The sequence below is a fragment of the Hordeum vulgare genome, chromosome 2H, assembly GCF_904849725.1.
Source record: "Hordeum vulgare subsp. vulgare chromosome 2H, MorexV3_pseudomolecules_assembly, whole genome shotgun sequence".
Classification (NCBI taxonomy): Eukaryota; Viridiplantae; Streptophyta; class Magnoliopsida; order Poales; family Poaceae; genus Hordeum; species Hordeum vulgare.
The window spans coordinates 339,835,783-339,907,871 of NC_058519.1; positions in this window are offsets into that span (position 1 = coordinate 339,835,783).

Genomic DNA, 72,089 nt, shown 5'->3' on the forward strand with positions numbered 1-72,089 from the left:
GGAGGTACGCGCAGGGCGGGCCCTGCCGACGCAGAGTGCTGAAGGTGTTCTGAAGTTTCCAACTCCTCGCCGCGTTCCCCTCATGAGGGCTGCTCGTACGTCAAGGGGTATCCTGAGCATCGCGACTCACGGGCCTAACTATGCTCGTAGCCCCTTCCCCTTTTGGGCCGTCCTCGTATCCGGTCGGTCCAATCGTGGCAAAGGTACGCGCGGGGCATGCCCTGCCGACGCAGAGTATCACAACAAACATGAAAGAAATGAGGCAAAGATAACATTCAATCAGTCAGCCAGTTATTACAAGCCTTAACGCGTTCTTGAAAGTGCAAATGAGTTTGACGCCTCCACGAGGCACGATGTGCATTGCAGGGAAAAAGAAGGGGGAAGAAATCAGGAAGTGACGCCGTCGTCGGTTGTTCCATCTTGAGGGGGCTTGTCGTCGGCGTCAATGGTGTTGCTTTCCCCACCATCAGCTTCAGCGGCATCAGGAGATGGGGGAACTGCAACGCGGTTGAACCTCTTCAGCAATGCCTCCACGGGGCCCTTCACCGCCTCCGCAGCGCTGTTGCGGGCCTCGGTAGGGACCGGCAGGTTCATGGAGCCGAAGTCAAATCCTGGCTCACAAATATGAAGGTGACTAAAGACGTGTGTCGCGGCCTCAGAAAAGATGACGCAGCACTCACTATCCAAGATCTTGTCCACCTGGATGACGGCGTCCTACAACACCACAGCGAATTCCATCGCGAGCACAATGAAGCCGCTCTATGGGGTGGCCAGAGGCTCGTCGAACTTGTCCCAGCAGAGGCTGTGGAGCGTCGTGCGAAGCCTGAGCTCAATGTCACGCAAGCCGACCAGCTCCGCGGCCTTCTTCTTCTCCGCCACGGCGAGGGCTTACCCCTTGGCATCCAGAAGGATCTTCTTCGACGCGATCTCCTTCTCCTCCTCGTCCAAGCGCGCCTGCTTCGTGCCCAGGCGAGTTTCCTCCTGGGACAGCTCTTCCTCTCGGGCGGCGAGCTTTGTTTTGGAGGCATCGAGTCCTTCCTCCCACAGGCGAAGCTACTCGGCTAGCTTGGCTTGTTCTTCTTGGAGGGCTTTCAGGCGAGCCTCCGCCTCTTCGCAGCATTTGGCAGCCGTCGCAGCCTCTTTCATCGCCTCCTCGCGAGCCACGCGAGCGGATTTGGCTTCCTTCAATGCCCCCTCACGCAGAGCAGGCCAGCCTTGGCCTCATTCTCGCCCTCTTCCATCACGATCGGGACCTTGCCCAGGGCAGAAAAGGCCGCGTTCAAGACGCCCTGGACGAACACCAGAGTCCTCTGGATATCCCCCTGAGTAGCCTCTAGTGCTGTCGCAGGCGGTGTCGTCAAAGAGGCAGCGTCACGAGGGACAGGGGTCTCTGAAGGTGGCTCGGAGATTGCCAGCATTGGCGCATCAAAAGACTGAGGGCCCTTAAGATCCAGACCCTCCGGCAACGGCACGACCACAACCGCCTCAGGACCCTTCGGGGGCTTGGGGGCTCGGCGACGAAGGCCTCAGAAGTCGCCACACGAGCCTAACGTCCTTCATCGGCAGCTTGGGGGCTTGGGGGCTTGGCGGGGTTTAGGGTTCACGATCGGGGGCTTGGGGGCTCGGCGACCAAGGTGACGACGCGTTGGGGAGGGACAGCGGTGCGTTAGGTGTCGTGTTCGTCTTGACGCTCGCCTTCTTCCTCTTCGCCCCCGGCGAGACAACGCCCCTAGACATCAGGGAAAAAGGAATTAGCCATGCACGGACGATGGGTGTGCGGGGCATGCCAAGACAAGTCACTTACTCTACGACGTCGACTCATCTCTTCTTCCTCCCCGCCCTAGAGATGCCAGGGGCAACAGGGCCCCCCACGGAAGGGGCAAGCCCAGTGCCTCAGACCTCCCGCCAGCAGAGGCAGAATGCGCCAAATGAAATTCAGCCCAATGTTCCCGAGGGGCGAGCACGCACGCAGACCGCGTGGCGCGCGGGGCCGACGAGGGTCCCCTGGAGGTCTTGGTGAGGCGCAACGAGATCACCACGAGGACTTCGCCGGTGGCATCATCATCTTCAAGCTCACGCAGAAGGACGTCCTCTGACGGAAGAGGCGCGCTCACCGGAGGATTGGATGACACCTCTATCGGACCAGATCCCTCGGCCAGGAGGAGCCCCCGCTCACCGAAGACAGGCAGCGCGGCGATCAGGTCGGTCCAGTCGTCGAGACGGTACAACGGATCCAGACCCTCGGGCAGGTCACTAGGGTCACCACCCAGCAGGATCGCCACGACCCTGTTCAGCTCCTCAGTAGGAAGGTTCTGGGACCGGAGCCGGAGTCTGTCGTCACCGGGCTGGTTGTCCCACAAGGGACGGGAATGGGCGTGAAGGGCTGCCAGGCACTACGCCAAGAATTCCTTCACTATCATCCCACCGGTCAACCTCTTGGCGCTGATGTCATGAGAGAAGTGCTCCAGGACGGGCACGGCCCAAAGGTGAGAGAGCTTCATTGAGCTCCACGCAGAAGTCTTCTCCGGCAACCCTCCGGCTCTTCCAGCCGAGGGTTGGCGTCCTTGAGGCTCATGAGAACCCAACAATGCCTGAAGTTTTCCACCTTCTTCCCGGCCTTCAGGAGCAAATTTCTGCTCTGGGCCGCTACAAAGGAGACGCATGCCGACAAATGGTCACTGTCGTGTAGGTGCAGGCTGAAGAAATGGCGGAAGATAGCTACTGAAGGCCGCACGCCTACGAAGTCCTCGCAGCAGAAAGCAAAGAGGGACATGAGCAAGAAGGAGATGGGCTGGAGGTGAAGAGCGTGGATCCCATAGTGGTTCAGCATGACGGTGAAGAACGAGGAGAAAGGCGGCACCAGCCCGACGAAGATGCTATGAAGGAATAAGGGATACACCGCCTTCGATGGGGGGCGCTTTGTTGTGGCGCCGGACCAGATCAGGGTACACCCATGCTCGTTGGACTCGGACGGAGTCCATGGGAGCACGGGGTAAGATCCACATCCTTGGAGATGGCACACTCTAGGAGCGAAGGAGCCGAGCCACGGCCTTGCGTATCTTGCTTCTGCTTGCCGGCGGGCGCCATCGCTGAACCGACAAGGGAACGGCATGGTGCTGGATGTGGGAGACTCCGGTTGGAGTTGGAGACCGAGGAGGAAGAGCGAATGTGGGAGAAGGGAAAGCAATAATGAACCAACACAACGAGTCACACTCCCAATAACCCGGGCGAAGGTAGAAGACAAAGGGGACCGGACATCAGCCACGTGACATGCAGCGTCCTAGCCCACAGGCATTTAGGGCCCGCGGCGCCTCAGGCCGCCCCCAGGGCTTCGCTTAGAAGCAAACCTGAGCGCGCCGTGGGCCCGGTGGCTACTGTCGGTGTTCTGGGAATGGGGGTACCCAGACCTGCCTACCTGTGGCCCAGGGCTAACCCACTTCATCAAGCGGACATAACCGAGCACGGCACCACTCAAGGAAAGGCCCTCACGAGGGGCCAAGCCTCGCGAGGAGGAACAACATCAAGACCCGCAGGGGGCCTCCTCAAGACCCCTACAGAGCGGCGGATATTCCAAGGCGAGACTCAGCCTCAGGAGTCAAGGATGACACGGAGGAAGGACATGCGGGCAGCGGACAGCAGGGCGGAGCAGTTTCCCCTTTTGTGCAAAGGGGGCTAGGACGTACCGGGGTTCCCAATGCATCTTCAAAGGTTTCCCTTCTGGTACAACAAGACCATCGCCGCCCGCCAGCAGGACAAACGTCATCCCTGGACCCGTCCCTGCAGCGCTGGCAGCCACTTTGCACGCGAAGACCACTTTTGGACAGCGGAAGCACGTTCTCGTACCCCCCCTTTAAAATTGGTCGTTGTGGGATCTCTTCCCGCCAAAATGATAAGACAAGAGGACCGGGGCCGCCACTATATATAGAGGGTACGTTACATCATAGAGGGGGATCCATCCATTCATTCACTCACCGACACCACACAAAGGCAATCTAGCCTCCGAAGGCCCTCGAGCACTGTACTTGTTCATTCACCAACCTCTACGAGATGCAATCCACCAAAGTAGGAGTAGGGTATTACGCTTCTCACTGGCCCGAACCTGGGTAAACTGCCGTGTTCCGTGTCTTCCTTCCCATCAAGTGAGTTCTTTGCCATCCCCATCGAGAAGCGAGTTAGGTGAGGTGAGACCACGAGATATCATCGTACACCCCCTGAGTTCGAATCTTTAGGGTTTCACGGAGCCCGAAATTTGACAAACGCCAACTATCGGGGCCATGGCCTCCGCCAGGACCCCAGAAGCGAGGGCGGTCGCCCACGTGAGCACGTTGGGTATGCCCGGAGTGGGGGAAGGCCTAGAGCCCCCGGCACCTCAGGCACAGGGGGGCGAGCTCGCTCTGGCCGCGGCAGCAGGCAACACCCGGACGATAGCAACTCCAGAAGCCCTCACCCTGCTGAACACGGGCAGGCAGCTTCGACGCGGGGCTCTATCCGATGCACTGATCCTGCTCCCCCGGCTTGAGGTCGGCTTTCTGGATGCCGAGGTGTGACTTGTCGTGGAGCATATGAGGTTGGCCGAGGGGTGGCGCCAACTTAATGCATCTACCAAAGAGGTAAAAGGCGAGGCCGAGGCCATCCGTGTGGAGGTGTGGTGGGAGGCCGACGAAGCCAAGGCCGCTTGCGCAAGCGCCCTCGCCAAGAAGGAAGCGCTAGTCAAGCTATGTGAGGAAGCAGACGCCGGCCTCAAGGTGCTTCAGGAGGCCACCAAGACCCGCGAGGCGGTGCTTGCCCATCACGACTCCAAGCTGGCAAGGGAGGCAGGTGAGCAGTTCGCGAAGCTTGGTTGTCTAGATGCACTCCAACACGAGGTGTCCGAGGCTCAGGACGCCCACATGAAGCATATCTCCAAGGCCAACGCGAAGGCTGCAGCGGACCACGCCGTGCTCTCTTCTTTGGACCTCAGGGCCCGCTAGGCGCTGGGTTCCATCTACAGGTCGAGGCTCGAGTATTCCCTTGTGCCTCAGGATGCCAGCTACGCTGGGTTTTCTTCCGAGCTCGTCAAGGATCCTGAGAGCGCACTTGAAAAGGTGGACGACGTCCTGGAGGAGGAGTGCCGCAACCTCTTCTTCGTGGCCGCGGCCTGCATATTCAGCCATCTCCTCCTTCGCGATCCTTGCTTCGAGTTTGCATGGGTGATGGGCCTAGTGACCGAGGAGTCCCACGGTGATCTGGTGACCGTGATGGGGGGCCACGTGCGTACGCTGGTCGAGAAGTTATCCTACGATGATGACGAGGAGTTTGGCGAGGATCCCCTGTCATGCCCTGAAATACATCATCATTGCATCAAGGAGGTGTTAGGCATTTCCCTTTATTGTGTGGAACAATTTGAATTTTGTAATAATTGATTGCGACTCGTAGTGCCTATTCCCGTCTTTGTGCTCGTCTTTGTGCTCTGCGTAGGTAGAGCCGGACCCTGCGCGTATCCCGGCCGTTGCTGGATTACCAGGAAGTGAGAGGCTATAGGGCCATTGCAATCCCTGAGTCGCGATGCTCAGCCCCCCCCTTGACGCGCAAAAGACTTGCTTGAGGACCTCCACGTTCCTCCTCGGGAGCTCTGGTGCTCTACGTCGCCGGGGCCTAACCCTGCGCGTATCCCAGCTGCCACTCGATTGGCAAGGTGTGAGAGGCTACAGGGCCAGTGAAGGCCCCGAGTCGCGATGTTGAGCTGCCCCCACCTTGACGCGCAAGCGACTCCCGAGAAGATCCAACGGTTTCTGCCGGAAGCCTTGGCGCTCTACGTCGACAGGGCCCAATCCTGCGCGTATCTTGATACTTCTCCAACGTATCTATAATTTTTTATTGTTCCATGCTATTATATTATCTGTTTTGGATGTTTTATATGCATTAGTATGTTGTTTTATATTATTTTTGGGACTAACCTATTAGTCTAGAGCATAGTTCCAGTTTCTGTTTTTGCCATGTTTTTGAGTATTGCGGATAAGGAATATTAAACGGAGTCCAAACGGAATAAAATCTCCGGACTGATTTTTCTTGGACCAGAAGAAACGCAACAAACTTGGAGTAGGGGGAAGGGCATCTGCCAGGAGGCCACAAGCCTGCAAGGCACGCCCTACGAGGGTGGCCGCGCCCCTGGCTTGTGGGTCCCCTGCGGGTCACATAACCCTATTCTTTGGCATATAATTCCTAAATATTCCCGTCTCACCAAAGGGAGCCACGGAAGTAGTTTTACGCCGCCGTGAGCCTCTGTTCCCGTGAGATCGAATCTGGGAGCCTTTTCCGGTAATCGAACGAAGAATGAATTGATCACGGAGGGCATTTACATCAAATCCATTGCCCCTCCGATGATGTGTGAGTAGTTCACCACAGACCTACAGGTCCATAGCTAGTAGCTAGATGGCTTCTTCTCTCTCTTTGATCTTCAATACCATGTTCTTCATGATCTGCATGGACATCTATCCGATGTAATACTCTTTTGTGTTGTGTTTGTCGAGATCCGATGAATTGTGAGTTTATGTTCAGATTATCCATGAATATTATTTGAGTCTCTTCTGAATTCTTATATGCATGATTTCATATCTTTGCAAGTCTCTTCGAGTTATTGGTTTGGTTTGGCCAACTAGATTGGTAATTCTTGCAATGGGAGATGTGCTTAGTTTTGGGTTCAATCTTGTGGTGTCCTCACCCAGTGACATAATAGGAGTAGCGAGGCACGTATTGTATTTTTTTCCATCAAGGATAGAAAGATGGGGTTTTCATCATATTGCTTGAGTTTATCCCTCTACATCATGTTATCTTACTTAATGCGTTACTCTGTTCTTCATGAACTTAATACTCTAGATGCTGGCAGGAGTCGGTCGATGTGTGGAATAATAGTAGTAGATGCCGAATCGTTTCGGTCTATTTGAAAGGGACATGATACCTATATGCATAATCATTGCCTTGGATATCTTCATAATTATTTGCTTTTCTATCAATTGGTCGACTGTAATTTGTTCACCCACCGTATTATTTTCCTTTATGAGAGAAGCCTCTAGTGAAACATATGCCCCCCGCGTCTATTTTCCATATTATATTTCCATATCTAGAAACCAAAAATACCAAAAATACTTTGCTGAAATTTATTTACTTTTGTTGCCGCAATCTTTTATATCTGTCTCTATCAGATCTCATCCTTCCAAATTACTCTGAAGGGATTGACAACCCCTTTATAGCGTTGGGTGCAAGTGTTTGATTCTTTGTGTAGGTACTACTATTGGGGCCTTGCTTGTTCCTCCTACTGGATTGATACATTGGTGCTCAACAAACTGAGGGAAATACTTATCTACTTCGCTGCATCACCCTTTGCTCTTCAAGGGAAAACCAACGCAAGTTCAAGAGGTAGCATATCTCAGCCGCCACTAGATTACTAGGGGGTGAGAGATTACAGGGCCAGTGAAGGCCGTGAGTCGCGATGCTCCCAAGCCCACTTGATGCACAAGCAACTCCCTTGAAGATTCTACATTCTCCTCCGGAAGCCTTGGCGCTCTAGGTCAGCAGGACCCAACCCTGCGTGTATCTTAACCGCCATTGGATTACTAGGGGGTGAGAGGCTATAGGGCTAGTGAAGGCCCTGAGTCGTGATGCTCAGGTGCCCCCTTGATGCGCAAACGACTTCCCCAAGGATCCTAAGACTCACCATGTGGATCCTTTGCGCTCTACATCGGCGGGCCCAACCCTGCGCGTATCTCAACCACTACTGGATTACCACAGGGTGAGAGGCTACATGGCGAGTGAATGTCCTGAGTTGCGATGCTGAGGCAACCCCCTAGACGCGCAAGCTACTCCCGCTCCATAATGAAGGCCTTGAACTCTGCGTCGGGAGGGCCCAACCCTGCGCGTATCTCAGCCACTAGTAGATTACCAGGGGGTGAGAGGCTACGGGGTCGGTGAAGGTCCTGAGATGCGATGCTCACGCACCCCCCTTTGACATGCAAGCGGCTCTCATATGGGTGAATTGGTCAGAGCTCCGAGCGCCCGTCCGTTTGCCCTTGGGTGTCGCACGGGAACTGGACACCAAGGACCACATCAGGTGACATGCATGATGGCCAGCCCGCGAGACAGAGCTTGATCTCATGGATTTTTCGGAGCTACAGGGACGAACCCGGGCAAAGGCATCTGTGTAGCCATCGCCCATGCGAGGTACAAGCGGAGATGGCAGGCATGGAGCTCCAACGATCCTCCCTAGTGCGATACATGTGGTTTCCACTTGGACGTGAGCATAGTCGCGGATCGACAGTAATTCCGCCAGTACGGAGCCTTGGATTTTCAACTTGGATGTGGGCGGAGCTCCCTCCCAAGGCCATGACGCGAACTGTCATGGGATTCCACTTTGGGAGGCTTCAGGCGTGTACAGCTCAAACTCGTTATTACGTGAGAGGGTAACGAGTGGCGATTTACTGAGCGGTCCAATACCCGAGGCACAAGGCTCAGGAGTTCCTAGCCTCAGCCTACTGGTGGGCTGCGCCTCATTCTTTCCATATCAACGCGCTCATGGGACCTGCAACATGAAAGGGGGGAGAACGCGCTAAGTGACCGCCGCTAAGTCACTTCACGAAGATGTGAGGCATTGAGGACCCCAAGAGGTGATGTATACCGGGGAAGCCCTTCATTTAGAGCTCAGTCACTCGCATTTAGCGATGTTGCAGCCACAAACCCAAGCACAGACGTTGTGCCTGGCTCCTTCATGGTACGTTCAAGCAAAAATCACCCATCGCATGGTGCCTGAAGAGACAAAGTGCCAAACGAGGAGTGAAGCATTCCAATCGAACAACATAAGTTTTGAAGGGAAATAACAAAGTTTACCACAGAACCAAAAAGTGAGAACTCTGCGAGGGCAGGCCCTCACATCGGAGGGTAGTGCAGCTAGATGGGCGCCCTCGGTCCCGGGTGAGACGAAACATCATGAAGCAATGATTTCATGGGTGATCCTGGTCGCCAGATGATGGGCATCGTGACGATCAATCTCCTCAGGGGTCCATTGCCTTGCAGGGCTCAAGCGGCATGAGGAGCCAGCGTGAGCTGAGCCAACCCTTGGAAGGTGCCTTCCGCGTTCCCCATACCGAAGGGCATGTGACCATGGCGTGCGCGTACATTTCGGCCTCGTCCCACTCTCGTAGGTCAAAAGGAACTCCGGGAAGCGACCCCATTGAGGCCCGCAATATCGACGCACATGCGCGTCATGACGCACCCTTCGGGAGTTATAAGCCTCCTCGGGCAGTGTTCCATGCGGCACCCGCCGTGCCTTGGGCGCGCTTTTCGCATCTTGTCAATCTCTCGGGCTATGAACTCCTGAGCCCCCGATGCGTGACATTGTAATCCTTGCTTCTGAGGGGTGTGCCGAGGTGCCTCTCCAGGTGGTGCCCAAGCTCCTCCCTCGGAGCAGCGACGAGGTCGGATGCCCTCCAGTCAGAAGCCCCGGATCCCAACACGAGGGGGGTGATGACCGCGCGTGCCTATGTATGAGGAGGGAAAATACCCGTGGCACACACAGGGGCTCGTGCCCTGGGCCTCGGCCACCAGGCCTTTTGCCTTGGCTAAACCAAAAGCAGGCAATGACTACCTCGTCCTCAGAGGTGCGGCCCCTCGTGGCCCATCGCCTTCGGCATTGTCCGAGCGCTCCGCGGTAGCAGCCTTGTAAGTGTGCTCTTGGGAGTAGATCACTTCCTCATCCTCGCACGTGATGGTGATGATGCCGCTCCAGCCCGACATCTTGAGGGTGTTGTAGCCATGGTGTGTTGCAGCCATGAACTTGGCCAGCACGGGGTAGCCCATGATGGCATTGTATGGGAACTCTATGTGCACCACGTGGAAGTCGATGTGTTCGGTGTGATAGTTATAGTGCATGCCGAAGGTGATCGGGAGGCACACGTGCCCCAGCAGGATGGTGGAGGCACTGGTCACCCCTCAGAACAACTGATCGGCATTGGCTCGTGATAAGGCACCTGGAGCGTGTCGAAGGTTTCGGTAGAGAGCATGTTGAGGCCCGCGCCCCCATCGACGAGGATCTTTGTGACATCCACATTGGTGATGGTGGGAGTGCACATCATGGGGAGTGTTCCCACGACAGCGGCAGACTTTGGGTTGTCCTGGGCATCTAAAGTGATGGAGTATTGGAATCAATTGAGGGGGCTTCATAGCCCCGGCCTTCGGGAGGACATCGTTCACCTTGCGGCATAGCTTCTTGAATTGGTGGTTGGACGAGGGGTGCGGGCCCCACCAAGGATGTAGGCCACCGCGCGAGGCTCCTGCTAGGCCCTAACCTCATCATCGTGTTGGTTGCCCTTGTGCCTTCGTGGAGGCAGCGGAGGTAGTGGAGGGAGATGCACATTGTAGCGAGGGCGCATCTCGCAAGGTTGGTCGTGCTAGCCGTTGTCATGAGGCTAGTCGTACCAGTCCCGATGAGAGTTGTTGTTGCGGTTGTCCCATCTACCGCCACCGTGACCGCTGCCGCCACAGCCAGCACCACGATCGTTGTGCTCCGGGCGCCGGATGACTCGCTCGTCCTGGAGGATGCTGAGCTCCTGGTAATATTCAGTTTCATGTTCGTGCATGTCGTGGTAGATGCAGTAAGTACGGTGCTCCTTATCGGGCATGCTTCGCTCGTGGCCACACTTTTGCTTAGTCTCGGCTATGAGCACAGTAGGCCCTTGGCACTTGGCCTCCTTGACCTTGGTGTTGGTGTCCTCAGGTGCGTCGCCAGGGTTGTCACTGGCGAATAGGCAGACCTCTTCAGCCTTGGCGAACTTGTCGGCCAAGTTGAACAACTCCATGGCCGTGCTCAGGGTGTCATTGAACGCGAGCTTCTCACACATCTTGAGGTCCCTAACGCCATTGGTGAACGCTATGATAACCGCCTTCTCGCTGGCGCACGGGATCTTGTTGCGCACCTAGCTGAACCTCTGAATGTACTTGCGGAGGGTGTTGCTTCACACGATGCAGGTCGCTGACGGAGAGGGGGCATTTGTGCGTGCCCTTGAAGTTGGGGACAAACAGCTCGCACAGGCCACTCCACGAAGAGATCGAGCCCTCGGGCAGGTTCAGGAGCCAGGACACCGCGCCGTCCTTGAGGGCCATCTAGAGCCAGTTCGCCATGAACTTGTCATCGCCGGTCGGGGCGTAGATCTTCTGGAACTCTGTGGGGTCGAGCGAGCCATCGTAGTGTGGGGGCAGGTCAGGCTTGAACTTGACCGGCCAAGCCACCCTGCATAGCTCGTGGGTGAAGACCCGGCAACCCATGGTGCATCTGTGGCTGCCATGCGCGAGTGCAGCCCGGTTCTAATGACCTGTAGTGACGAGATCCTCGACGACCCTGGCGAAGCACTGGCTCTGCTACTCGTGGACCTCCCACGCATCTATCTGCGCCTCGCGCTAGATGATCTGACAGTTGTCTCCATCCCCCTGGGCGCGCGGTGGCAGTTCGCGAGGCGGGTTTCCTGGGCGCGCGCCTCACTCGGGTTTAACTAGATACCACGCATGGGAGGGGGCGGCAGCGGTGCCCCCTGGGCCTCATTGTCGTTGTGGGATGAAGGGGGCAGAGCGAACGAGAGGGCACCGGGGCTTTTCCAGTGGTGGTGACGACTTGGCTGATGTGGGCCAGCCACGCGTCACAGATGGCGTGTGCTGAACGATAACGGAGTAGCACGCGGGCCATGAGCAATTGCGCCTGTGCGTTCACCCGCTCCATATGGGTGTGGGAGGGAGAAGTTGTGGTGGTGCGGCCTTTCCTTTGCAAAGAAGGGTGCACAGACGAAGCTTGCTGCTCGCGGGCCGCTGGGAATGGCCGCGGCCTCGGCCCTGGTGGAGTGATGGCGGACGTCATGGCCTACGGTTGCGGTCACCACGACCCGTGCGGCCCTGTGCTTGGCGCGCACATGGCAAGCGTCATCCATGGTGTTGATTAAGATGGAGTAAAACCAGAGCCGAGGAGTGGCTGCGCACCCCTACCTAGCCCGCCAAATGTTGGAATCGGGGCTCCGCAGACCCAAGGAAAGGTTCAAACACTCGGGTGTGCTCGCCCCCTAACCATGTTCAACCTCACAACCTAACGGCGACTCTGCGGCAGCGAGTGCTAGGACGACAAGATGGAACGTGTGTCGGTTTACCCAGGTTCTGGCCACCTTGTGGTGTAAAACCCTACTCGTGCTTGGATAGATTGATCAAGGTGGAAGAGGGGTACAAAGGCGGATTCTTGCCCTAATACCACACACCGGCCCTCGGATCCCCCTCTACAGAGCTCGGACCCTCTTTTATATCGACCCTGGTCCTCTTCCCCAAAAACACACCCAGCGGGAAGGGCAGCCACAAAAGACAATTTTGCAAGGGCACAAGTCTGCTACCCGCCCTGACTAAGGCGGTCTTCTCGTGCAAACACTTCTCTTAGTGACACACGGGTGGGATCGGGGGTGACCTCCGTCCGGCTGAGCCCCCAGCCTTGGTTCTCTTGCACCGATTAGGAAACTTTTGGTGGGTTTCCTCGGGAACCCATAGCTGGCCTTGGTTCCCTTACAACAAAAGAGGAAAGCCTCTCCGCCTGTGCCTATTGGAACCAGCCCTGGCACCATGCAGCATTGCTCATGTCACCCACATCACGGAGTTGTACCACACGACCACGGAAAGCCTCCCTTGGCAAATCCACCCCTCAGGTGGAGGGGCATAGGGAGGTGCTTCCCTCTCGCGAGCCTCGCGAGAAGCATTCTCGAGTGAGGGCCCCACGAGCGGCCCCTCATGAAGAGGTGACCTCATGAGGCCGCATCCCCGGGCATTGATTGGGAGCGCTCCAAGGCCCGCAAAGCGTAGTGGGCCGTGGACCGCAGGCCGGCAGGCCTAGTTACCCCCGGTCCGAGAGCAATAACAAGGTTGCACACTTTACCCACAAGACTCGGGAAACTTCCATGTCAATCCACGACTAGAGGTATTTTCCATACCCGAGGTAAGTACCCGAACAATGCCCTTCCCATGATGATACTAACAAAGAGTCCACTCATTGGTGCCATACCTCATGATATACATTAGAAGTATCATCCACGCGGGCACGCAACAGTGTGCCTCGTGTTTCTGAAAACACCCCATGGTCGTCATTTCTGGCATGACCCGGTATCAAGAGTGACCACGTCACACGCTCCATTAGTATTGCAGGCTCTTTTCTAGTACCGACCAAAGTAATCAACAAAGCCCCATCCCATAAGGGGTAATTCGTCAAAGCTGCAACAGCTGCAAATGATGAATACAATAGCAGAATGCCCGCTCCAAAGCAGTAGACAAACCCTCAGCAAGCTATATTGTTCAACTGACTGAGGAAGATGAAAATGAAGAACCAACTGCTGAATAAATTCCTCAAAATATTCCAGCTGAAGAATCTACTAGCATGACACTGATGAAACAGTGCCTGGTGAAATTGCTCCTTCACCAAAATCCACAAAGGTGAAGAAACTGACTATATCTGCAGCAGACGTGAAGAAAACCAAAGCGGCTGAAAATGAAGCTAAAAGGATAAAAGCTTCAATGGCTTCAGAATACTCAGAAGCTAAACATCTGAAGATTATGCCTTCAGAATCTTGATCGGCCCTGGTGGATGCTACTCCTCTAAAAGTAGCACCTTCGTATATGATTGTTTCGTTCGGTGAGGAATACGTCATTCCCGAAGAGGATGAAGAAATGGAAGACACTCACTCTCATGCATCCACACCGATTGATGAGGAAATTCAAATTGATGATATTCCTCAAACCACCACACCTCCAATGACTACTGAAGAAAAGGAGGGTGATGAAGAAATTGCATGCAGCAGACCTGTGATCCATGATGAGTTCTTGCAAGAGACTCATCCAAACTCACCAAGAACAACTCAAATTCCTCAAACTCCAACTACCACTGAGATTATGAACGGCTCCGATGAAAAGAGCATTCGTGAGGAATCAGCACAAGAATCAGCTGCATCAACTCAAGAAAATGTTGCGTCAAAAACTGCAACTGCTTCCTCAGATAAGCATTACCATGCATTTCCTCATCAGATGTAGAGTACTCAGCATAGATTTCTTCAGGGATCTCAAAGGCAGTATTCTGTTCCAGCTTCTTGCCACCTTTCTGTTTCCGGTCTTCTTCCATTTTCTTCAACAGAGGTTTTTCCTGAGGAATTTGAATTCTTGATGATTCCGAAGACATAGGTAAGGTTTCTTCTAGAAATGCTGCAAATGAATTAAGTTGATGAGAACCTAGTGATTCATCAGCTCACATTTTGTACGTGTGAATAGAGTATAGGTGCGAAGAATTTGGAAAGGTCATATGCATTCTCAGACTTGAGGAAACTGAAAAATTTCAAAAGTTGAGGGATTTGACCAGTGAGTTGAGGAATTTGACTACGCATTCTGATCTTGGGTTCCAGAGTTGTGCAGATTCAAAAATTTACACAATTGAGGAATCTCGTGAAGAATTTTAGTGACTTAGTGAAATTCATCAAGTGTTCTAAACATGAGTGTGCACAACTGAGAGAATTTCTAAGGAAAAATAGATTTTGTGAGTCTAAACAGAATTAAGAGATCAACAGGGGGAGTAAAATAGGATTTTATTAACCCTGAGCGAAGAACACGATGAATTCAAGCAGTAAATAGAGAAAGTTCTTCGGTTAAGATCTTATGTGCCCTAACTTGGCGACTGAAGACAGCTACGGCGGTGGCAGAGGAAGATATTCCGCAGTCGGTGTAAGTCCGGCGACAGCGAGGGCGAGGCAGTGAAGCTTTTCCTCACCGGCGACGAAGATGCTAGCGGCGGCGCTAGGGTTTGAGCTCGAGCGGAGAAGACGAGAGGTAGAGAAGAGTTTTGACTGAGGGGGTAAGGGGCTATTTATAACTCAGGTGAAAAACTGTTCGGGCCGAAACTTTCGGACCGAACTGCCCTTGCCCCTTTGTCTCCGCGTGACACGTGGAGCCCAGTATTGAAGCAGTGGAGATCGTTGTTATCCGAACGTGAGTAGTGGGTGTGGTTACTGTTGTAACATTAAAAAATGAATTTTGAGGATTTCGTTGCAAAGTCCTTAGCTTACAAGGATTCAGTGAGGATTTCGAACAAATGTCAAATAGAACGCATATGAAGAATTGTGAATAGACTGGGTTGAGCTTAGCATAGAGGGGAGTCGGGTCCGACCACATTCACTTAGAGGAAATACCAAATTGAAGACTGAGCGATAAGTGGATTGTGCTGAGGACATTGAAAGCTCATTATATGTAAGTATATATATATATATTCAAATGAAGATCATCAAAAAGTTTTAAAGAATCTGAAAATTTTGAAGACTTTGAAAATTTGAGGTTTTTTTTGTGACGAAGTCTCACATTGAAGAATTTCAACTTTGAAGAATTCCCAACTTGAAGAATTTCAAAGTTGAGTGGTGGCGTGACCCATCGTATAAGAATAATGATTTCATGCGCCGCGTACAATTGTCGTAGTGCCCTGAGAACCAAATTATTCATTGATTTCTTCACACTTAGTATGATATTCTTCATTGATTGAAGAAAATCGTTACTTTGTGTGTTGCACCTCTAAGTCATCAATTTTGCGTAAGTGTTAGGATATGTGCATGTTTACAAGACATTGAAGATTCTAGGATATTTAGCTTACACCGCAACTTGCAAAACCTCCTCTCATCCAAGGGCTTCATGAAGATATCTTCTAGTTGATCATCAGTCTTCACATGATCGATGATGATATTGCCCTTGAGGAAATAGTCACGAAGAAAATGATGATGAATCTGGATGTGCTTGGTCTTTGAGTGTTGTACCGGGTTGTAGGCAATCTTGATTGCACTCTCATTGTCGGAGTAGAGGGGCACATTCTTCATGTTGATGTCGTAGTCTTTGAGGGTTTGCTTCATCCATAGCAGTTGAGCACAGCAAGATCCAGCAGCAATGTATTCAGCTTCAGAAGTGGAGAGAGAAACACAGTTCTGCTTCTTTGAGGACCAGCAGACTAATGATCTTTCGAGGAAATGGCATGTGCCTGAAGTTGACTTGCGACCCACACGGTCATGAGCATAATCAGAATCAGAATATCCAATGAGGTGAAAATTTGAGCCCTTGGGGTACCATAATCCTAGTGTTGGTGTGTGAGTTATATATCGAAGAGTATGTTTCACACCCTTATGTCGTGATTCCTTCGGTTTTTCTTGAAAACGAACACACATGCAAACACTAAGCATAATATCTGGACTAGATGCACATAGGTACAATAAAGAGCCAATCACAGAACGACATACCTACTGATCGAAATCTTTACCATTTTCTTCAGTGCAGAGGTAGCCGTTCGGAGGCATAGGAATCTTGACGCCTTTGCATTCATGCATACCGAATTTCCTCAGAACGTCCTTGAGGTATTTCTCGTGAGATATGAAGATGCCATTGCGTTGTTGACGAATTTGAGACCTAAGAAGAATTTCAGTTCCCCCATCATAGACATTTGATATTGTTCACCCATCATGTAGGCAAATTCATCACTATAACGTTTGTTAGTACAACCAAAGATAATGTTGTTGACAAAATTTGACACACAAATAGTTCATTGTTAGGATTTTGTGAAAAAGAGTAGGATCAAGTGAACCGGATTTGAAACCTTTCTTTATGAGGACTTCCTTCAATGTATCATACCACGCCTGAGGGGCTTGCTTGAGGCCATAGAGTGCCTTTTTGAGTCTAAAGACTTTGTCAGGATACTTCAGGGTTTCAAAACATGGGGGCTGAGCAACATATACTTCTTCCTCAAGCTTACCGTTGAGGAATGCCCTTTTCACATCCATTTGATATAGAGTAATATTGTGATGGTTAGTATAAGCAAGTAATATTCAGATAGCTTCAAGTCTAGCAATAGGTGCAAAAGTTTCATCGAAGTGAATTCCTTCAACCTGTGTGTACCCTTGGGCTACAAGCCATGCCTTGTTCCTCATAGTCTAACCATCCTCATCTTGCTTGTTTCGGTAGATCCAGTTGGTGCCAATGGTATCAAGATGAAGAAATTGCTCAAGCTGAAGAAAATGCTCATGCTCCTAATGCCGAAACTGAAATTGTCGTGGTGAATCCTGAAACTGCAATTGTGGTGGCCACTATTCCTCAAGAGCATAATCTTCAACCAAAGCCTCATCAGCCCTTCACCAAGACGCCTAAGTTTCAGAAATAAGCATTCTATGATGAACGTCAGTACTTCACTGAGAAAATCCCTATGACAAGCTTCGCATCAGGCACAGAAAGTTCTGGACCGAAAATCAACTCAACTACTACGCTTCTGTGCCCTGCGGAAAAAAGAAGATAATTCTTCACACTCACATTCCTCACTGTGTCATGGAGGAAATACCTTGCTTCACCCCGGTCCTAAATGTTCTTCACGAAGCAGGGCTCTTGCCATTCTGTACAGATATCGGTGACTGGAATACTGATATAATTCTTAAATTCTATGCCACACTACATATCTCAGGCAACCCCAAGGACGTCAACACATGGATCTTGGACTGGATGACTCGGCACACACATTATAAAGCTCCAGCCACAGAATTGCTTCGAGCTCTTCCAATGTCAATTCCTTATGAAGATGCAGTCAGAATGTATGATGAAAGAGTACTGCGAGATAAGCCCATGGAAGTCCTCAAGAAGCCTTTGGCCAATGGCCAATCTCCAAGGACTTGATTTCTGGTGCAGGATTTGAAGTATGAGCCCAGAACTGTCTACAGGATCTTGTCATATTCCTTTGCACCTATCAAAGGGCATGACAATGAATAAGATGTCATAGGCATCATGAAGAATATCCTGTTTAACACCATTCATGGAATCCCTATGAATCTTCATGATTTGTTCTTGAGGACTTTGGCTGACAATGCTTTGTCACCATATGAGTTGAATATTTATGCGCCTTGGATCATGAGATTCATCAGGAACAGATCCGGCATCAACTATCAAGCTGACTTTCAGAATCACCTCAGATATCAGCCGCCTATCAAAATCATCAAGCACTATTTTGAACCAGTTGAAGGCAAAGGCAAGTCCGTGATTGATGAAGGAAATCGTCCCCTAGATGGCAAATTTCGCAAGGCTGGCTCATATTCCTCATATGATGACAATGCTACTCAAGATCCTTCAAGCCCAACTGCCCTAAGGGTGACGACTAACAGGGGGCTTCTCCTCAGTCTTCACCAGAAAGTCGATCGCAATCACAAGTGCGTGAAACGCCAGTCTGGTGCCATTGTGAAAACCCTCAATGAGACTCAAAATGCAGTGAAGAAAAATCATTATTATCTTCATGGGGTATTTCATCGCACTTGGGCCACCTTGGCTCACCTGAAGACTCCCGAGGAACTTGAGGAAATGGAATTTACTCAAGACTTTGACTGGTCGTGGCCTCTAAAGAATAAATTCAAGCCTATTCCAGTTCCTAACTTGGAGGACAGTTCATTTTCTTCATTTCGCACTGCCGAATTAGGTGAAGAACGAGAGGGCACTGCAACTCATCCAAGAAAGAATCATGTCTCCCAGGATGCTCATGCCAATACATCAACAAATAAGTGAATTTCTTCAAGGGTGTTAGTCCTTAGTTTTGTCCCTTTTCATCACTTGATGACAAAGGGCGAGAAATCCGATAGTTAGTCTTCAAGCGGGATTCACTATGGGCTTATAAATTCTATTAAGTTACAAACTCTTCGCTCTTTTGAAGTTCTTTATGTAATGAGTTGTAACGTAATCCTGATGTTGTTCTGAATCTTTTGAATGTTTTGTTTCGCATGCTTATTCCTCAAAGTCTATTAATGAACGCATGATGAAATTCGTCATACATCATTTTTCATCATCCATCTTTAATTCCTCATACTATATGTAAAATACATGCATGAATTGCAAGATACAGGGGGAGATCTCTATGATATAAATCATCAATGTGCATGTGCTGTTCAAAGCAAATTCCTCAAAATATGTACATCTTTAGGGGGAATTTCTATGTATATTGCTTTCAAATCCTCAAAATCGGTACTTACATTTCATATTATTATCCCCGTTGAAAACTTAACCTAATTGTCATCAACCGCCAAAAAGGGGGAGATTGTAAGTGCATCTAGTTCCCTTACTGATTTTGGTGGATTGAAGACTTACAGGTTAAGAGACTAATATGTTTGTGAGTGTACACAGGCTCTATAAGTCGCCGAGGAGTTTGAGTTATACGATGAATATCGACCCCTAAAAATGTATGTCTTCGGCTGTAGACTTTGGTATTTCCTTGAAGACTTTGATCGCTAAGAAATTGCGATGAAATTGATATTCCTCATGAAGGCATTGAAGATGAGGAATTTGGTGTATCCTGAGGAAAACTCTATGAAGACATTGAAGCGTGAAGTTTTATTCTTTCTGTTTCATTTTATTTACACCTGAGTCATAGGAACGACATACTATTGAAGGGGGTCGAGGTAAAACTACGTAATGATTTTCCTCATGATGCTCAACCCGAGCCTAAATCTACCAAAGCCTCAAAGTGGGGAATATGAGGGACATGAGGACATTCATAGTTGAAAGTTTCGACCATTGCCGCGACACGCGCCACCTCACTGATCTTATCCACCCAGCAGTCATATTATTTAAGGAAATTTATGTCAAATCATGTCGGGATGCTCCAACACTATAAATATCCCCCCCGACAACCACTAGCTGGTTGGCTGCTCCGAGAGAAACTGACACTTGTCATTTAGAGCAACCCAAATTCCTTAGAGTCTTCGAGAGAAAATCATCAAGTGGGGAAATACCCCAAACACCAAACCCCAAACCAAAAACCCAAGTGATTGAGCATCACTGAAGAAATTGTTCATGTGTGGAACGGACACTTTTTACCTTTGAGGACTATTTATCCTCCAGACGGTTAGGCGACATGGTCTAGAGCATCTAGCAGTCAATTGTGGATCGCCGGGTGACTGAGTTTGTGAGGGTTTGGAAGTCTTCCCTGAAGACTTACCACGAGTGTTGGGCGAGGACCGTGTGTCCTTAGCTCAAGGAGGATATGGTAAGGACAGTGTGTCCCGGGACTGTGTGTCCTTTTGGTTTCCATGCCAAGCTGCTCCGAACCAGATGTACAACTGTCACATCAGTTGGAACTAGGTCATCAACAACTATCTTCATCAAGCTACGGGTTCTATTTCATCAACTCCTTCATTTCCTCAATTAAATGTTGAAGACCTTCATATGTACTGTTTGAAGAATTTGTCTGAAGACTTTCTCTGTATTTCCTCAGCCTCAAATTCTTCACTTGAGTTAACATTCACCTCCTTACTCTATACTTGCGAACTGTGCAAACCAAATCTCATCGAGTACTTTGCTGTAGTAGTTTTTGCACTCCTGATCTTGTACTCCTTCCGCTGCACTTAGTTCATGATTGAGGACTTTCCTCACAAGGAATTTCCTCAGTGATTAAATTCTAAAAATATCCTATTCACCCCCCTCTTGTAACATCCCAAATTTCCAATTTGGAATGTTATTGCATTAGAGCATCTTGCATATCATATTTTATTTGCATAATTGCGGATCCTAAAAATTCTACGCAACTCAAGGACCCTCGGAGAGTTAGGAATTAATTTATTTTCATATTGGGATTTTCTCAAATAATGAAAAGAGGATCATTGGTTTTTAATTATTTTTCTCCTCAAATATTTCATATATAAAAATATGAGAGAGGGGAATAAAATGACTTTCCCCAAATTTTAGAAATATTTGAGAGGAAATATTAAAGCCAAATAATAATAAAAATTGGAATTTATTTGCTATTTTATTGGATTTACGAAAATATGCGTTTTTCAAAATATTATTTCGGCCTTTTAAAAATATCCACGTTGTAGAGCTCATTTTCAGGAGTCCAGCAAAATTTGTTTCATCGAAATCGGAGTTTGTATGGACTTCCTTTTTAATTTTCTATCTCGTCTGATTTAAAAAAAACGAACCGACCACGAAGGCCTTTATAAGTCGCTCCCCCCTCGCACAAACCCTAGCCGCCGCCCGCCGCCGCCACTCGTCGGAGCACGCCGCCCAAGGTAGAAAATATATATATATATATATTCATATTTTTTTGGGTTTATTTAATTAACGAACGTTCGTCTGTACGTTCGTTTTAACGAACACTGTTCGTTAATTAATTTCGGACGACGAACATTCGTTCGTCCGTCTGTTCGTCGGATTTATTTTCTGGGATTTTTTTCCGCGATTAATTTTCGATCGCGATTCCTGATCCGAATTTTGTTTTAGTATAACTTTTCGCTCGTTTATCGGAATCTGGTGATTCAAACGCCCAGATCTTCATCACGAAAATCTCTTTCCGATTAACCCACATGCACAAGATTTTTATAAATAAAATTTTGACTTTAGTCCAGATAGTAAACGAATCTTGTTTCTTTCGCAGTTTGAGTTTCGTTGATCCGTTTGATTTGATTCTTTTTGCAAACCCGAGTTCTTTACTTGAACTTTCTGGTTAGATCTTATTCGATTTTACCCGTGCATCTATATTGTTGCTTATGTGTGCTATTGTTTGTTGCGATAGAATACCCGGATTGTGAAGCGTGCTACTACGAGTCCCTAGGTTTTGCGGATCATCGGCAAGGCAAGTAACACTTTGATCATATCCCTTATTACCCAGTTTTATTGCATTAGATCCACCCTCATACATTGCATGGTTAGGATCTAATTAACATGTGGGTATTGGGAAGTAAATACAGAGGTAGAACCTATTACCTGTTTACTATCAAACTTTTAGGAGTTACTTCTACGTTATGCTATTATTGCTATGCTATGCTCGTAGACGATTATTTGGGTGAGTCATTTCCATGACAGATGTGAGTATTGTTAATTAAAGGTTAACTTAAGGTGGCTACTTAAATACACATCTGGGTGGATTGCTTGAGGCACCCTGGAATCCCCAGTGGCTGTCAGGATATCCCGGGGGAACCGTGTCATCATCCTAAGGTGCGCCACCCAGCTTCAAAGGGATCATAAGACTATTCATACCTGAAACTTATGTGTGCAGCCTCAAGCTATTATGGGCTCTAGCATAGTTGAGTAAGTTGTGTGAAGCTCTCGAAGTGGTAGACTATCAGATGTAGAGGGTATAGGTGGTACGGTCTACCCAGAAGTAGAGAGTTAATGCTTCAGAAAGACCGTGTCTCGAATTCTCCGACCGTGGATGTATTTCGAGTCTTGTGGGAAAAGTGCACGACCTCTGCAGAGTGTACAAACTAATCATGATTAGCCGTGTCCCCGGTTATGGACATCTTGAGTATCTGGTTCTTGGATTTTCATGTGTATCTCAACACTCTATATTAATTTGCAGGTTAATGATGATTATTTTTGGGTTTGAGTTGGAGGAACCTTCTCATTGTTTAATAACTAACAACGTAGTTAAATAAACTTTGTTCCACTAATATAGGAAGAAATTTGGCTTTAGGCAAAACTGTTAACCATAGAGCTTTCCACCAGCCAAATATGCATGTAGATATATCTTTTATTTTTGTTCACTCTCTATGTGTTACCTAGCCAGCATATTCCATGCGCTGACCCGTTTCGGGCTGCAACGTTCATGTTGCAGACTTTTCAGATATCGAGTAAGCGCCATAGGTCGTTGTTTTGCACTCAGCTATGCCGTTGGAGTTGATGGACCTACTTTATCTTCCAAGCCTTCCGTTGTTATCATATTTAGATGGCCTTAGGCCATATTATTGTAATAAGTTCCCTTTGAGTCATTCGTTGTAATATGTGTGTGATTGCTACTCTGTTATAATACCCATCGAAGTACTGTGTGTGTCAGCATACCGATCCAGGGATGTACAGATGCATATAGACTGGACTCATTGAGATCTGGTCGCTACAGAGATGGTATCCGAGCACACGTTGACTGTAGGACACGACCACTAAGCTAAAACCATAGGTCACTCATCTCTTCTCATTTTCTGACTCCTCTCCCCTTTCAAATCTATAGGATGGTGGATAAAAGGAGCAAGTTTACTCAACCGGATGAGGACACACCTTTTGGAAGACACTTGAAGGAAGCCACTAAGTACCTGAACATCGGACTACCGAGCTTCACCGGGACCTTCATCGCCACCCTACCAGAAGAGGAGCGTTGGAAGATTCGAGTTCAAGTTCCAGGAAGGACGTTCATGCCAGTCACTAAGCCCATAGAGTTTTCCTTTAATGCACCAACCTGGGGCATAGGAAAGAGCATGGCAGCCCAAATTACCATGGGACGCATTGGAGAAGTTTATCACCAGGATCTCGAAGATACTATCTACCAGATTTGTGGACGCCGAGACGACCAGGGTGAGATAGTCATCACCAGGAGGGACAGATCCATTGCCTCTTACATCCAGGAATTGAACCAGCACATTCGACTCCAAGAGAATCAGATATATGAGAGTATGGATACTTTACAGAAGGCAATGACGAGGATCAAGGACCTGGAGGAAGAACTCAAGTCTACATGAGATGGCTACGAGGAGGAGATGACGACACTTGTGGAGAAGAATGACAATTTGATTAAGAAGCTAGAAGTCTTCATGACGGAGCCCACGATAGGAGGAGATGAAGATGTTCCCCCTAGCCCAAAGAGCTTCATCATCATCGACGACACCGACTCCGACCCTGATGAAAAAGATGATGACTACGTTGATGAAGCTGGAGCAGATATCATGGAGTCTTCCGCCGATCAAAACTTCTAGTCGGCCACCATATCAGTAGCAGTATTTCCCCATGTAAATATTAGTTGAGCACTTTTGTGAACGTTAGATAGATCGTTTGTATGCTCTTGTTTGAAATTGATTGAGTGATATGATTGTTTTGTCTCATGAGCATATGGGTAGTGTTTTCTCTTTAGACCTCACTCTATTCTATTTTCTCATCTTTTCTAAACCCCTCAGATGGCACCTCCGAGACGTGAACCTGAATTTGCTTTCCCGCCAGAGATCACCCAATTGATCCAGCAGCAGAATGCCCTGATGCAGATCCCAGTCCAGAATCAGAATCAAGGGAACAACAACAACAACCCTGTGCCACCACCACCACCTGTTGATCACTTAACCCGTTTCTTAAGGCTAAATCCGTCGGTGTTCTCTAGTAGCACCGAGTTGATTGTTGCAGATGATTGGCTCCGCAAGATTGGAAGGGAGTTAACCGATGTAGGATGCTCAGATGCGGAAAGAGTGCGTTTTGCCGCACATCAGCTAGATGGACCCGCAGCATCATGGTGGGAGAGTTTCACAGCCACTTACCCCATCGACACTGTCACATGGGAGCAGTTTCAGCAAGCTTTTCGCAATGCCCATGTTTCAGTAGGAGCTATGGCCATGAAGAAGCGTGAGTTTCGCAACTTACGCCAAAGAGGGCGCCCAGTTGGCGAGTATGTGAAGGAATATAGAAAACTAGCACGTTATGCCCCTGATGACATTGCTACAGATGCCGCTAAACAGGAGAAGTTCCTGGAAGGATTAAATGATGAGCTGAGCATGCTGTTGTTGGTCGCAACCTTCAACAACTACGAGGATTTGGTAGACAAAGCTCTCATGATTGAAGGGAAGCAGCAGCAGATTGACAATCGCTAGAGAAAGTATGGACAAGGGAGGTTCAATTCTGGAGCTCAATAGAAGCGCCATTTTACCCCAAACTCGGGAGGGCACATTCACCACAACCATGGGGGAAATAATTCCCATGGAGGGGGTTCGCATAATCACAATGGCCCCAGGAATGCGAATGGTAATGGAGGAAGCAATGGACAACCCCAGCAACGCCCGCCAAGAAGGATCTAAGTCACATTACTTGTTTCAAGTGCGGGAAGAAGGGACATTACGCCACCAAGTGTCCCGAAGCAAAGAATGGGAATGGAAATGATAACTCTGGGAAGAAGCCCAACCCCTTCAACAGGGGACAAGTGAACCACATTAGCGTGGAGGAGGTTGAAGCACAACCTGATGCAGTAGTAGGTAAGTTTCTGGTTAAATCATTTACTGCAATTGTTATTTTTGATACTGGTGCATCGCATTCACACATATCAAGGGGATTTGTGGATAAGTATAACATGCTAACCCAAGCCCTTAGGTCACCCATGTTAGTAACCTCGCCAGGAGCAGAATATATGGCTAGCCTAAGGTGTGATCGGATACCTTTGGGGATGGATAATTACGTGTTTCCCTGAGACCTAATAGTATTGGAGTCACAAGGACTGGATGTAATATTAGGTATGGATTGGTTATCGAAGTATGGAGGGAACATTGACTGCGCCAGTAAGTCGATTTTACTCACCACCCTGGAAGGAAGAAGGATTAAATATGTATCCCAGCATATACCGAAGAGGACTCGAGTAAATTCCTTATCAGGAGTTGTACAGGAGGAAAGTACCAGTGGTGAAGGATTTCCCTGATGTATTTCCAAAGGACTTGCCAGGCATGCCACCGGACAAAGACATTGAGTTTTTGATTGAGCTTTTGCCAGGCATAGGACCAATATCTAAGAGACCATATAGGATGCCTGCAAAGGATTTGGAAGAAATTAAGAAGCAGATTAAGGAGTTACCGGATAAACGCTATATTCGCCCAAGTTCGTCACCTTGGGGATCACCAGTACTTCTAGTGGAGAAGAAGGATGGATCGTTGAGGATGGTTGTTGATTATCGAGGGCTGAATGAAGTGACAGTGAAGAACAAGTATCCACTGCCGATGATCAATGATTTGTTTGATCGTTTGCAAGGAGCTAAGGTATTTTCCAAGATCGATCTGCGATCAGTATACCACCAGCTGAAGATTCGAGAGGAGGATATACCTAAAATAGCTTTTACCACGAGGTATGGGCTATATGAGTATACTGTTATGTCATTTGGTCTGACCAATGCACCTGCCTATTTCATGAACATGGTGAACAAGGTATTTATGGAGTTCTTGGACAAGTTCGTCGTGGTGTTCATTGATGATATTCTGGTCTTCTCGAAAAATGAAGAGGAGCATGAAGAGCATTTGCGTTTGGTACTTGAGAGACTCAGAGGACATCAATTATATGCCAAGTTCGGCAAGTGTGAGTTTTGGTTGAAGGAAGTTGGTTTCCTCGGACACGTTATATCCGGAGAAGGAATAGGAGTAGACCCCACCAAAGTTGACACTATGACAACCTGGGAATCCCCCACAACAGTTGGAGAGATCTGGAGTTTTCTTGGACTCGCAGGATACTACCGGAGGTTCATTGAGAATTTCTCAAAGATTGCAAAGCCCATGACGGAGTTGCTAAAGAAGGACACCAAGTTCGATTGAACTGAGGAATGTGAAGCCAGTTTCGAGGAGTTGAAGAAACGCTTGGTTACAGCCCCAGTGTTGATTCTTCCAGATCAACGCAAGGATTATCAAGTGTATTGCGACGCTTCTCGTCGAGGACTCGGAGCAGTGCTGATGCAGGAGGGAAGAGTTGTTTTGTATGCTTCACGACAACTTAAACACCATGAGATGAACTATGCTACTCACGATCTGGAGTTAGCAGCCGTAGTGCATGCACTGAAGACGTGGAGACACTTTCTCATTGGAAACCATTGTGAAGTATACACGGATCACAAGAGTTTGAAGTATATCTTCACTCAGAAGGAGTTGAATCTCAGACAAAGGATATGGTTGGAACTCATCAAGGATTATAATATGAGATTGCACTATCATCCTGGAAAGGCAAATGTAGTAGCCGATGCGTTAAGCCGCAAGAATCATGTCAATACACTCATAACCAAACGATTCCCCGAGGAGTTGGCTGAAGATCTTCGCGAGCTATGCTTGGAGATAGTTCCGAAGGGTTATGTAGCAGCATTGGAAATTCAGTCTACCCTAATGAGTAAGATCAGAGAAGCTCAGAAGTCTGACACAGAGGTTTTCGAGATAAAGGAAAGAATGAGCAAGGGAAAGGCCAAAGGATTTTGTGAGGATGAGCACGATACCTTATGGTTTGAGGATCGTGTATATGTGCCCAATGACCCTGAGATCAGGAAGTTTATTCTGCAGGAGGCACATGATTCGTCGTATTCGATTCACCCATGAAATACCAACATGTATATGGATTTGAATGATGGTTTCTGGTGGACTGGAATGAAGAAGGATATTGCGGAGTGTGTGGCAGTTTGTGATGTTTGTCAGAGAGTGAAGGCAGAGGATCAGAAGCCAGCAGGATTGCTACAGCCATTGCCGATACCCGAATGGAAATGGGACAAGATAGGCATGGATTTCATTACGGGATTACCCCGAACGTGTTCAGGCTATGACTCGATTTGGGTTGTAGTCGACCGTTTGACGAAGGTAGCTCATTTCATCCCAGTAAAGACTACTTACAACAGTGCTAAGTTGGCGAAGATATACATGACCAGGATCGTATGTCTGCATGGAGTTTCGAGAGCCATTGTATCAGATAGAGGAACCCAGTTTGCCTCAAAGTTCTGGAATCAGTTGCACGAAACCTTGGGAACCAGGCTAGAGTTCAGTACAGCCTTTCATCCACAGACAGATGGACAGACCGAGAGAGTCAACCAGATTTTGGAGGACATGCTGAGAGCTTGTGCACTAGATTATGGATCCAGTTGGGACGACAATTTGCCGTACGCAGAGTTCTCCTACAACAACAGCTATCAAGCCAGTTTAAAGATGGCCCCTTTCGAAGCTTTGTACGGGAGAAGGTGCAGGACACCGTCGTTATGGGATGAAGTTGGAGACCGTCAGCTGTTCGGACCAGATTTGATTAAGGAATCTGAAGAAAAGGTTAAGTTGATTCGTGATAGACTGAAGGTAGCCCAGTCCAGACAGAAGAGCTATGCGGATTTAAAACGCAAGGAGACAGTTCCTGAAGTCGGAGACAGAGTTTATCTTCGTGTGTCCCCACTTTGAGTAGTTAAGCGTTTTGGAGTTAAAGGATGCACCACGTTTTGTGGGACCATACAAAGTTCTGGAACGTATGGGAGAAGTTGCTTACAAGTTGGAATTGCCGGAAGGATTGTCGGGAGTTCACGATGTCTTCCATGTTTCCCAGTTGAAAAAGTGCCACGCAGAGATGGCCGATATTCCTCTAAGAGATACAGTACCACTGGAAGCAATTCAGTTGGATAGTGATTTGACCTACGAGGAGAAACCAGAGAAGATTCTCGAGTATGCCAGCCGAGTCACACGCAGCAAGGTTATCAAGTTCTGCAAAGTTCAATGGAGCCACCATACCGAGGAAGAAGCCACCTGGGAACAAGAGGAGGATCTACGGAAAGATCACCCGCACCTATTTTCTAGCCAACCCGAATCTCGAGGGCGAGATTCATCTTAAGGGGGTAGGTTTGTAACATCCCAAATTTCCAATTTGGAATGTTATTGCATTAGAGCATCTTGCAGATCATATTTTATTTGCATAATTGCGGATCCTAAAAATTCTACGCAAGTCAAGGACCCTTGGAGAGAGTTGGGAATTTATTTATTTTCATATTGGGATTTTCTGAAATAATGAAAAGAGGATCATTGGTTTTTAATTATTTTTCTCTTCAAATATTTCATATATAAAAATATGAGAGAGGGGAATAAAATGACTTTCCCCAAATTTTAGAAATATTTGAGAGGAAATATTAAAGCCAAATAATAATTTTTTTTGGATTTTTTTTGCTATTTTATTGGATTTACGAAAATACGCGTTTTTCAAAATATTATTTCGGCCTTTTAAAAATGTCCACGTTGTAGAGCTCATTTTTAGGAGTCTAGCAAAATTTGTTTCATCGAAAACGGAGTTCGTATGGACTTCCTTTTTAATTTTCTATCTTGTCCGATTTAAAAAAAACGAACCGACCCCGGAAGCGTTTATAAGCCCCCCCCCCCCCCCCCCCCCGTGCGCACAAACCCTAGCCGCCGCCAGTCGCCGCCGCTCGCCGGAGCACGCCGCCCTAGGTTGATATATATAGTTATCAGATTTTTTTTTTGGTTTATTGAATTAACGAACGTTCGTCCGTACGTTCGTTTTAACGAAGACTATTCGTTAATTAATTTCAGACGACGTTCATCCGTTTGTTTGTCAGATTTTTTTTCTGGGATTTTTTTTCCGCGATTAATTTTCGATCGCGATTCCTGATCCGAATTTCGTTTTAGTATAACTTTTCGCTCGTTTATCGGGATCAGGTGATTCAAACACCCAGATCTTCGTCAAGAAAATCTCTTTCCGATTAATCCACTTGCACAAGATTTATATAAATAAAATTTTGACTTTAGTCCAGATTAGTAAACGAATCTCGTTTCTTTCGGAGTTTGAGTTTCGTTGATCCGTTTGATTTGATTCTTTTTGCAAACCGGAGTTCTTTACTTGAACTTTCTGGTTAGATCTTATTCGATTTTACCCGTGCATCTATATTGTTGCTTATGTGTGCTATTATTTGTTGCGATAGAATACCCGGATTGTGAAGCGTGCTACTACGAGTCCCTAGGTTTATGATTAAACACCTGCTGAGGAGGGGTTTTAAGCCTAATTATACGGTGTGGACATTTCATGGTGAGTCTATACAACGCACAAGAGCTGAGGTGGTCCGTCGTCGCACGGACGAGCATGGTACCGGGATCGAAGACATGGTGCAAGACTTTGATGATGCTCGGGATTCGGAAGATGAGATGGAGGAATCTGCAAAGGCCTTTTATGAAATGTTGGAGTCTTCAAAACATCCTCTCCATGAGCACACTGAGCACTGTCAGCTGGATGCAATTGCACAAGTAATGGCTCTGAAGGCTCAGTTCAACTTGGGAAGAGAATCCTAGGACCCGATGATGACACTATTTGGACGCTTCCTACCCAAAGGCCATGTCATGCGTGCAAACATGCACCAGCCGGACAAAATACTTCGTGTACTTAAGATGCCCTATGAGAAGATAGATGCATGTGAGAAATGATGTGTCTTATTTAGGAAGGAGTATGCACACTTGGACTATTGTCCCAATTGCGAGTCTTGCACGTATCTTGTGGTAGACAATGGTATGGGTGAGAAGAGGCAGACCAAAATCGCAGTTAGTGTTCTTCGGTATATGCCAATCGTACCAAGACTTCAACGTCTTTTCATGGTCAAAGAGACAGCCAGACAGATGACATGGCACAAATTGGGCAAAAGAACCGAATTAGATGCGGATAGGAATAAGATGGTGGTACATACATCGGATGGGGAAGCGTGGAAACATTTCGATGGATTGCATCAGGATAAAGCGGTAGATCCAAGGAATCCTCGAGTCTGCGCCGCCACGGATGGTTTTAATCCCTTCGGCATGACGGCAACCCAATACAGTTGTTGGCCTGTATTTGTCATTCCACTCAATCTCCCCCCCCCCGGGCAGATTATGCAAAGAAAGAACATATTTCTGACGTTGATAATTCCAGGGCCCAATTATCCGGGGAAGAATATGAATGTGTACCTGCAACCGCTTAAGGATGAATTGGAAGAAGCTTGGGATAATGGGGTCAAGACATACGATGCCGCTAGAAAAGAAAACTTCAAAATGCATGTGTGGTACATGTACTCTATGCATGACTTGCCAGCATATGCGCTATTCTCTGGATGGTGTGTGCATGGAAGGTTCTCGTGCCCCCAATGCAAGGCAGCTCTTCAGTTTCATTGGTTGCAGGAGGGACGGAAGTATTCTTGCTTTGACTTGCATAGACAGTTCGTGGATCCTGACCATCAGTTCAGAAAAGACAAGAAGAACTTTACCGAAGGTAAAGTTGTCAAAAACTTGGCACCACCTGCGTTCACGGGCCAACAGATCCTGGATCAGTTAAATGCCCTTGAGCCTGATCCAGAGCGTCCAGGGTATTTCAAGGGGTATAATTCAAAACACGCCTGGACTCACAAGCCATGCTTCTGGGATCTGCCTTAATTCAAATACCTCCTTCTTCCACACAATATCGACATGATGCACACTGAAAAGAATATCGGAGAGGCTATTTTTGGTACATTGTTCGACATAGATGGGAAGACAAAGGATAATACTAAGGCTAGAGTCGATCAAGAGACACTATGTCATAGACCGTTACAAAACATGCGAGAAGGCAAAGGAAAGCAGAAGTGGTCGAAGCCAAAGGCCTGGTTCAATCTTGGAAGGCCAGCTATGAGGGAAATTATATTGTGGGTCAAAATGAACTTGATGTTCCCCGATGGGAATGCAGCGAATCTAAAGAGGGGAGCGAGTCTTGAAAAATTAAAAATCTTTGGTCTCAAGAGTCATGATTGGCACATATGGCTAGAGCGGGTAATGCCGGTGATGTTACGTGGCTTTATTCCTGAGGATGAATGGCTAGTACTGGCGGAGCTGAGCTATTTCTTCCATGTTCTTTGTGCGAAAGAATTGTCGCCTGGCGTGGTAGAAGACATGGCGGAGTTTGCACCGGAGTTGTTGTGCAAGTTAGAGAAGATCTTTCCACCGGGCTTCTTTAGTCCAATGCAGCATTTGCTTTTACATCTACCGAGCGAGGCAAGATTGGGTGGGCACGTGCAAGATCATTGGTGCTATGCAACTGAGAGGATGCAGAAGACCCTTCGAGCTAAATGTAAAAAATAAGCGTAGAATTGAAGCATCGATGGCTGAGGCATTCATTACTGAGGAGATGGCAAACTTTGTGACAGCACACTACGAAGCCAAAAATCATCATTTGCATAATCCGAAGCCTCAGGACAATGATGCAGACCCTAAAAAGGTGGGTCCAACCTCAGCCTATTCAAAGGGAAGCTCGCACCAGGTGGTGCTTCGAAACCAATAACGCTGTATGTCGAAGAATGGCGGAACATTTCGTTGTATATCTTCAACAACCTAACAGAAGTGCGGCCGTACATCGAGTGAGTTCTCGGCACATTTTCCCGTAACTTCTAATTCATTTGAACTGCTCTTATTCCGGATATTTCAAACAGCCGTTACGTTGCCAAATTCTCGGATGGAGCGGTGATCGAAAATGATTCCGTCGAAGAGTATGAGCTTATGGCAAAGACAGGAGGCGGCTATCCCGGTTTCATCTCTTGGTTCAAACAAACGGTAATTATCAATAATGGACCATTTAATTTCTTGGTCAAACTTGCGGCTAATGCAACAATCATTTCGTATTAAACTTGTAGGCTAATTTAGAGTCTATGGACGCCAAACTGAGACAAGTCGCTAATGGTTTTGACTATAAGGTCCGTTCATTTGAGAAATACAACATCAACGGGTATCTCTTTCGTACCTTTGACAAAGAGCTATCTATGCTCGACCGAAAATCTACAAATTGTGGTGTCTCTGCTATCGGCAAAGGTGTTATCGAGTATTATGGAAGAGTTGAAGCAATTTATGAACTTCAATTCTATGGTGAAAACCCACCGAACGTCGTAGTCTTCAAATGTTATTGGTTCCAGCAGAAGAAGAGTAGAAGGACTCATGAACATATACGACTAGTCGAAATCAATCCAAACACCCATTTAGATGTTGCCGATGTCTATATTACGGCTCAACACGCGACCCAAGTTTTCTATCTACCATGGGCATGCCAAACGGATAAGAATCTGGAAGGTTGGTATGTTGTTTATGAAGTGCAGCCACATGTCAGACCACCTCTCCTAAATGAACAGGATTATGAACCTCACATTAACCCAGACACATATGATGGAGAATTCTTCCAAGAAACACGTCTTTCCAAGAAACGTTTCAAGAACCGCCGTGCTTCACCCAAGAACATGGAAGTAGACAGCGACAATGAATCCGACTCCATCCCTGAGCCGGAACCAGAAGACCTGGAACTTGTAGAGGTCACTGATGCGGATGACCTGTCAATGCTTCAACGATTAAAGGAAGGCCTTTCACAACTTCACGCCGTTGAACCCGACGTGCACGTCATTCATGAAGACATGCATGATCGTGATGATGATGATGCATTTATTGATGATGATTATTAGTTTATAAGACTCACAACTTAAATTATATATATTTTAATCTTTATTATTCATGTACATATTATTATTCATGTCAGTTAGTCAATTTTTTTATGTTGTACTAATTTTTTTTAATATTTATCATGGCAGGTCACCAGGTGTGGAAAGATGGTGGGCGCTGGTACAGATCGCTCGACGGGTTCTTCCCAGGCGCCCCGCACAAGGGGTGGTACTTCCCTTCCACCCCTATCTCTCCGTAGAGCCTTGGCAGACAGTCTGTCGACACCACCCGTGGGTTCTTCTTCGTCGGCGGCATTGCCCACTGGGAGAGGTGCTGGTCGGGTAGGGAAGAAGCGGAAGGGTACAGGGAGAGGTGGTGGCCGCGGAAGATCCAGGAGGACAGTTGAGCCGTCCTCGCCACCGCCACCAGCTCATTCACCCGAGCACAGGACTACTATGGTCGACCCGTTTGCGGAGGAGGCTATGGGGACTCCGTTCCAGGAGCCTAGTGTTGACGGGTATTCGTCCCATGAGACTCCGGTCCAGGAGCAGCCTCGGGTCGAGGTGCACTCGGCCCACGAGACTACGGTTCCGGAGGCTTCACCCGACGTGGAGAGGCCCAGATGGGAGATCTGGCCGGAGTGGACCGAGTTGCCGGATTGGACCGAGGGTCCGGGTGGCTCAGGGGGCGGGGTTGGCGGGGATGAGCTTACAGATAGTGAGGGCGATGTGCAGGTGGACGGAGCCACCGTGTACAAGCGTGGTAGTACACGTCTCCCGGTCGTGCCGGCTACCCGCGAGCAGAGGCCGGTGATTAAACCTGAAGGAGATAGGTAAGTACATTTACTCTTTTTTTAGATTTTGCCTTCAAGTTTGTTCAAATATCTAATGCGTTGACCTTAATATACTGCAGGGGATGGGTACACCCTCTTGGAGTCCGTAGGCCGAACTCCGTCCTTGGTGTGCTTTGCCGGACAAATTTCCCGGGGTTTGTCACATTGCCTGGTGAGGGTCAGGTTCCTACACTAGGATTTTCCTGGGAGCACTACCAGGCTGCGCAGGCCCCGCCGGAGGAGATTATAGATGGTGTCTTGTGCCACATGAGGGCCGAGATGGTGATCAGGAGCTTTTGGGTAAATTATCCTTTCACAGAATCTAAAATTAACAATATAGCTAATTATTGTACTAATCGGTGTTTTCACGTTTGATTGCAGACCTTCTATAGGTGTGAGGATGGATATGAGGAGGAGGCGGCCAGGGTTCTCGAGGCCGATTGTAGGTAGTTACTACAGAACTTACGCCACGAGGCTCGGCCGCAGGCTATTCGAGATTACTATGCCACGTGTGGTATTAAGAAGCAGAAGAAGGATTGCCGCGGAAAGTTTCTGAAGAAGGAGCAGTACATGAAGGAAATTACCTATTCTTAAGTCCTTCTACGTAGTTTTCTTGATTTCATTCATAGGCGTAGCGCTCAAAATTCTTTCTAATAACTTACAGGTGCCCCCGAGATGATGTGCGGATAAGATGGATTGTTGGGAGGCGTTGGTTGATGAGTGGTGCACAGGCAGCTGGTGAGCCATCCACGAGAATGCGAAGGATCGGCATAGCCAAATGGTTGGTGTGCCACACCATCAAGGCAGCGCCAACTTACTTCAGTTCGGACAAAATTGGGTATGTGATTTGCTTCATGATTCATGCAATTCATTCTTCATGCTAATATTTTGTTCCTCTCTTTTAGGCGCATCACAATAAGACGGAGATGCCACACTTGTACGACCTTTATGGCATGGCCCATACTACCTCGTACAAGAAGGCGAAGGCATTCTCTGAGTCTGACTTGGATGATCCCAATAACTTCACCAGCATATCATCCCACCAGAAGCTCATGGCATACAGGGACGCGGGGAAGGCTATGAAAGGGGATGACTTTAACCCTAGACAGGAACCTTTGGATCCAGAGCTGGTGATGATATCTGGTGGCGGGAGGCCCCATGGCTCGATAGCCATTGGAGATGGGATAATACGTTGTCCACTCACTCTCCCGGAGATCAAGGCACGCCAGTCGAGCAGTTGTCCTGAGATAATGCATCGTCCACGGCCAGTCGATCCTGCCATCGAGGTTAGTTGTACAGACTAAGAACACTTGCATCCATTTCATTATGTGTGTCACCATAGATAATTACTGTGGTAATGAGGAATGGTGTTTCAGGCTGCTCTTCAGAAAGAGAGATTCGCAAACCAGTCTGCTCTTGAGAAAGAGAGATTGGCAAGCCAGGCTGCTCTTGAGGCTGCTCTTGAGAAAGAGAGATTGGCAAGTCAGGTTGCTCTTGATGAGAGGGACCAGGCCACGGCACGATTGATTGAGGAGGAGAGGTCCCGGAATGAGACGGGTCAACGGGCCCTGTACGAGCTTTTTGTGGTAAGTTTTTTTTCACATTAGCCAAATCATGTGTGTAATGTCTGTTTCATTACTAACTAATACGACCCACTCTTCAGGGTCTGTGCGAGAAGAGCGGTCAAGTACCTCCGTCGATGCCCGTCTTCTCTTCGATTGGCACGATGAGTTTCATTATAAACTAGTATTAATAATTGAGTGTCATCATGCTAACTGAGACATTGCAAAAAATCTATTCTGCAGAATAACTCCCGAGCGGCATCACACGACCCTTCTCCAGGTGTTTCTCCTCTTTGATGACCACTACGGTAAGTTTCGCTTCTCCTCTTTCATATTCTCGTTGCCTAAATTTCCCCAACAATGACATAATTAGCCAATTTAGATCCAAAAAGACATAGTTAGCTAATTTAGCTCCAAGAAGATGAGAAAAGGAGAAGAAATAGGAAAAATGAAAAGAAAGAAGAAGAAGAAGAAGAGAAGAAGTAGTAGTAGTAGGAGGAGGAGGACGAGAAGGACGAGAAGGCCAAGGACCTTCTAGTCCTTCTCCTCCTCCTCCTCCTTCTGCTCCTTCTTCTTTATTTCTTCTTCTTCTCCTCCTCCTCCTCTTTCTTCTCCTATTTCATATTATCCTTGCCTTAGTTTCCCCAAAAATGACATAATTAGCCCATTTAGCTCCAAAATGCCATAATAACCTCAAAATGGCATAAGAACCTTGGTTAGCTCATTAATATTATATACTTAGCTTTTTTCCGCTAAAATGGGATAATTAGCCCATTTAGCTCCAAAAAGACATAGTTAGCTAATTTAACTCCAAGAAGAGGAGAAGAGGATAAACGAAAAGGAAGAACAAAAAGAAGAAGAGAAAGAGAAGAGAAGGAGAAGGATAAGAAGGAGGAGGAGAAGAAGGAGAGGGAGGAGGAGGAGCAGGAGGAGAAGGAGGAGAAGGCCAAGGACCTTCTAGTCCTTCTCCTCCTCCTCCTCCTTATCCTCCTTCTTATTTATTTATTATTCTTCTCCTCCTCCTGCTCTTTCTTCTCCTCTTTCATATTCTCCTTGCCTTAATTTCCCCAACAATGACATAATTAGCCAATTTAGCTCCAAAATGCCATAATAAGCTCAAAATGGCATAAGAACCTTGGTTAGCTCATTAATATTATATACTTAGCATGTTTTCATCTAAAATGAGATAATTAGCCCATTTAGCTCCGAAAATACATAGTTAGATAATTTAGCTCCAAGAAGAGGAGAAGAGGAGAAGAAATAGGAAAAATGAAAAGAAAGAAGAAGAAGAAGAGAAGAAGGAGAAGGAGGAGGAGAAGGAGAAGGCCAAGGACCTTCTACTCCTTCTCCTCCTCCTCCTTCTCCTCCTTTATTTCTTCTTCTTCTTCTCCTTCTCCTCTTTCTTCTCCTATTTCATATTCTCATTGCCTTAATTTCCCCAACAATGACATAATTAGCCCATTTAGCTCCAAAATGCCATAATAACCTCAAAATGGCATAAGAACCTTGGTTAGCTCATTAATATTATATACTTAGCTTATTTTCCTCTAAAACGGGATAATTAGCCCATTTAGCTCCAAAAAGACATAGTTAGCTAATTTAGCTCCAAGAAGAGGAGAAGAGGAGAAATGAAAAGGAAGAACAAAAAGAAGAAGAGAAAGAGAAGGAGAAGGAGGAGGAGAAGAAGGAGGAGGAGGAGAAGGAGAAGGAGGAGGAGAAGGAGGAGAAGGCCAAGGACCTTCTAGTCCTTCTCCTCGTCCTCCTCCTTCTCCTCCTTCTTCTTTATTTCTTCTTCTTCTCCTCCTCCTCCTCTTTCTTCTCCTCTTTCATGTTCTCCTTGCCTTAATTTCCCCAACAATGACATAATTAACCCATTTAGCTCCAAAATGCCATAACAACCTCAAAATGGCATAAGAACCTTGGTTAGCTCATTGATATTATATACTTAGCTTGTTTTCCTCTAAAATTGGATAATTAGCCCATTTAGCTCCAAAAAGACATAGTTAGCTAATTTAGCTCCAAGAAGAGGAGAAGAGGAGAAGAAATAGGAAAAATGACAAGAAAGAAGAAGAAGAAGAAGAAGAAGAGAAGAAGGAGGAGGAGGAGGAGGAGGAGAAGGCCAAGGACCTTCTAGTCCTTATCCTCCTCCTCCTCATTCTCCTCCTTCTTCTTTATTTATTCTTCTTCTCCTCCTCCTCCTCTTTATTCTCCTCTTTCATATTCTCCTTGCCTTAATTTCTCCAACAATGATATAATTAGCCAATTTAGCTCCTAAAAGACATTATAAGCTCAAAATGGCATAAGAACCTTGGTTAGCTCATTAATATTATATACTTAGCTTGGTTTCCTCTATAATGACATAATTAGCCCATTTAGCTCCAAAAAGACATAGTTAGCTAATTTAGCTCCAAGAAGAGGAGAAGACGAGAAATGAAAAGAAGGAAGAAGAAGAAGAAGAAGAAGAGAAGAAGAAGAGAAGGAGAAGGAGAAGAAGAAGAAGGAGGAGGAGAAGAAGAGAAGAAGAAGGAGAAGGAGGAGAAGGAGCCCTCCTTCTTCTCCTTCTTCTTCTCTCCTCCTTCTTATCGTCCTTCTCCTTCTCCTTATCTTCTTTTTTCTTCTTCTCCTCCTCCTTCTCCTTCTCCTTCCCCTTCCCCTCCTCCTCCTCCTCCTCCTCCTTGTTTTTCTGCTCCTTGTTCTCTTCTTCCTTCTTCTCTTTCTTCTTCAATTTAGCTTATTTGTCATATATATATTGTTCTTCTTCTTCTTCTCACTTTCTTATTCCCATTTTGCAGATTGGATGTACTACATGCATGGAAGCTGGCATTGGAGTGCTTTAGTTTCCGTTTTTATTTGAGTTGATGAACAATGTGGAACTATATGTATATGTATATATGGATGAACAATATATGTGCAACTATATGTACGTATATATGGATGAAACTTTGTATGTGTTGGTTCTGTTGATATATGGGATGTACGTTGATGAACAAATGGCATTGATGAGCTTTATAAGTATATCATATATGTGTTGTGACCTATTTATCATATATGTGCTATGAATTATATGTATATGTGTTGTGAAATAGAAAAAGTAAACAAAAATGTGACAATATAGGCTCTTTGCCGTCTGCCAGCTGATGGCAAAGGCCTTTGCCGTCAGCTGGCTGACGGCAAAGGTGCCATGTGGCGCCCAGCTGTGCAACCTGGGCAGTAGCAGCTAGTCATATAGTATATTTGTCGTCTGCTTCTAGGGGGCAGACGACAAAGAAGAGGGCACAGAGGAGGGGTGGAGGAGGTGGAGGCTGACGGCAAAGAAGAGGAGAGGGGAGGCAGACGGCACAGAAGAGGGGGGAGGCAGACGACAAAGAAGAGGGGGAGGCTGACGGCAAAGAAGAGGGGGGAGGCAGACGGCAAAGCCTCCGTTAGCCCCTAACGGAGGCAACGCCTGTCGGCTGCCGTCTCGACCACTTTGCCGACTGCTCCTATGAAAAGCTGACGGCAAAGCTCTTTGCCATCCGCTTTGGGTATACAGACGGCAAAGAAGCTACGATGCCGTCGTAGGCTGACGTAGAAATTTTGCCGGTCGTGAGATTCTTTGCCGTCTGTGATATTCTCTTTGCCGTCCGGGATTTACTCTTTGCCGTATGTGATGGTAGACGGCAAAGAAGCTAATTCCTGTAGTGGTAATTTCTCCCTCACACAATTATAAATCAACCATAGCTATTTATTGTACTGATCGGTGTTGTCTCGTTTGCATACCTACTACAGGTGTGAGGAGGGATACGAGGAGGACGCGGCAAAGATGAGAAGAAAGAGGAAAAATGAAAGGAAGGAAGAAGAAGAAGAAGAGAAGAAGAAGAAGAGAAGGAGGAGGATAAGAAGAAGGAGAAGAAGGAGGACAAGAAGGAGAAGGAGCTCCTCATTCTCCTTCTTCTTCCTCCTTCTTCCTCATTCTCCTTCTCCTTCTCCTTCTCCTTCTTCTTTTCTTCTTCTTCTCCTATTCCTTCTCCTTCTCCTCCTCCTCCTACTACTACTCCTCCTTCTTTTACTTCTACTTCTCTTTCTCTTCTTCTATGTAGCTTAGACTCATCCAAGAAAGACTAAATTGGCTAATTATCCTACAAAAGGACATAATTAGCTTAGTTAGCTCCAAAATGACCTATTTAATAAAAAATGACCTATGGTTAGCTAAGTTCTCTCCTAAATGACATAATAAGGCTTACGTAGCTGCAAGATGACCTATTCCCCCTAACTTTGGTATTAAATGGCCTATAATTAGCCTAGCTAGATCCAAAATGGATTAATAAACATAGTTTGCTCCGGAATGACCTATGTTACCCAAGTTAGCTCCGAAACGACCTATAGTTAGCTAGGGTTCCACCTAAATGACATAATTAGCTTAGTTAGCTCCAAAATGGTCTATTTAATAAAACATGACCTATCCTTAGCTAATTATCCTCAAAATGACATAATTAGCTCCAAAAAGGCATTCTTAGCTAATTTAGCCCGAAGAAGGGGACAAGAGGACAAGAAAGAGGAAAAATGAAAGGAAGGAGGAAGAAGAAGAAGAGAAGAAGAAGAAGAGAAGGAGGAGGATAAGAAGAAGGAGAAGGAGAAGGAGCTCCTCCTTCTCCTTCTTCTTCCTCCTTCTTCCTCCTTCTCCTTCTCCTTCTTCTTTTCTTCTTCTTCTCCTCTTCCTTCTCCTTCTCCTCCTCCTCCTCCTCCTCCTCCTCCTCCTTCTTCTTTTGCTTATTCTTCTCTTTCTCTTCTTCTACGTAGCTTAGACTCATCCAAGAAAGACTAAATTGGCTAATTATCCTACAAAAGGACATAATTAGCTTAGTTAGCTCCAAAATGACCTATTTAATAAAAAATGACCTATAGTTAGCTAAGTTCTCTCCTAAATGACATAATAAGGCTTACGTAGCTGCAAGATGACATATTCCCCCTAACTTAGGTATTAAATGGCCTATAATTAGCCTAGCTAGATCCAAAATGGCTTAATAAGCATAGTTTGCTCCGGAATGACCTGTTTTACCCAAGTTAGCTCCGGAACGGCCTATAGTTAGCTAAGGTTCCACCTAAATGACATAATTAGCTTAGTTAGCTCCAAAATGGTCTATTTAATAAAACATGACCTATACTTAGCTAATTATCCTCAAAATGACATAATTAGCTCCAAAAAGGCATTCTTAGCTAATTTATCTCGAAGAAGGGGACAAGAGGAGAAGAAAGAGGAAAAATGAAAGGAAGGAAGAAGAAGAAGAAGAGAAGAAGAAGAAGAGAAGGAGGAGGAGAAGAAGAAGGAGAAGAAGGAGGAGAAGAAGGAGAAGGAGCTCCTCCTTCTCCTTCTTCTTCCTCCTTCTCCTTCTCCTTCTTCTTTTCTTCTTCTTCTCCTCTTCCTTCTCCTTCTCCTCCTCCTCCTCCTCCTCCTTCTTTTACTTCTTCTTCTCTTTCTCTTCTTCTACGTAGCTTAGACTCATCCAAGAAAGACTAAATTGGCTAATTATCCTACAAAATGACATAATTAGCTTAGTTAGCTCCAAAATGACCTAATGAAAGGAAGGAGGAGGAGGAGGAGGAGGAGGAGGAGAATAAATAGGAAAAATGGAAGGAAGGAAGAATAAGAAGAACAGAAGAAGAAGGAGAAGGAGGAAGAAGAAGGAGAAGGAGAAGGAGGAGAGAAGCTCCTTCTCCTTCTTCTACTCCTTCTTCTTCTTCTTCTTGTCCTTCTTGTTTTCTTCTTCTTCTCCTTATCCTCCTCCTTCTCCTCCTCCTCCTTCTTCTTCTTTTTCTTCTCCTTCTTCTTCTCTTCTTGCTTCTTCTCTTCTTGCTTCTTCTCTTTGTACTTCTACGTAGGTTATTTTCCCCAACAAAGACATACTTAACTAATTATCCTCCAAAATGACATAATTAGCATAGTTAGGTAAAAACATCATAAGAACATTGGTTAGCTCATTAAAATGACTAATTTAGCTCGAATATGACATAATAAGGTCAAAATGGATTAATAATCATAGTTGGCTACAAAATGACATATTTTTATCCAAGTTAGCTCTAGAATGACCTATAGTTAGCTAAGTTCTCTCCTAAATGACATAATAAGGCTATGTAGCTCCAAGATGACCTATTCCACCTAATTTAGCTATTAAATGGCCTATTCTTAGCTAATTTCTCTCCGAAATAACCTATATATACTTCTTCATCTAGTATTATTCTTCTAACTTTCTTATTTGTCATTTTGCAGATTACATTCACTTCACGGGAAGCTTGGATTATATTGATGGAATGCTTGAAGATGATTTCTTGTACCATGGCTTCACGGAAGCTTGTATTGAAACTATTTTAGTATATGGATATATATGAAACTTTGTATGCATGTGGATGAAACTGGTGTAATATATGGTTTGGTACGGATGCAACTTGCATAATATGTATGCACTATGGATGAAAGTTATTTTAATATGGTTATGAGTACGGAAAGAAATTTATTTATGTCAAATATATATATATATATATATATATATCCTGATTATTGTTAAAAATGCTGGATATAATAAGAAATAAATTAAAAAGGGGCTGGTTCCCCCCTTTGCCGTCTGCCCCCACATGGCAAAGGGGTGATGGCAGACGGCAAAGGGGAAGAGAGAGGGGGCTGGTTCCCCCCTTTGCCGTCTGCCCCCGCATGGCAAAGGTGGGATGGCAGACCGCAAAGAGGGGAGAGAGAGGGGGCCGGTTCCCCCCTTTGTCATCTGCCCCCGACATGGCAAAGGGGGGAACCAGCCCCAACTCTCTCCCCTCTTTGTCGTCAGCCCCCACATGGCAAAGGTGGTATGGCAGACGACAAAGAGGGGAGAGGGAGGGGGCTGGTTCCCCCCTTTGCCGTCAGCCCCCACATGGCAAAGGTGGGATGGCAGATGGCAAAGAGAGGAGGCCTGCCGTTAACACTTAACGGGGCCGTTGGAGTATGTGCCGTCCCATTAAATTTGCCGTCTTCCCCCTCATGGCAAAGATTCTTTGTCGTCCGCTTTAAAAAAGCAGACGGCAAAGAACCTCTTCACCGGATTTTTTTTGCCGTCTGCTGATCGACGGCAAAGCCTTTTCCGTCAGTGGTTCCCCCCTTTGCCGTCCACCATGGCAGATGGCAAATTTCTGAATTTCAGTAGTGTCAAGGTCACGGTCATCTTGCATGTGATGTCTTCAGCTTGGAACTACTCTAGATCTTCCTGCACGTACTCTCCGAAATCCACGTACTCGCTCTCCGATCCCGATGCTACCCAAGATAAGATAACATCCAATGAACACCAACACAACATAATGCAACAAGCAATATGATGCATGTGTGAAGAAGGAAGCATGCATCACTATTCTAGTCACTTTCATATGCATTACTTGAGTTAATTGAATTCTGGACAGAACCTGTTATTAAGTTATCTTGACATGCTTGAATATGGCATGAACATGTGCGTCACGAGAAAACGATGCAAAAACATATAAAGAACGTAGAGAATGGAGTCAGGGATCAACCGGAAACTACAAAACAAGTTATGGACACCTACGGTTCAAATCAGCCACAAACACACTCCAATGGAACTCCCGTGGTGTAACCATGTTTCCACATGTTCAAGCAACAAAATATGAGTGGGGTGGTGCATGGGAACACACCACACCATCAACAATGCCCACACAAGCTTCAAATTGACACAAACATGCAATCTGTTTTCAACAGCAACATAGCAGTTTGTCTACAATATTTAAAGTAGCTACAACCATCTAAAAGAGTCAAACAAGATATGAGACGGAATCCATCCAAAAGATCTACAACCCTGAACAAGAATCTAATGCAAAGGAGTTACCCATGAGCAGATCTATAGACCCTAACTTAGACAAAATATCACAGATTCTGGGACTTAGTGAAAATCATAGATTTTCACCAGCTTCTTATGCTCTGAAGCATTTTGGCAGCCTCCAAAATGATATCTACAAGAAGTGGATAAGCATGAAATTTAACAAGGAGCTATACAAACATAAAAGCTCACAAACTTCAGTTTGTTGCATGGGGTGGTTCCCAACACATGAGCTAATTCATCCAAGACAATAGGGGAAGAAAAATAACATCAGATTCCCAAAATTAGTGAAAATCACAAGGTTTCACAAATCTGTCAGTTTCAGCCAAGTGTCCACTTTGACAGGGCACAATAGGTGCATACAAATTCCTAAGAACAAAAAAAGACCCCATGTTGTAGAGGGATTCACCCACTACCACTATATCAAGGAATCATCCTCAAAGGGTCAAGGCACCACCTAATGCAAAGTACTAAACATGGCATCATGACAGAAAATAACAGTTTTATGAAGTTGCTCTAAAGTGAAATCTGATTGCACCAATGGATTCTTGGGATGATTCTACCCCAAAATCATATATAATGCATGGGTACTTCAATGTAACATCAAGGCACAAAGCTACCTCGAAAATGACACATAGAATCCTATTACTACAAATGACTATCATCACATGTAAAACTAGCACATATTACATCATCTACACATGCACTTCCTAGGAAAAGAACAACATATCTAACTAGCCATGGCATGGAAACACTATATGGTCACACACACATATAGATATGGGGTTATCCACACACACACACACACACATGTGCAACTCATATACACACCACCTACCCCTACACATGCACACACACAAGCACTCTCACACAACACCACACCATAGTGGCAAGCATGAGGGGTTAGGCCCTCATGCACAAGTGCATATGCACACATGCACACACACTCACATACATGAGCACACACACTTACACATGCATATGCACTCGTGTGCACACACACACATACACATGCATATGCACTCATGTGCACACACATACACTCACATACATTCCTAGGCCACAAAGAGATAAAACAATACCAACACATACACTGGTTTTAAAAAGAAACAACTCCAAACAGTGAAAAAAAGAAATGCAGCAAACAAATTAAAAGGGGGGGTTGATTGTGGTTCAAACCCACAACCTCCTGTTGCCAGCACATGCACAACACCACTCTGCTACTGCTTTGGCACTCGACAGAGAAGGGGAAGGATGCAGGCTAACTTCTTTGCGCTTCTCTGCTACTAGCGAAAAACACAAATAAGAAAAAGGGGCCTACGGGGGATCGAACCCGCAACGTGTTGCGCGTGCCCAGGCTCTGTTGCCACTGCGCTACGGGGGAGACACTTAACAGAGAGGGGTAGCATGCTCTTTTGAGCAGCCCCTTGGCACTATTGTACCATGCCGGCGGACGAAACACGGGAGGACGATGGCGACTACCCGACAAACTATTAGAGATGGCAAACTACGGTGCGGGACACGGGTGTCTTGGGGACTCCATTCCTGTGCGAAACGCGACCGGAGGAGGCCCACGGCGGCAGTGCAACGAAGCACCTATCTACGGCGACGGCGGCGATAGCTATGGCGACCAGAGACCTACGCGAGCAGTAGAGGAAGGAGGGGGAGGAGCAGCTCACCCTGGTGTGCTCAGAGAAGCGCACACAACCGAGAAGAGGAAGAAGGGGAAGAAGCCTGCGACGACCCGAAGCTCCACTCCGGCGAAGTCGTCGTGGGGGAGGCGCCAGGGAGGGGGAGTAGCCCCGCTAGCGACGGGAAAGGAACGGGGGGAGAACCCCCATCCTCCTGGACGCCTACGATGCCGCTGGGGAGGCTGCCGGCGACGAGGAGGACGGTGGGATCGAGCGGCGCTCTCTGCCTTGTTTGACACACAAGTTTAGTAATATCAAAAAGGGATTTGCCTTGTTTGATAAGCATAGTTTGAGAAGTATTGTTTGGAAACCTCCACATCACCACACACCACCACAAGCATAGCTAGCAACACCAACAAGAATGAAATAATGCAAAAGAAAAGAATGATGCCATGATGCAAAGATGATGACATGAGATGATCCACATGAAATGATGACTCATAACAATCACAACATGGTTCTCCAAAATAGGAAAGGTCCAAATATGGCAAGGATTACATCTGGGGTGTTACAAATGCTCCCACACTACAAGAGGAACTCGACCCAGGATCTAGGACTGAAAGAACTCTGGAAATTCGGAACGGAGGTGATCCTCGCGCTCCCAGGTGGCCTCTTTATCGGAATGATGTGACCAATGCACCTTGACAAACTTGATTGACTTGTTGCGGGTCTTGCGCTCAGTCGTCTCAAGAACTGCAACTGGATGCTCACGGTAGGATAGGTCGGGTTGAAGGTCGATATCCTGAAGATCAATTGTGCGCTCGGGAGTCTTGAAGCATCTCCGGAGCTGACAGACATGGAACACGTCATGCACATTTACGAAGTTTGAAGGAAGCTCTAATTGATATGCAAGGTCGCCTCTCTTGCCAACAATTCTGAAAGGCCCAACAAAATGAGGAGCAAGATTTCCTTTGATGCCAAAGCGATGAGTGCCCTTCATAGGAGACACTTTAAGATAGACGAAATCATCGAGCTGGTAAGCCATGTCACGATGCTTGCTATCGTAGTAGCTCTTCTCACGGGACTGCGCTGCTTCGAGATTATCCCGAATGACACGACACATTTCTTCAGCTTCGTCAATCATGTCATTCCCAAGAATCTAACGCTCGCCAGTCTCTGACCAGTTGAGCGGGGTACGGCACTTCCTGCCATAGAGAATCTCGAACGGAGCTTTACGTGAACTTGCTTGATAGCTGTTGTTATATGAAAACTCAGCAAAAGGTAGGCAGTCTTCCCACTTCATGCCAAAGGAAATGACACAGGATCTTAGCATATCCTCGAGGACCGGATTGACTCTCTCAACTTGCCCACTAGTCTGAGGGTGGAAGGCTGTACTGAATCGAATCTTAGTACCCATCGCAGACTGAAATGAGTCCCACAACTTGGAAGTCAAGATGCTTCCTCGATCCAAAGAAATCATCATTGGAACACCATGCAATGATACTACCCTTGACGTATACAGCTCTACAAGATGAGCTGCCGAGATAGACTCCTTGACTTGAAGGAAATGAGCGACTTTGCTCAACTTGTCGATGACGACAAAGATGGCATCGTTACCCTTCTTGGACTTCGGAAACCTGGTGACGAAATCCATCTCAATATGGTCGAACTTCCACTCAGGGTATGGGCAATGGATGCAAAAGACCTGTTGGACGTTGATGCTCTACTTTCACCCTTTGACATACATCACATTCATTTACGAACTGAGCAATTTCACATTTCATGCAAGTCCACCAGAAGTTCCGTTTCAAATCCTGATACATCTTGGAACTTCCTGGATGTATCGAGAGAAGAGAGTTATGAGCTTCTTCCATGATAACCTATCTGAGATCCCCTTTCGGAATGACACGACGATCCTCAAAGAACAATGTATCTCTGGCATCAACACTGAAGCACTTATATTTGGGGACTCCCTTTGCCAAGCCAATCTTAACTTTCTTCACCATTGCATCAAGAAGTTGAGCTTGTCGTACGTGGTCTTCCAAGGTAGGAGAAATCTGAAGATTAGCAAGAAATCCCTGAGGTACTAACTGAAGGTTGAGCTTTCTGAAAGATTCACAAAGGTCAGGTTGCAGAGGCTTCAGAATGAGACTGTTGCAGTAAGCTTTCCTGCTCAAAGCATCTGCCATGACATTAGCTTTGCCTGGAGTGTACTCAACGCTCGGATTAAAATCTTGGAGCATTTCCACCCAACGAGTTTGCCGAAGATTGAGGTTAGGCTGGGTGAAGATGTACTTGAGACTCCTGTGATCGGTGAACACTTCAACCTTTCTCTCCAACAAGAGGTGTCTCCAAGTCATCAGAGCATGTACCACTGCCGCCAACTCAAGATCATGAGTGGGGTAATTCTTCTCACTTGTATTCAACTGCCTCGAGGTATAAGCTACCAATTTCTTGTCTTGCATCAACACTACACCAAGACCTTGAAGAGAGGCATCGCAGAACACTTGATAAGGTTTGGCGTCATCAGGAGGAACCAAGACTGGAGTAGAAGTGAGCTTCTCTTTGAGTGTGTCGAAAGCCAATTGACACTCTGGAGACCAGACATACTTCACACCCTTCTGAAGAAGACTTGAGAGAGGCTTAGCAATCTTGGAGAAATTCTCAACGAATCTTCTGCAATAGCTTGCAAGCCCGAGAAAGCTTCGAAGCTGCTTCACATTTTGCGGAGGTTCCCACTCAACAATGGCCAGCACCTTCGACGGATCAACTTTGATGCCCTCGGCAGAGATGATGTGCCCAAGGTAGACAACTTCTTTCAACCAGAACTCACATTTGGAAAACTTAGCATAGAACTTATGCTCTCTTAGCTTATCAAGCACAAGCCTGAGATGTTCTTCATATTCTTCCTCAGTTTCCGAAAAGACCAGAATATCATCAAGATACAACAAGACGAATTCATTCTTGAATGGGGAGAAGATATAATTCATCATCCGACAGAAGGTCGGTGGATCATTGGCCAGACGAAAGACATCACCATGTACTCATACGAGCCAAAGCTTGTTCTGAAAGCAGTCTTTGGAATGTACTCTTCGCAATTGCGAATCTGATGATAACCCATCCTGAGATCAAGCTTCGAGAATATCTTAGCCCCTTTCAATTGTTCAAACAACTCATTGATGTTAGGAAGTGGATACTTGTTTTTGATCGTCTTCTTATTCAATGGACGGTAATCGACACAGAGTCGTTCCGTACCATCCTTCTTCTTGACGAAAAGAACTCCACAGCCCCAAGGAGATGAGCTTGGCCTGATCATACCCCGACACTCTTGCTCATCAAGTAGTTTCTTCAGCTCCTTCATCTCTTCTGGACCCAGTTTGTACGGTCGTTTGCACACAGGCTCAGTACCCGGTTCAAGATCAATTACGAACTCAACTGCTCGGTGCGGAGGCATTCCTGGCAGTTCTTCCGGAAAAACATCTTCATACTCGCAGACCACTAGGACTTGTGAAATTGGAGAGATCTCAGCCTTCTCATTCAATGAAAACAGACGGACCGTGTCATCACGCGCTGCGAAGATAATCACATCCTCCGAAGAATGAGTTAGCTTCACTTCTTTAGCTTCACAATCAATAGACGCCTTGTTCATAGCCAACCAATCCATCCCAAGGATCAAATCAATATCAGAGATGCAAAGGACAATAGGAGAAGCCAGAAAATAATAATCACCCATCTTGACAGTGATATCAGGAACTATGAAGCGAGAATTCATTTGCAACCCCGGTGAAACCACAGTTAAGGATCTAGGCAACTGTTCACAACACATCTCATGCTTTGCAACAAAAGGCCTTGAAATGAATGAATGTGATGCACAAGAATCAAATAAAACCTTTGCAGGAAATTCATTAACTAGGAGTTTACCCATAATCACGTTTGAGGAGTTGTCTGCATCAGCTGCATTCACCATATTGACTCTTGCATACTTGGGATTGAACTTCACCATAGCATTGCTTGGAGGCTTCCCTGGAGGAGGGGGCGGGAGACGCAGCTGAGAGGTGCACTTGTTGGCATAGTGACCCTTCTGCCAACACTTGTGACAAGTAACATCTGCCGGCTGACGGAACTGCACCTGAGGATTCCATTGTTGTTGCTGCTGAAACCTCTGCTCGAAAGCTGGGTTGGGTGGGTGGGAAGAACCACGACCACCAGACTGCTTGAACTGCTGAGTCTGCCGAGGAGGAGGAGGAGACACCCAGTATTTCTACTGCTTCTGGACCACCTGAGTTGAGGGCGACCAACTGGACTCTCTGAAACGCTTCCTCGAATTCTCCACCCTGAGCAAAGTTGCCTCAGCCCTCAGAGCCAAGTTATAGAACTTATCAAACTCATCGGGATCGTGCAACGCGAGGGTCAGCTGCAAGTCCTCTCTCAGACCACCTCTGAACTGATATATCTTGCTCTTCTGATATGGAATGTCCTGCAAGGCATATCGAGCCAGCTCATGGAACTCGACGTTGTACTTGCGCGCAGAGGAACCACCTTGCTTCAAGCGTCTGAACTTCTCACGCATCTCTTCCGCAAAGCTAGATGGGATATAGTGAGACCTGAAATCTCTGCAGAACTCATCCCAACTGATCAATCTGCCACCCCTGGAGTCCTTCAACTGCTGACACCAAACTGCTGCTTGCTCCTTGAGCTGAAACGTTGCAAACTTGACGAAGTCCTCTGGACAGACATTGTTGCACTCAAAGTGTTTGTTCATGTCTCGAATCCAGTCCTCAGCGTCAAACGGCTGATCACACGACGTGAAGGTCTTCGGCTGGTTCGCCAGGAATTGATTCAAAGATGCAAACTGATTACCACCATGGTTGAAATTGCCCTACTGCTGATTGGTCCTCTCTTGCAACAGCTGGATTAACATCTAGATGTTGGCATTTGTTGCAGCCATCACCGCTTGCCAAGCCTTTGCAGGAGGACGCGGTGGCGGAGGTGGCAGAGGGGGTGGTGGTGGAACATCAGTTTCCTCGCGACCCGGATTCTGGCGTGTTGGTGGAGCCATCCTGAAGACGAACAACACACTAGATCAGAGAATAACATCAAGGCAAAGCTGAATCAAAAGGCAGGAATATCTGAACAAGAATATTTAGCAATTGCACTCGAACAAATAGTAAGAATGCTTCCTCAAAGTGACTGTCGACAAAAATATGATTAAAGACCACTTGCAAACCAAGTATGAGCTAGAACTACTCGGATCAAACGTATGACAGAGATTCCATCCGATACCTTCGTGGATATGATTGCACGGGATCGAATTTACAGTAGTCATCCTGTGCAAGGCAGTGCACACGACTTATGAAGCGTCCCCGAGTCGTAGCAAGCTACAAGGACTCTTTAAGACACAACGAGAACCGCTGTAAGACGACCGTGAACAAGCGTACCCACTCAATGTCGAATCCCAACCTCACACCATGCATCTGTAGGAAGATTATCCTATAAGTCACTACTTGATATCCCACCTATGAGTTCCCGAAATATCTGGTCATGCAATCTGGTACACGGATACAAGGAGTAATATGTGTCACAACTCCTATACTAACCCGTCCAGTGTATCACATTCGTCAACACATAACTAGAATCTCGGACCTTCATCTACTACACACCCTCGTGATCACAACGATACAAAGTGTGGCGATACATCCGAAACTCTGTGCACCAGTACTGGGGAAGCCGGACTCCTCTCGTCACAACTAGTATCGAAGCAATTATGAACATCCTCCGTCCTGAGATACTAAGAAATCTGAATGATGGCGATGTGCACAAGAATACCCTGGAGCTCAACTCCCCGGAAGAAATCAAGTGAGACAGAAGGCACCAAGACAGAACTCCGTCACATCGATATCATATAGATTTCAAAATACCCGTGTGATCCTAAAAAAATGAGCGAGAAGAGGAGTAGAATTAAGATTTCCCAAGTCAAGAACCTCACCAGAGCATAGAAGAGGAGAAAAAAGAAGCCTACTCTCTGATATAACTAAGACTCAAAACATTTTACTAGACTTGACTCGGCCAAGTTCGATCACACAAAGGCTCCTATGGTCGTAAGGCTCTGATTACCAACGTGTAACGACTAAGATGGGACCCTTTCCTTATTTGGGGGCGAGGCCTCAAAAGGGGAAAGGGGCGCATCTATGCGTTTCGCAAATGGGATAATCATCACAATACATAATTAAAAGATTAACAAGTAGGGCATACACTTGCCATCTGTTAAGAATATAGCACATAGCTTACAGACACACATTATTCCGAGTTGCACACGGTCCAGCTACGGACTTAAATAGGAAACAAATAAACTAAGACATCTCGCATGCTGGCCCACGATCACGACCACGGCCTCAGTCTTCCAGATAGTTCACATACAGACGGCCAAAGTCCTCATCAAACTCCCACTTCAGGTGGTTGTCATTAGGATCTCATGCGTCGGGCGTACCTGTACCTGTTCAGGTTTGTAGGAATCTGTGAGCCACGGGGACTCAGCAATCTAATGACCTTGGTACTGGATCTAGCACAGTTATTAGGTGAGGAAGGTTTGGTGTATGAGTCTGCAGCAACCTAAGCATATATGGTGGCTACCTTACGTTGATCAGAGTAATTATATGGTGGTCTACGCGAGCGATCGAAGACTAGATAATCACTAAGTGATCCTGAACACCTACTTACGTCAAACATAACCCCACCGTGTTCTCGATCGAAGAGCGATCTCTAAAGCAGACAGTCACGGTTACGCACACAGTTGGCAGTTTTATTAGAGTTAATTCAAGTTGTCTAGAACCGGATGTTAACAAAATAGCCACATTTGCCACATAACCGCGGGCATGGCTTTCCGAAAGATTAAACCCTGCAGAGGTTCTCCAACTAGTCCATCACAAACTACCACGGGCCACAAAGTAATCCTCTATCACGAAACTCGTGATCTCGTCGGATTCCTTAGAGGAAAACCTTAACTTTGAAGAGACCCAAAGTTTCACCAGAATCCCTATACGCAAGATATATCGCTAAGGTAAGACAAATCTGGCAAGACCTCCCGTCGTGTCGACGAACCCAATAGGAGCCGCATATCTCGTTCTCAGGACAGGACGGATTGTCCAAACTTCCGGTAGGCCAATCACATAGTTGCCCCTGGTAGCCACCGGCGGTTGACAGGGTGGACCAACATTCATGAGGAGCACTGGCCCGGGTTGTTGATTAAATCCTCGGGGTAGCTATTCCCTATGCAAATTATTATTAGGTGATAGCAGATTAAAACCAATGTTGGGTCCTGCCAGACAAGCCTTAACACTACACGATTTATCAAGGGGGTCCCCATAACAACCCCGACTGTGTTAGGAGCGATCAGTTATGGAATCAAACACCGGTAACCGAAACTAAGGCGGCAACAACGGAACAAATCACCCGGCAAAAGGCTAGGCCTTCCGTTATTTACCAAGTGTATAGGTGCATTAATTAATAGCAGTTTAAACATAATGATATGAAAATACTCATGTTATCACATGAGACAACTGGCACCTGCAACTAGCAAAGCTACTCATTAGGGGTTGAGCAAGCCTACTTAGCCAAACAATATTTGCTAGGAGAGGGAGGTGTTTGGGGTTCAGGCAAAGACAAGTGGCATTTATATCAAGTGGTAGCCAGCGAGCATGTATCGAAGGAAACGTGATTCTAAGCATAACAAATCTAGATACGGTATCAAGATCACGGTCATCTTGCATGTGATGTCTTCAGCTTGGAACTGCTCTAGATTTTCCTGCACGTACTCTCCAGAATCCACATACTCGCTCTCCGATCCCGATGCTACCCAATATAAGATAACAGCCAATGAACACCAACACAACATAATGCAACAAGCAATATGATGCATGTGTGAAGAACGAAGCATGCATCACTATTCTAGTCACTCTTATATGCATTAGTTGAGTTAATTGAACTCTGGACAGAACCTCTTATTAAGTTATCTTGACATAAATGAATATGGCCTAAACATGTGCATCACGAGAAAATGATGCAAAAACATATAAAGAACATCGAGAACGGAGTCACGGATCAACCGGAAACTACAAAACAAGTTATGGAGACGTACGGTTCAAATCAGCCACAAACACACTTCAATGGCACTCCCCTGGTGTAACCAGGTTGCCACATGTTCAAGCAACAAAATATGAGTGGGGTGGTGCATGGGAACACACCACACCATCAACAATGCCCACACAAGCTTCAAATCGACACAAACATGCAATTTGTTTTCAACAGCAACATAGCAGTTTGTCTACGATATTTCAAGTACCTACAGCCATCTAAAAGAGTCAAACAAGATATGAGACAGAATCCATCCAAAAGCTCTACAACCCTGAAGAAGAAGCTAATGCAAAGGAGTCACCCATGAACAGATCTATAGACCCTAACTTAGAAAAAATATCAAAAATTCTAGGACTTAGTGAAATTCACAGATTTTCACCAAGTGCTTATGCTCTGAAAATTTTTGGCAGCCTCCAAAATGATATCTACAGGAAGTGCATAAGCATGAAATTTAACAGGGAACTAGACAAACATAAAAGCTCACAAACTTTAGTTTGTTGCATGGGCGGATTCCCAACACATGAGCTAATTCATCCAAGACAACAGCGGAAGAAAAATAACATCAGATTCCCAGACTTTGTAAAAATCACCAGGTTTCACAAATCTGTCAGTTTCAGCCAAGTGTCCACTTTGACAGGGCACAATAGGTGCATACAAATTCCTAAGAACAAAACAAATACCCGATGTTGTAGAGGGGTTCACCCACTACCACTACATCAAGGAATCATCCTCAAAGGGTCAAGGCACCACCTAATACAAAGCACTAAACATGGCATCATGACAGAAAATAACAGTTTTATGAAGTTCCTCCTGGGATGATTCTACCCCAAAATCATATATAATGCATGGGTACTTGCATGTAACATCAAGGCACAAAGCTAGCTCTAAAATGACACATAGAATCCTATTACTACAAATGACTATCATCACATGTAAAACTAGCACATATTGCATCATCTACACATGCACTTCCTTGGACAAGAACAACATATCTAACTAGGCATGGCATGGAAACACTATATGGTGACACACACATATAGATATGGGGTTATCAACACACACACACACATGTGCAACTCATATACACACCACCTACCCCTACACATGCACACACACAAGCACTCTCACACAACACCACACCATAGTGACAAGCATGAGGGGTTAGGCCCTCATTCACAAGTGCATATGCACCTATGCACACACACTCACATACATGAGCACACACACTTACACATGCATATGCACTCATGTGCGCACACACACACATACACATGCATATGCACTCATGTGCACACACATACACTCACATAGATTCCTAAGCCTCAAAGAGATAAAACAAAAGCAACACATACACTGGTTTTAAAAAGAAACAACTCCAAACAGTGAAAAAAGAAATGCAGCAAAAAAATGAAAGGGGGGGTTGGTTGTGATTCGAACCCACAACCTCCTATTGCCACCACATGCACAACACCACTCTGCTACTATTTTGGCACTCGACAGAGAAGGGGAAGGATGCAGGCTAACTTCTCTGCGCTGCTCTGCTACTAGCTAAAAACACAAATAAGAAAAAGGGGCCTGCGGGGGATCGAACCCGCGAGCGCTGCGCGTGCCGAGGCTCTGTTGCCACTGCGCTACAGGGGAGACACTTAACAGAGAGGGGTAGCATGCTCTTTTGAGCAGCCCCTTGGCACTATTCTACCATGCCGGCGGTCGAAACAGGGGAGGACGATGGTGACTACCCGGAAAACTATTAGAGATGGCAAACTACGGTGCGGGACGCGGGAGTCTTGGGGACTCCATTCCCGTGCCAAACGCAACCGGAGGAGGCCCACAGCGGCGGCGCAACGAAGCACCTATCTACAGCGACGGTAGCGACAACTACTGCGACCAGATACCTATGGCGAGGAGAAGAGGAAGGAGGGGGGAGCAGCTCACCCTGGTGTGCTTGGAGAAGCGCACGCAACCGAGAAGAGGAAGAAGGGAAAGAAGCATGCGACGACTCCGTGGAGGAGGCGCCAGGGAGGGGAGCAGCCCTGCTAGTGACGGGAATGAAACGGGGCGAGAACCCCCATCCTCGTGGACGGCAACGAGGAGGACGGCGGGATAGAGCGGCGCTCTCTGTGAACTCATTGAATTTCTCTGGAGCTTACCTGCAGAGGGAGAGGGAGAGAGATGGAGAAGGAGGTGGCGGCGGGGAGAGAAACCCTAGACACGCTGCCGAGGGGGAGGCACGAAATAGAGCCGGATGGGACGGCCTCGATGTCCGTGAGACGACGGACGTGTGCGGTCTCTCTCTCTGAACCTGACGCAAAGCAGGGAGGAGGAAGGAAACGGCGTTAGAGAAGAAGAGAGGGACGCCGAGCGGGCCAACGCTAGCGAAGAAGGAAAGAAAAGGGATGAGGCCCAGGGGGAGAGGAGGAGCCAGCCCACCTGGACGCCTGATAAAACAGAGATGAAGTAAAAAAGGTTTTCCTATTTTTCAATAAACCAAACAAAAGCAAAATACCTAGAGCATAACACGGTTTTGAAAATAAATATAAGAACACCTGGGGCTTAAGGGAATTATGCCCTATTTAAATAAAATACAAATCTGATTTTTAGGACAACTAAATTATATTCCAAAACAGGGATTTAATATGCTATTTTATTAAAAACTCCAATTGATTTAAAGCTTAAAACGCACAAGACAATACCCCCTCAACCACAAGTTGATTATCTGCAAATAGAACATTTTTAAAACAGATTCACTCAAGGTTTGACTTAGTAATATCAAAAAGGGCTTTGCCTTGTTTGAGAAGTATTGTTTGGAAACCTTCACATCACCACACACCACCACAAGCATAGCTAGCAATACCAACAAGAATGAAATAATGCAAAAGAAAAGAATGATGCCATGATGCAAAGATGAAGACATGAGATGATCCACATGAAATGATGACTCATCACAATCACAACGTGGTTCTCCAAAATAGGAAAGGTCCAAATATGGAAAAGATTACATCTGGGGTGTTACAGGGATCCCTTCCCGCCGAAACGATAAGGGAAGAGGACCCGGGCCACCACTATTTATAGAGGATAGATTGCTTCGTAGAAGGGGACAGATTCATTGACCGTTGAGCACCGTGCAAAGACACCCAGCCTCCGGAGGTTCTTGAACACTATACTATTTCTTCCACCCTCCTCCAAGCGAGACAATCCACCAAGGCAGGAGTGGGTATTACGCTTCCGAGCGGCCCAAACCTAGGTAAACTATTGTGTTATGTGTCTTCCTCACCATCGAGTGAGTTCCTTGCCATTGTCAGCAAGTAGCGAGCTAGGTGAGGCAAGCTAGTGAGAGATCTTCTTACATGCCCCTGAGTTCGAATCTTTAGGGTTTTGCGGATCCTGAAATCCGACATTTGGCGCGCCAGGTAGGGGGCGTGTCAAGGTCTCCTCCAAGTTCCGCATTCACCGAACGTCGTGCTGCCCGCGTCGCTCATACAGCGCCCGCAGGCCTCGCCGGCGCACGCCGGTCACCGTCGCCCGTGGTGAACGCCTCCACAGGCCCCGACGCTCAAGAACAACATGGCTCCTCCCGGCCGGCTACCGAGAACCGCGACGGCCGCACCACCACTCCGTCACTTGTCCGGGCCTCCGGGGTGACCTCGCACGCCCTGCCGGAGATGCCACACGGCTGGCGCGCGCTTGCCATGGCCACTGAGCTGCTCCGCTACCGGCCCGCCCCTGACCGCCACCACAACTGGCTGCAACGCATCCAGGAGCTCGTTGTCGCTGTCGGCGACTCCGCAGCGCTCTCATGTACGTTTCGGCCCCAACCGTCCCAAGAAAATGACGAGGAACATGATGTGCCGCCCCCACAACTGCGGCGAGACGTGCGTCCCGAGACCAGACAGGAGGCGCATCCCTGCGACCAACCTCGCGAGCCCAGGGTGAGGCCAGGCAAGGAAGCAAGCTGTCAGGTGGTTCCTCGACCATGTTCCCGGCGCTGCAAGTCCCAGGCCGAGAGAGCGCCCTACCGGAAGCAGACCCGCTGGAGCAATAGGGCCCGGTTGCCCCAGCACGCGCTACGCCCGTCGGACTAGTGGGATGCCTCACCATCGCCCCTGAACTCTTCCCAACTACGTGGCCCTGCAAGTTAAAGCCTGACCTGCCCCCGCGCTACGACGGCACCCTGGACCGGGCAGAGTTCCTACAACTTTACACGCTGAGCATCAGGGCAGCAGGAGGAGGCGACAAGGTCATGGCATGCTGGTACCCCATGGCGCTCAAGGCTGGAGCGCTCTATTGGCTCCTCAACCTCCTGAAGGTGTCCATCACCTCGTGGGACAGCCTCTGCGAGCGCTTGGTCACCAACTTCCAGGGCACTCGTGACCACGCCCTCACCATGAATGACCTGCGGCGCATCAAGCAGCAGGAGAGGGAGACCCTCACAAATTCATACAGCGCTTCACGGTCATGCGCCTCAATATCCCCAAGGCATCGGATGAGGCCGTCATGTCGGCCTTTTCCGACGGAGTCACCGACCTCGAGATGAAGGAGGAGCTTGCCATGAGTGATGAAATGAGCATCGCATTGGAGATGTTCAACCTCGCAAACAAGTGCGTCAGGGCTGAGGAAGGTCGCCTGTCTCTCCTCGGGACTCAGGCGGCGGAACCGGAAGAGAAGAAGGCCAAGGCCAAGGAGGTGAAGTGCAAGGCTCCTGCGGTGCTCGCAGCCGAGCCTGAGGTGAAGTACGGCCGAGGAGGAGAGCGTCGGTAAAGAGGGGGGCCAATGTGCATCTTCCATGGCACCAGCGGCCACGATACCTCCGACTGCCAAGAGCTCTCACTGGTCTGTGCCAAGCATTTCAGCACGCGCCCTCGATGGGGAGACAGAAGCCCCGCCCACGGTGGAGGCCGCGGCGGAGGCCGCTGGGACGACCGAGAGCCGTGTCAGGGGTAGCGCGAGCAGCCTCAGCACGACCGCTGATGCGGCCAGGCTCAGGAGGACCGCTGGCGCGACGACCCTCACGAGGGGCAACGACGCGGGCAGCCTCGTGAGGTCCGCCCTCATGAGGCTGGACTGTCTCCTCTGGCGCCGCCACCCAGGGGGAGGGATGAAGACAGGCAGGACGATGGGGCTGGGGGCTTCCAGGAGGTAAGGGCGGTGGCCTCCATCTTGGGCGGCGCCCAGACCCCAGCCTCCAACCGCGCCTTCAAGCAGTTCGCACGGGAGGTGAATGCCGCTCTCCCGAATCCTGAAGCAATGCGCCCCCTCAACTTGTACCAAACCACCATCGCCTTCGACCCAAGTGATCAACTTAGGTGCTCGTTCATGGCCGGAAAGCTCACCATTATGTGCACCCCGACCATCAGCAACGTCCTCATCACCAAAATCCTTATCGACAGTGAAGCAGGGCTCAACGTCCTCTCGGTCGAGACCTTCGAGAAACTCCACTTGCCGTACACACAGCTCCTGCCGACGAAGCCCTTCTTAGGAGTCACGGAGGGGTCCACCGTGCCCATCGGGAAGGTGCATTTGCCAGTCACCTTCGGCGAGCGCAAGAACTACCACACTGAGATCATTGTCTTCGACGTCGCGAACATCCACCTGTCGTACAACGCGATCCTTGGGTACCCGGATCTCGCCAAGTTCATGGCAGTGACCTACCATGGCTACAACATCCTCAAGATGCCGGGGAGCGGCGGCGTTATCACCATTGCATGTGACAAGAAGGATGTCGTCTGCGCACTCGAGCGCGCCTACCGCGCTGCTGCAACCAAGCACTCGGGCAACGAAGAAGACGAACCGCCTCACGAGGACCCACACAAGAAGAAGAAGGAACTCCTCCCCACGGAGCACCCAGGGGCTTTGGGCTCTGTGCCGGGGGACGGGGCCATGCCTCCCATCGCATAGGAAGGCGCACTCGGCGCCCCTCCTTGGGTCGGGCCTGGGGGCTCCCACCAGGAGGTCCCTAGCCTGGTCAGTTAGGCGAGGGTGGCGCTCGAGCACAACTCGAGGGTGAGCTCTGGCATGCGTCTGCTTGGCTCGTGTGAGTCCGTGATCCGGGAAATCCGAGAACTTAGAGAGGCCCAAGCCATGCAAGGCGGGGGCTGCCCTGCACCACCAATCGCAGTCGCCGTTGTCAGCACGGTCGACCGGCCCCGCATCTGCATCAACGTGCTCGCAATCAACAGAGCCGCAGCTCAAGGCCCTTTCTGGCCCGTGCCAACTGAGCACCGGTGGGCGTACCCGCGCGTCAGTGCCCACATGCCCTTAGGCTTGGGGAACAGCTGCCACCTACCAGTGGCTCGAGCGGGCCATGCTCATGTCTGGCCTACTGGGCGTGACGAGGAAGAGGAGGAGATGCTCGGGCCGAGCGAAGGCCCTGAACCTCAGGAGATGGTGGACCAGTGAGGGTCATGACCGTGGAAGCAGGAGTTCGGGCGACAACGACGCTTTCGGCACTTCAACGGCATGGCCGCCAGGTGACTTTTTGTTGGATGCTGTGAGGTAACTTTTTGGCTCACCCCGTCCGAGGGCGCCCATAGGACCATGCGGCCTTGATACGTCTCCATCGTATCTACTTTTCCAAACACTTTTGCCCTTGTTTTGGACTCTAATTTGCATGATTTGATTGGAACTAACTCGGACTGACGCTGTTTTCAGCAGAATTGCCATGGTGTTGTTTTTGTGCAGAAATGAAAGTTCTCGGAACGTCCTAAAAATTTACGGAGAATTTTTCTAGAAAATATAAAAAATACCTGCGCAAAGATCCACCGGAGGGGATGGGCCAGTGGGCCACAAGCCCTGTTGCCGCGGCCTCCCCCCTGGCCGCGGCAACTAAGCTTGTGGGGCCCACGTGGCTCTACCGCCCCCAAACTCAGCTCTATAAATTCACTTTCGCCCCAAAAAAATCAGGAGAGAAGATTTCGTCGCGTTTGCGATACGGAGGCGCCGCCACATCCTGTTCTTCATCTAGAGGACAGATCTGGGGTCCGTTTTGGGCTCCAGAGAGGGGAAATCGTCGCCATCGTCATCATCAACCTTCTTCCCTATCCAATTCCATGAAGCTCTTCATCGTTCGTGAGTAATCTATTCGTAGGCTCGCTGGGCGGTGATGAGTAGGATGAGATCTATCATGTAATCGAGTTAGTTTTGACGGGGATTGATCCCTAGTATCCACTATGTTCTGAGATTGATGTTGCTACTACTTTGCCATGCTTAATGCTTGTCACTAGGTCCCGAGTGCCATGATTTCAGATCTGAAATTATTATGTTGTCACCAATATATGTGTGTTTTAGATCCGATCTTGCAAGTTGTAGTTACCTACTATGTGTTATGACCCGGCAACCCCGGAGTGACAATTACCGGAACCACTCCCGGAGATGACCGTAGTTTGAGGAGTTCATGTGTTCACCAAGTGCTAATGCGTTGTTCCGGTTATTTATTAAAAGGAGAACCTTAATATCCTGTAGTATCCTTTTGGACCCCGCTGCCACGGGAGGGATGGACAATAGATGTCATGCAAGTTCTTTTCCCTAAGCACGTATGACTACACACGGAATGCATGCCTACATCACATTGACAAACGGGAGCTAGCCACATATCTCTCCGTGCTATAACTGTTGCATGATGAATGTCATCCAAACGAATCACCGACCCATTACCTACGAGTTCGTCCCACTGCTGCTGTTACTTGTTTTGCTCTGCTGCTGTTACTACTATTGCTACTTGCTACTGCTGTCACTAGTGATGTTCCTTGCCACTGCTGTTACTCATTACATTGTTGCTACCTGCTACAATACTTGTTCGCCTGACGTTGACGGGAAATGAGTATTTCCGTCTACGGGCAACTTCTGGCGCCATTGATACAACAGTTAGGAATAGTCTGTCGTCAACAGATCGTTTCGGACACCGTTGTTATCATACTACTTTGCTGCTGATACTTTACTTGCAAATACTAATCTTTCAGGTGTGGTTGAATCTGACACATTCAGCTAGTAATACTCGAGAGTATCCTCTCACTTCCTTCCTGGTGAACCAACAAATTTGGGTTGAATATTCTACCCTCGAAAACTGCCGCGAACCCATGCACCGGTGGGCCATTGCAAGACAATTGCTAATTGTTGAGCAACTGGGAGCAGTTCTGGCTCTGTTGTCGCGAAGGCATCAAGCCAGGGACACGTCAACAACATTCTTCTAGTGTCGCTGTCGGGGACTGCTGTTAGCAGTATTTTTCTGGCGCCGTTGCCGGGGAGGTATTGCTATATTCTCTGAGTCACTTGGGATTTATATCTGCTGATCACTATGAAGAATATGAAAGATCCAAAAACTAAAGTCTTGCCCTCAACTACGAGGGGAGGTAAGGAACTGCCATCTAGCTCTGCACTTGATTCACCTTCAGTTATGAGTAAGTTTGCGACATCACCTCCTGCTAGAAATCTTGATATGTTGCCTGTGCTTGATGATCCTTATGATGCTACTGCTAGAGATACTATGCCTGATACTGCTAGAGATACTATGCATGATACTTCTAGAGATACTATGCCTGATGATGCTAGAGATACTATTTTGCATGATGATGATATGCTTGATACTGCTAGAGATACTACTTTGCCTGATGTGCCACTAGGGCTGTTCCTTGATGCTCATATTGCTAGAGTTACTGCCAATGCTCGTGATGCTTCTGAAACTGCCGATACTATTGAGATAGAACCTGCTTTTGCTCCTGCTAGATCTAGCTCTCCTAGATATGAATTACGTGATATACGTGAGGGTTACGTTATGGAGGGAGAGATAGCTTAGGATTTTCTTGCGTGTAAGGATGCATATGACACTGAGAAATTACTTCTCAAGTGGAAGGAAAAATTCTCTAAAAGTTAGGATGAAATACGACCCAAAGTTTGCCACTTCACCTATCTTTATCACCGATAAGGATTATGAATTCTTTGTCGATCCTGAGATAATCTCTCTAGTCGAATCTGATCCTTTCCATGGTTATGAGTCTGAGACAGTCGTATCCCATCTTACCAAACTACACGATATAGCCACCCTTTTCACGAGTGAGGAGAAGATCCGTCACTACTATATCCTTAAGCTGTTTCCTTTCTCTCTAAAGGATGACGCTAAAGCCTGGTTCACTTCTCTTGCTCCTGGATGTGTGAGTAGTCCCCAGGATATGGTCTGTTACTTCTGTGAGAAATATTTCCCTGCCCATAAGAAGCAAGCTGCCTTCCAGGAAATATACAACTTTGTTCAACTCAAAGAAGAGAGTCTCCCACAAGCTTGGGGGAGGCTCGTCCAGCTACAGAAAGCTTTGCCTGATCACCCTCTTAAGAAGAATGAGATACTTGATATATTCTATAACGGACTTACCGATGCTTCTAAAGACCACCTAGATAGTTGTGCCGGTTGTGTTTTTAGGGAACGAACTGTAGAACAAGCTGAGACTCTACTGAATAACATATTGATCAACGATAATGCTTGGACTATTCACGAACCACCTCCTAAGCCCACTACGAAGAAAAGAGGTATTCTATTCCTCAGTCCCGAAGATATGCAAGAAGCCAAGAAATATATGCAAGAGAAAGGCATTAGATCTGAATATGTCAAAAATCTACCACCTATCTAAGAGATCCATGGTCTCGATAACCCGATACAGGTAGTGGAAGTAAATTCTCTGTGTAGGTTTGATGAGAGTGATATTCCTTTTGACAAACCTGCTAGCCTATGCTTTGATGAATTTGACAACTTTGTTGCCAAACAACAGAGTTTCAATGATTATGTTAGCAGACATTTGGAACAAAGTACTCGTATGCTTAGTCATTTAAGTGCTTGTGTAGACAAAAATGTCAATGATATGATGCTTCTGAGTAAACATGCCTCTATGATTACTACTCAGGTAGAACAAGTACTTAAAGCTCAGAATGACCTGCTCAATGAATTAAATGAAAACTCTGTCAGAGTCGTTACTAGAGGAGGCAAAATGACTCAGGAACCTTTGTATCCTGAGGGTCATCCTAAGAGAATTGATCAAGATTCTCAAGGAATTAATGCTGATACACCCAGTCATCCTAAGGAGAAGAAGAAGGATGATAGAAACCTACATGTTAGTTCACCAAATACTGTCACACCTGAAGAACCAAATGATATTTCTGTGTCTGATGCGACAACACAATCTCGTGATGAACATGAACCTGGGGACAATATGGACAGCGATGTTCATAATGATGCTCAACCTAGCAATGATAAGGATGTGGAGATTGAACCTACGGTTAATCCTGATAATCCACAACTTAAGAGATACGATAAGAATGACTTCACTGCTAGGAAGCATGGTAAAGAAAGGGAGCCATTAGTTCAGAGACCTATGCGTTGGAGACTTCAAGGTTTACTTGAAGAGGGAGAATACCGGCAGCTGGAATTCTGGACTGGAAAAGGAGCAAGTCTGGTAATTAAAGCATCTTTGGGCATCAACTCCCATGTATTTCACTCCATGTACATAGATATCTTTGTGTTTGTTCCTCTTGCTTTGGGACTAACCCATGTAGATGAGAAGAGTAAGAAAAAATAAGGATTGCTCCCAACTCAAGATGATCTTCATTAACATTGAGCATCCACCACTACTTCACCTACTTGAAGTCTTCTATGACAAAACCCAAGGTTAGTCTGTCCCTCTTAGGGGGGATGTCATATCAAGGGGGGGGGCTTCACTCTAAATCTTGAGTATAAGCATGTCCTAAATATATGAACACATTAATGCTTTATGTAAAATTGGTAACCCCACTTGTTCTTAAAGGATGAGTATGACCTATGATCAAGTATTCTTACTTGACTCCTAAGTCAATATACTCATATATAGATGACTTCGTCATCGCCAAAGTGCTTGATAGATGCTAGGATGTTTGTGCATGTTCATCATGATTATATTTGACATCTTATTGTGTGAGCACGTTGGTCTCCATATCGTTTCTCATTCGAGGATATCCAATTGTTCTATTTGGCTTTTAATTTATCTTTTGCCAATTGGATAAAAAAGAATGCCTATGACCCTTCTCTAGCTATCTATTATTTTTCATCTCAAGTTCTATTCATGCTTCATCACAAAACTTCAAGAAGCACTTCTTGATCCCTATGTGTGAAGGAGCACTCGGAGTTCCGTATCGACAAAGGTTGCACTCCAAAACCTCTTTGTGAATCTCGATGTAACCAATCCCACTATCTCGGTTCCACCAAATTCCAAAAGTTGATTTGGGTTTTCAATCTCCGTACCACCAAAACCACTATCTCGGCTTCACCGAGTTTCCATGTCAAGTCACAACTACGAAACTTAGTGCCACCGAAATCTTAGTATCGGTGACACCGACAGTGGCGGGTATATATCCTGGTGGATCCGACGTTTTGAAATCCTCAAACGTCTATCCCCAACCCTAAGATGCCATCACAAGGACCCCTGGTCATCGCCTTTGCATCCCGAAGCGTCTCCACCATTGGGATTTGCCGCCGCCGATGGAATCCTCACTACCATCATCGTCTAGCGGGTTCATCACCGAATTAGGTTATGAAACTGAACCCTCTTGCGCTCCTTAATCTGATTCTCACGCATTAGGTTTTTCCCCATCCACAATACATAGTTTGCCATCTTCCTAATCCACAAGAAAACTCCATAGATTAGAGAATGAAGGAATTTTGAATATGATTTCCCGCACCATGCATCTTGCTAATGCCGAGTTGGAAAAATCGGTTCCGCCAATTTATGTTTTAGGGTTTCTGAGAACCGCTTGGGTGAGACTGAGTACCTCTTTTCGATTACATTGAAAAGACTACCCAAGTTTCTATTTAGCAAGTGGTCGGTCTTGGTGACTCTGAAAAACTCAACCCGGTGCTACCGACATTCACTCTGCAGTAGATCATACCCAAAGTTTCTGAATTCAAATTTTGAAAAAATCTGTGTTTTGTGATGCTTAACCCTTCTGCTCCTCTATTTATTCACATGGTTGCTTGTGTGTTGATTTGATGGTCTGCGTATCTGCTTGGTTTGCAAGATGTCAGGATCTGATGATAGCCAAAACAACTTCACTAAGGATAGTGTTGAGATGGATTCACCCACTTGTCCTAAGAGGTCCCCTTCTGATCCAGGCACCCCCAGTTCCAAAAGCTTGCCCGAGGCTGCTACAAGGACAAGAAGTAAACTAAATTCTCATGAAGAAGACTCAAACTTTGTTCTCGTTGAGTCTGCTCTCCAAAAGAAGAAAGAGAAGCCTACTGTCAAGAAAACTGTCAAGAAGGAGTACTGTAAACCTTCTAACATGAGAGCTCCAGGGTCTGCAAGGCAAGGGACACTTAGCCTTGAGAATCCTCCTAGTGTGAAGAGAGTCAGGAAAAGGACAAACTTCCATGCATGAAGGCCCAGCTGAAACTGCTTCTATTGAGGAAGAGGAAGTACCCGCTAAGGCCCCTCCTGTAAAGAAGAAAAAGAAGCTTATGGCAGATGTTATGAAGCCTTCTGCTCCAAAGCCTTCATCTCCAAAGAAGCTTGTAGCTCCCAAGAGGACTAGAAAGGACATACTTGTAGCTGCTAAAATGAAAGGCACTACTTCCAGAGCCTTTGTTGCAGAGGAAGATGTTGAGAATGCACCAATTCTCATGAAGTTAAGGCCTCATTTGCCACTTCACAATGAGGTCCATCCAATAGCTGGAGACATGAAAAAGAGAAGAGATGTCGGGTTGAGAAAGTGGAGAGCTATTGATCCATATGTTGTGAGGAGAAGAACTTCACTTGATCCAAGGTTTCATACAAAAGAACAACAAGACATTTATGAGACAGTTTTGTATGACAAATGTCCACCAGTTAGTGACATGAGAGATGTTGACCTGAATTACATCAAAGCCAATGAAGATTTGTTTCATCATGTGAGAGCGAACTTCAATCTTGTTGAAATTAAAGAGTTTGTTGGCAGAGAGATGACCGCATGGAATGATGAAATGATTAGGAAATTCTATTCAACAGTTCATTTCTATTCAGATGGCATAATTATCTGGAGACTGGTCGCCATAGATATGAAGCCACAATTAAAGAATGGGCTAATATCATTGGTGCTCCAAAGTCATGAGCAGAGGACTTGGATGTGTATTCAAAACCAAAGAAGAATCACAGCTCCATGGCCAATATGTACAAAACAGTGCCAAATGACTTCCTCCCATCTCACAATCTTGGGTGTGTCTATTTCTTGCAAGCTGGAATAACCACTAGCAACACTATCTTGAGGCATACCGCGATGCCCAAATAAGGTGATGACAAAATGATTATAGGCTATTCCATCAATATGCTGATTCATTTAGACACTCACACTCGCTTCTAAGTCATGGATTTGATTGTTGAGACTATCACGAGAACTTCTGCACATCAGAAGAGATCTTGTGGGTATGCATCGTACATTCAGATGCTCATCAATGCCAAGATTGGCAAGCATGCATATCAGCTTGATCGTCCTCATTTTCCACTACATCTAGAGTTCGAGGATAATGAAGTTGTGATGGATGACACTCATCCAGATTCAGCTACAGCTAGAGAGGCTGCAAAGGCAGCTATTACAGAGATCGCTAAGAATGTTCCAGCTCCACTACCACAGATTAAAACCAGAGAGGATCAAATGTCGTTCTTAGTCAGCACCATCCAAGGGATGGAGAAGAATATTTCTGAGATCATGCTGAACCAGAAGAGCCTGGAGAGGATAGTGGAAACAAAGTTTCATGAGCTGGATGTGAAGGTTACGGATTTGACCACTACAGTCAAACAGCTTCAACATGAATTGACTCAGTGCAGATTCCCCGCTCAGATGATGAAGATGATGATGATGATGATGACGATGATGATGATGATTCACCTCTTCATACTACCACACGTTTCTTGACCCAGACTAGGTCAGCAGTCGTGCCATTACCAGAAGATAGATCGTCTTCATCACCTCAAGCTTCAGCTCCTGCTCCACCACCTCCAGTGTCTACACCTCCATCTCCTGCTCCAGCGACATCAACCGAAGCCTTCTTCAATGCTCTCTTGTCTACTCCAACATCTACTACCAGAGGAGATCATGCCCAGAGAGATGCTTAGATTAGACCTTTGAACTTTTTGCTACTTGTTGCCAAAGGGGGAGAAGTGTATAGATCATAGGGCTTTGAGAAAGGGAGAGATTTTGACTTTATTTGTTCTCGTTTGGTTTTCAAAACTTTATTTGATCTTTTGGATGACATTATATGCGTCTTTGATCATACGCTTTGATTGTTTGATGCTACTACATTATTATATTTGAGCTATCTATATCATGATCGTTCACTTGTTTTTGTTGCTATGTACATTGCTATTCATGCTTATCTTTTATGCGCACCACCAAGTTGTATGTGACATGGAAGAGTAACACATATTCCTAAACGATTGTGCATTTACATTCAAACGCAAATTTAAAAATAATGCACAAATTTAGGGGGAGCTCTTGTTTTTCACATACCTCTCCAAGCGCGATGCTAATCATTGATTATATCTTTTTTCGAAGCTTTGATCTATATGTTGTCATCAATTACCAAAAAGGGGGAGATTGAAAGCACAATTGCGCCCTATGGTGGTTTTGGTAATTAATCACAACATATGCATCATTGGACTAATGAATTTTTCCAAGTATATTTCAGAAAAGTTCAAAAGATGCTTTGGCTCTAGGATTGAGTGGAAACACCCCTTGATGAAGGAAGGAATGAGATTGCCTAAAGTTTCAAGCAAGAAAACTCTTCATTTTACACTTTCTGAGAAATCACAATTGAGTCCATAGGAAATCCAATACTATTAAAATGGGATCAGGTGTTATGATGAATTGGTTGCTCAAGTGTTTAGAGTTAGCCACCCAAAATACTCATCCACTCTTTCAAAAAATATATTTGTCCCAAGCCAAATATCCAAAATCGGTGCCACCAATAATTTCCACTCAGCCCTACTAATTTCAGACTTCGACAAATCCTAGCCAAACCCTACCACTTTGGTGCAACCAAAATTGCATCGGTGCTACCGAGTTCATGTGACCAACTTTTTGTTGCCTCGGTACACAAAATCGTAATTTCTGAGTTTGAGTATCGGTGTCATCGAGTTGTGTCATCTCACCGTTAGTCACCTTTTCGGTGCCACCGAGTTGTATATATCGGTTCCACTGAGATTCATAGTTGTTGCCTTTTGGCAAGCAGTACCACCGAGTTTGTAGCTTCGGTGTCATCGAGTTGGTCAATCATGGTGTAACGGTTGGATTTTGTGTACTGCCTATATATACCCCTTCACCTACCTCTCATTCGTAGAGGAAGCACTCAGAACACACACTTCATTGCCAGATTCATTTTTCTGAGAGAGAGCCACCTACTCATGTGTTGTGATCAAGAGATTCCGTTCGAACCTTGATTTCTAGCCTCCCCAAGTTGCTTTCCACAAGATCAATCTCTCCTACCCCTGCCAAATGTGAGAGAGAATGATTGAGTGTTGAGGAGACTATATTTAGAAGCACAAGGGCAAGGAATTCATCGTTCTACCACATCTATTACCTTTTGGAGGGTGGTGCCTCCTAGATTGGTTAGGTGTCGCTTGGGAGCCTCCTACTTCGTGTTGTGGAGTTGAACTAAGATGTTTGTAAGGGCAAGAAGATCGCCTACTTCGTGAAGATCTACCGTTAATGAGGCTAGTCTTGTGTGGCCGGAAGCCGTGGTGGAATAGGCAAGGACGCTTCTTTGTGGACCACTTGTGGCTGGAGCCCTCCGTGGAATCTTGGAGCCGTTACTCTCCGCGGGTTGAAGTCTCCACTAACATGGACGTACGATAGCGCCACCTACCGGAACTATGCCAAATATCGTCGTGTCAACCTCATGTGTTTGATCTCCCTACCCTTCCTTACATTACACTTGCATGTTTTACTTTCCGCTGCTATATACTCTTAGATGTGCATGTGTAGGGTGTACTTGACTAGTCATAGTTGCTAAAACTCGCCCACACTAAAAATTGGGAAAAGCCTAAGTTTTTATCTTGTCAAGTAGTCTAATCACCCCCCCCCCTCTAGACATACTTTCGATCCTACAATTTGGCTGGGTCTGTCGAGGAGTTTGTCGAATGTGGATGGGATGTCCATGCTACCTTTAAAGGTTTTTTATTCTCACCTTTGTGTTGATAGCTGAATCCAATGTTTACTGCTGCCTTGTCAGTGTCACTATTGTTTCCTTTATGCCGACATTTATTGTTCTTGTTGCACCGAGGTTTCGGGTTCTCATTGCGTACCTCGGAGGTGTTGGGGTCGCCATCGTGGTTACTACGACGGTCCAGCTAACCGTCTTCTCCTTCACAGAACCGATCCATAAGAGAAGTGAGGGCTTCCATGGTCTTTGGTTTATCTTGACCAAGCTGTCGCGCCAACCATTCATCACAAACGATGTTTCTGAAAGTGGGAGTTCCTCTGTGCCAGTGTTGTCAATTATTTGATTCTTCTTGGTCAAAAACCGGTTGCAAAACTTCCGAGCAGACTCGTTGGGTTGTTTCCTGATGTGGCCCAAGTCATCAACATCCGGGGGGCGCACATAGTTACCTTGTAAGTTATCTCATAAGGCTTCCTCGAGCTCTTCCATGCTCTGATAGAGTTCTCGGGCAAGCTGGTGGGCCAGGGCCTTGCTGGCCCTTTAACCATTAATGGTAAGTATTTTATGGTGTGGATGTCATCTCCCCAAGCCATATGTATGTGGATAAGAAAGTCTTCAATCCCCACCGAGTGAGTTGTCCCATCATATTGTTCGATGTAGACGGGTTATAATCCTTATGGGAATGGGTGTTGCATGACCTCGTTTGTGAAACACATTGGGTGTGAGGCTCCTCGGACCCGAGCTATGGACTATCGGGCATCCGGTGTGGTCCGAGAAGGCCTATATTAATGAGCCCGTGCCTATCGTACCAAACTTGGTTTGTGGCTTATCCAATGGGTGTCCGGTCTCTCGACCTATATGTGGATCACAGTGCGGCATCCAATCTGTCACGTAAATCAAATGGTGGATGGGGTTGTTTGGATTTCTACCTTCATGGCAATAGTTAACAGGAGGGTCTTGGAGCCATCCGGATGACTTGTCCCGCACCCCTAGGAGGGTGGTCAAGCTAATCAATGTGATCATGGTTCTATTGTAACTCGACATCTACTTCATTATCGAATGCTATAAGCAGGCGCCTTCATGGTTAAGACTTTGGCTGACTGTCGAGTCTATCTTCGAGGTTATGTTCAGCCGCCAAGACTTGTACCCATTTTTCGTTGAGTGTATCTTGATCGGCTTTAAGTTATGCACTCCATTTTTTAATACTTCTGGCGGTTGTAATAAGACATTGTTGGAAGGCTTCAAGAGCTTGGACGTCGAGTTCGTCGGCTCTGAGGCTTATGTTCTCCTCTGATTCTGGCATATAATTGCTATCGTCGGGGTGATACAAGTCCTCGCCCCCGTGGCACCGTCGACCTGACTGGACTCGACGTCAACAGTGTTGTCCTGGCCCTCCGCCCGCCAGGGATGTAATTGTTTCCAGGAGTGCCATTATCAACATCATTGTGGTCGGTGTTGCCTCTACTCGTTCATTCACGGCGCTTCCCACTTCGTTGGTGCTGGGGAGGTTCCTCCTTCTCTTGTCCCTCGTCGTCTTTGGGGTATCCACCATGTACACATTGTAGGTGGGGATTACCGCCCAATTGCCACTATTTGATGGTAGCTTCGACACCAACTACTTCATCCATGTCGGCTGCCTCCTCGGAGACGTAGTCCAGTACGTCGATTAAGTCTTTAACCGAAGCGACTAGGTGTGGCGGGTGGGACATAAATTTCCGTGTCATCGGTTTGACATCCGGCCCGATCGTAGATTGAAGTCTGGTCGTCTCAGATTCCAAGGCTCCAGATTCGGTCCAACATCTCGTTTAAGAGTGAGAGATCCACCAGGTCCATTGCCAGGTTGTAGGTCGGGCTAACTCGAAGCATGTTTGCCGGGGTTGGCACCCTCGTTTCAGAGCACGAATCCCCCAAGATGGGGTTCTGGACCGTGTGGGAAGTAATTGGATCCGAGCTCCTTGTCGGTTCTGAAGTAGGATCAGACTCGAAGTCAAGATCCAATGTGATAGTCATCGGATCATACTTAATGTTGGATCTGATGCGTGATCCAACCCAAGGTCAGGATCAGGGGTTGGTTCCGAGGTCAAGGCCACAATTACCGTGGAGTTCCCCAACCAGTCTGGCATCCGTCCAAAGAGGTCGAGATCGTCATGGGAGTCAGGAGTGTACTCAAACTCCCAAACATGAAAAATTGGTTCGGGGCAAAGCTTTCGACATGGTCCAAACGGTCGGTCATGTCGGTATTGAGGACAAAACCGCCAAATGTGAAAAGCTGGGCGGGGATAAAGATGTCGCTACAATTGATATCATTGTTGATATGAAGATGAGCCATTGAACCTGTCTCACCACATAGCAGGGCCTGCTCGGCCAACAATGTCGGTGCTAAAACCGTCTGATCTCAGGTTGGGGGCCCCGAGATGTGGATCTAGAATCAATGGGTAATAGGATACAAGGGAGACGATGTTTACCCAGGTACGGATCCTCTCGAGGAGGTAACACCCTACGTCCTTCTTTGCTTATATTGATGTGATGGAGTATCGAGTATAAGATGATCTACCCCGAGATCGTATGACTGTGCTCTAAACCCTAAGGTAAGTAATTGTGCCTCTACGGACTAAAACCCTTGGTTTATATAGATGCCATTCATACCTAGGTTCACACACAAGGTTGGTTGCCAACTGGAGATAAGCATGTCGGATACAAGAGATGTCCCTAAAGTACACGCCAAGCGTTCGGTGGTTCCACCTTACCGACAACGAGACCCATAGCTTCGACTATCCTCCAAGCGGTGGCCGGTGGGCCTTAGTTTGGGTTGTAGGTAACAAACCGCATGGTCTAGTACCCCCTAGTCTGGAACACCCTCACCGCAGAAGCCCCCCTAATAGGTAACCCTTGGTTACACTAGTAGAAAACGGGGCTATAGTCCCGGTTGGTAAGGGCCTATATACCGGTTCACTAACCAGGACTATTAACTTGGACCTAAAGACCCCCCCCCACCTTT